Raw genomic sequence first — 71,524 nt, forward strand, 5'->3', positions numbered from 1 at the left:
GGGACCGATCTAAAATTTGTCACCAACCAAGGTAGAAGTCCTTCGAGCCTATATAGAGGAGAATTTGGCAAATGGTTTCATTTGACATTCAAAATCTTCAGCCGACGCACCCATTTTCTTCGTCAAGAAAAAGGATGGAGCACTTCATCTCGTCATAGATTACCGTGGTTTGAATAAGGTCACCATTAGGAATAGGTATGCACTTCCCCTTATCTCAAGTCTTTTAGAACGGATCAATGGTGCAAGGTTCTTCACAAAGATCGACTTACGAGGAGCATATAACCTCGTACGGATCTGACCAGGAGATGAATGGAAAACCGCGTTTTGCACCAAATATGGGCACTTTGAGTATATAGTCATGTCATTCGGTCTCACTAATGTGCCTACGGTCTTCCAACACATGGCAAATGATATATTCCAAGATCTCTTGGATGTTTGTTTGATCCTGTATTGGGATGATCTATTGGTTTATTCGAAGACCCAAGAAGAGCATGATTCTCATGTACTATTAGTACTAAAACAACTTCGAGAACATACTCTTTATGCAAAACTGGAAAATTGTCGTTTCGAGTGCAACCAAGTGAAATTTCTGGGCTATGTCATCTATTCGGAAGGCATCTCGATGGATCCAACTAAGGTCAAAACTGTGGTAGAGTGGCAGAATCCACGTTCATTGTGAGATGTGCAATGCTTTTAGGCTTTGCCAGTTTCTACTGCAAGTTTATACAAGATTACTCAAATCTTATTCTGCCTCTCACACAGCTTACCAAGAAGGGGCAATCGTTTGTTTGGTCTGAAGAAGCGGACATGGCTTTTGAGAGTATTAAGAAGGCATATACATCAGCTCCTATTCTAGCGTATGTTGATCCGGGAAAACCATTCATCATTGAGGCAGACGCGTCGGATTTCGACCTTGTCCCCGACTTTTCCCGGTTCAGGGGACTCCGGTACCGGTTTCTCCCCTGGTTATGGTCATCTTCCACAACCAAGGCCTTCGGGTCGGTTCCGGATTCCCGATCCTTCAGGCGAGCTTCTTCATCTAGCAAGCTCGACTTCACTCTTGCTAGGGATAGTTGCTTTCCTTCCGGTCTGGTGTTGCCCAAAGTGACAACTAGCGTCTCCCAACTATCTGGGAGGGAACCGAGCTGGAGCAATGCAAGTACCTTGTTGGCCAGAGGTACTTCAAGCAAAGTTGTTTGATTTATGAGCCCTTGAAATGCATTCATGTGCTCTTGCATGCTAGATCTGTCATGGTACCGGAGTCACACTAACTTCCGGAATACCGAAACCCGATTTACGACGTTTTTACTCTCCAACATGGTGCCGATTTTTTCCCAGAGCACATGAGCCTTACTTTCTTCATTGAAGTTGTTGTACATGCTCATGTTGATGAAGCACCATATGTATGCCGTCGTCTTCATGTGCATCACGTCCCACGTCGCGGCATCGATCTTATCCGGTTTCTTGTCCCCGAACTATACCGGCAGCCAAAGATCTTTGACCACGAACATGTCCCTCATCTTTGACTTCCACACTGGGTATTTGGAGCCGGTGAGCTTGAACATGCTTCCGAATGACTCTTTCATTTTCTTGTTCGCTTTGATACCAAATTGACGCGGAAATGACGCTCAACCACAATTGAACCTTAAAACAACGAATGGAAGAGAGCAAACTGAAAATAAGATGACACAAAATCTTAACGTGGAAAAAAACCCTAAATGGGAAAAACCACAGGAGCCCACAAACTCCAACTATCACTATGAGGGGAGGAATACAATGTGAGACTCAAAGGCAAGGACCTCGACCTCTATGTCTTTGCCAACCGGCGGTTACAACAGAAACATGTGTTGAAGAAGTTGCCATTGGGAATGTTGTGATTATGCTTTTGCTATATGCAGATGATGTAGTGCTTTTTGCAAATACTTTAGGAGATGCACAAAAGCTTATGAAGGCATCGGAAAAATTTTGCATGCATACTAAATTAAGTGTCAATAGCTCTAAAACAAAGATTATGCTTGTGAAGACCCAAAAAAGAGATAAACCATGCATTATGTACAACAATGAGCCACTTGAATGTGTGGAAAGCTTCAAATATCTTGGCCTTGAAGTTCCTTCAAATCATAGATGGAATGAATGTGCTACACGCCGCTTAGAGGCGGGTAAGCGAGCATACTATGCATTTGAGAACACATGCAATCTTGGAGATATTAAGTGTTGGGTCCTCAAGAAATATCTTTTCAACACTTTGGTGACACTGGTTCTTCTCTATGGGGTGGAAGTATGGGGCGGTAGCATCCCTAAATCTATGTGGAAAGAGTTTGAAAATGTCCAAAAACATTTTCTTACAAAGTTTCTACAAGTTAAGAAACAAACGCCCTACACCCTCCTCCTCCTTGAGACGGGATCGCTTCCCATTGAGATCATGGCCATGGAAAGGGTTGTTGAATACATGCTTAAGGTTCAAAAAAGTCCCTCACATCGACTTCCTAGAATTGCATGGGAAGCAAGCAAAAAGATCCAAAAGACACATAAAAGCAAATTTTTTTGTTCCGGTTGGATGCAAGATATAGAAAAATGGTTTGGTAGATGGGATGTGAGACACTTGCTTCATGATGCATCATTAGATTCCTCTGTAAATGAGGCCTTTTTGCAATGCCAATGTATCATGACATGGGACAAATGTGGACGCTTGCGCTTCACACATTATACTACACACGTTGCACCTAACTACAAAACCATATTCTTTGCAGAACGAGGAAATCGTACACATCGATACATGTTAGAGCCCATACCGTTATCTGCCATTCAAACCATTGCTTCCATGCGACTTAGCTCACATGCATTGCAATGTGAAATAGGGTGTTGGGGCACAAGTGATGAGAGTGGTCGGCTATGCACACTTTTCCCTAAATAAGTTCGTGAGTGTAAGTATCACACTTTGATACAATGCTTTGCCTTTAATCATATTCGACCATGCTTTCCACGTCTCTTCAACCGAGCCCAATCTTTGCATGAATTCCTCTTACAACCACAATGTGCACTCTCGATTGCAACATTCATTGGTAAAGTTCTTGAACATCGAGAGTCACTACTCACTTTCACACGTATCACGTGAAATGTAATATTTTTGGTCTCATAGGTCATATTTGACCTCCGAAGACGATAATATAATCTATCTATCTCTCTCTCTCTCTCACACACACACACACACACATATAGACCATCATAACTATAAAGTGATTCCCCTAAGTCATATTTATACTTATATGACTTTTGGGCTATTTACAAATATAACCTTAATAGGCTAACCAGGAAACATATTTACACATATGTCGTTCGATCCGGTTTCTGGGTCTCATCCGAAACCCTTCCGGATCCGATTCCTTCATCCGTCTCGTCCAATCCGGCTCCTCCGGTTGTCATCCAGATCCCATCTGGAGGGACCGAATTCCCAACAGAAGGGTCAATTGTTTGTTTGGTCTAAAGAAGCAGTCACGACTTTTGTGAGTCTTAAGAAAGCATTTACATCAACTCCTATTCTAGCTCATGTTGATCCGAAAAAATCGTTCATCATTGAGGCAGACACGTCGGATTTCGCCCTAGCTAGCATTCTGTCACAACAAGGCGATGATGAAAAGCTACATCTTGTGGCTTTCCACTCACGCAAGTTTGACATTGCCGAAATCAACTATGAAATTCATGATAAGGAGCTATTAGCAATAGTGGACTCTTTTATGCAATGGAGGCATTTTCTAGAGGGATCTTCTCATCAAGTCACCGTATTCAGTGATCACAAAAACCTTGCCTACTTCCAGAATGCTCATGTATTAAATCGACGTCAAGCTCAATGGGCCCAATTCCTCACTCGTTTCGACTTCAAAATTATATATCATCCGGGGAAGTAGCAAGGGAAGGTAGATGCATTATCACGACGCATGTATCTAGCACCGCGTCCCGGTGAGCTAGCATTCAATAACCAAAAGCAAGTAATCTTCGGACCGGCATGACTACAAACAACGCGGGTTTTTGTTATGCCATGGGATTCCCACATTATCGATACCATACGTGAGGACTTGAAGACATATGCTTTCACTCAAGCCATTCTAGCACAAATTGATCCCTCTCGAGCATCTTTTTCACAGTCGCAACAACCAGGTACGGACTATTGACAATTCGAATATCATGATGGATTACTATTCTTTAAGAAACTCTTGTATGTTCCTAATGGTTCTTGTCGCCTTTGAGTAATCCAAAATTGTCATGACACATATACAGTTGGGCATTTTGTAGTACTAAAACGTTAGATTTAGTACAACGATCATTCTGGTGGCGTCATATGCGACGATTTGTCGAAGATTATGTTCGGACATGTGATACATGTTGTAGAGTAAAAATGCCAAGACATCATCCATATGGTTTATTAGAACCATTACCAATTCCAAGCAAGTCGTGGCAATCCATTGCTCTAGACTTCATGATTCACATATCTTCCACTTTCTAAGGGATTTGATGTGATCTTAAAAGTAGTAGATCGATATATGAAAATGGCTCATTTCCAGCCGTGTACTAAGGAAATAACTAGTGAAGAAACCGCTGAAACCATCATGCGTGAGGTATGTTGGCATCATGGCCTCCCTGATAGTATCATCAACGACCATGGACCCCAATTCGTCTCGAAATTCTAGAACCACCTTTTCAAAATGCTCAACGTCACTTGTAACCTCTCCTCCGGCTACCACCCACAAACATACGGACAAGCAAAACAAACAAATCAAACGTTGGAACAGTATCTTCGGTGCTTTCTAAGCTATCACCAAGATGATTGGGTGGATATTCTCCATTTCGCTGAATTTGCGTATAATAACTCTGTCCACTCATTGACTAAGGTTACACCGTTTTATGCATATATGGGCTATCATCTTGGGTGGTGTGTATTCAAAACTCTCGGAGTTACCCACAAATCCTTGTGCAGAGGATTGTTTGGAACGGCTACGCAAGATACATGCGGATTTATCTACTCATCTACAACAAGCTCAACAAACACACAAGGATTATGCGGATCATCATCGGCTTCCATCCAGTTTTAACATTGGAGATCGGGTATGGCTATTACGATGACACATCAAGACTACTCACCCATGCGAGAAATTGGATTATCGACGATTAGGTCCTTTCCATATTATCGGAAAAATTAATGATGTCGCTTACGGATACATCTGGTGTTTCATTGTTCTCTCCTAGAACCCTATCAGGATAGCACCATCCCAGGTCGTATTAAACAATCTCCTCCCCCAATCGAACTTGAAGATGGACCTAAGTACGATGTTGCTGCCATCCTCGATTCCAAGATTGTTCGCAACAAGCTCTACTATATTTGGTTGATTGGCTAGGATATAGTCCCAATGAGCGTACTTGGGAACCAATAGAGAATGTGACCAATGCTCGTGCTCTTCTTGAATATTATTTTCATTTATTATTTCACTATAGAAAATTGATGTATATTCCAAATTTCTCTGGAACATTCAAGAGTGCTCCTAAAAACACTATAAAAGGAGCCACAATGAATTATTTCGAACCAAATCGGTTCAACGCCAGTCTTAAGCCTCCTAGCTATACTTGTACTCTCTCTCTCTCTCTCTCTCTCTTTATCGTAATTAGCTTACCCTAATCTATCTCTCTCGTAATTAACTTACCCTAATGGTAAGTCGATAACACTACAAGCACTGTGTCTTGGGTTCAAAACCTAATTTCCTCACCTCTCTATTATATACTTCATATATATCTCTATTTCACTAGATGCCACTGTGGAATGTAGGGGTTGAACCCATGACCACCTGGTCTCCATTGGGCAACCTTACCAATTGAGCTACATCCATCTACTCTCTCTCTCTCTCTCTCTCTTCTTCTTCTCTCGAGTGTTCACCACCCTCTTTTCCTCTTAGTACTAATATTCATCTCTTAGTACTAATTTCCTCTCTATTTTAGTACTATTCCTGACACCATCTAGGACAAAGGAATATTTTATAGGTGGAATTTTGACAAGGTTGAGTGGTTTCAGTCTACACCAAAATATTTATTTATTTACTTATTTAATGAAGATTCACCTTGGTATTAATGGAAAGATGCCGAAAGGCTACAACGAATTCATACAATATATTACAACCCTCATATCCATATAAACCAGCATGTCAAGTATCAAAAGCCCTCATGTAGGTTTGTTCGAAACTGTTGTTGTTTACGAATCACAACCTCATGCTCACCAGTTATCGCTTCATATTGACCTCTTAGAGTATGTAAGAGAATTAAATATATCTCCTTGACTAACTCAACTGCATTCTCTTTAACTTTCTGAAATACATATTTGCATCTAGCCTTCCACAATACCCAAACTACTAAAGAAGATATCGTAGACTAGACCTTGTCCTCTTCCAAACAATGGATTGTTGTATTATAAGAGACCTCCAATACATGTCTTCCATCGGAGAGGAGAAGAAAATCAACATACTCCTTTTCATAGTTTGGAATTTCTTTAGCCAATCTTCCCCATCTCACAAAACCCAATGTGTACACCTCCTTACCATAAATAGGATACAACATTCTCAACATTCTTTTCCAAACTACTCTAACAAGACCATATCCATAAAACATGGTAAACCGATTCAATGGGAGAACCACAACTATCACATTTTTAATCATGGTAATGCCCCCGCATCCATGACTTCACAAGAATGCCATAACATGTCAACAACCATCTAAATAACACAACTTTTTTAGGAATTTGCATGGCCCATAACCATTTCCAATAAGCATTCAACCAAGAGTTTGTTACATTAACATATCTCCAAAATTTACAAACCGATGGCGTAACAACACTTCACAAGAATGCCATAACGTGTCAACAACCATCTAAATAACACAACCTTTTTAGGAATTTGCGTGGCCCATAACCATTTCCAATAAACATTCAACCAAGAGTTTGTTACATTAACAGATCTCCAAAATTTACAAGCCGATGGCATAACAACCACACCCCTCCTTAGCATTTCTCTACCCATTTCTATTGAATACTAAAAAAATGGGATTTGCTTACCTAGCATTCCTTGCACTGATATGGTTTGCCATTTCCACTCACCAGGATCCCACAAAAGGCGATCAATGGGCTTATTCTCATAGACCCACAATTCAAAGAGATTGTTTATATCATTTGGATGTGGATTCAACATCCATTTTTTTATCTTTCTTCCACAATATACGAATAGGCAACATATTCCCTTGAGTTACAATTCCGTCTTCCACAAAGAGAGAATGAAGTCGTCCAAAAGGCAAAACATCGAAGTAAAGGCATTCATGAGAGTTTTTATAACCCCTGACCCCCAACATGACATGTAACCCCGAAATATTTATTTACTTAACATTGATAAAAATAAACAAGGGTAATTACCTATGTGTCCATATTTCATGTACAACCCTAGGGCCAAGACTTGTACTTGCATAATGATGATAATAGGGATTAATGCATGTTTGTGGGGTGCGGGTGCTAAGCTTGACTCAAGCATGCATATGGAGCTAAGATAACATGAAAAATGCCACTTGAATGAGTGACCGCATGAGGGATTGCCCATTTAAAGAGTAGTTTGATCCGGTTAGAACACACCAAAATTAATGCTCACACACATCTAAAGAACTAAGATTAATTCTTTAACTTTTTGGAAAAAAGAAGAAGATTAATTCTTTAGAGTGTAAATAATACATAGAGGGGAGATAATAAGATAATGATGTATGTGTATGTGTGTGCGTGTGTGTATGAGGGAGAGATAGAGATTCATGATTGCGGGCCCTGGGGCTCCCATTAGGTTCACCCTAAAGTAGACAAGGATTGGAGACAAATACATGCTTTCATTGAATGATGCATCATTTCATCGGAAGAAAATACACATAGGTTCATTAAATGCCCTATAGCTCATACATTTTTAAGTACTTACAAGAGATTTAACATGTGTTATCCCATTGCTATTTGATGCCTCAACCATAGTACGTAAAATTCGTGTTCGTCAAGCTTATCATTCGTTTTCCTACGTTGGAAAACGAACACGAATGATATTAAAAAGTTCGTGTGTTTAGGGTTTAATAATCGCTATTAGGGTTTAATAATCGCTATTAGGGTTTAAATTTCCTAAACGAAATTTCAGAAATTTCTCTGATGAAATTTCAGACATTTCATCTCAGAAATTTCATGGCTGAAATTTTAGAAATTTCAGACATGAAATTTTAGAAATTTCAGAGATGATCAGACATGAAATTTCAGAAATTTCATGGCTGAGATTTCAGACATGATATCTCGGAAATTAAAAAAATGCATATTATTATTAAAAAGGTAATGTGTTTTTTTTTGCAATTTTAAATTTTTTTTTTACCTTGAAAAAATATTTATCTTATAGTAAATAGTTTAACCAAAAGTATAGTATTTATCATTCTTCGAGGGTGTTTACCCTTCTCGAATGATTGAATCATTCTCGAACACGAATGCACGAATGGTATGCATGGTTCATACCATAGTACGTAAAATTCGTGTTCGTCTAGTATAACATTCGTTTTTTTATGTTGGAAAACGAATGCGAATGTTATCCAAACATTCTTGTGCTTTTTTTTTTGTTTTTTTCCCATTTTTTTAATGTTTTTCTTTTGTTTTTTTTTTCATTTTTAGGCTTATCTACCTCATAATAAATAGTTAATCCAAAAGTATGATATTTATCATTCTTTGAGGGTGTTTTTCTTTCGCGAATGATTGAATCATTCGCGAAATGCGAATGCACGTATGGTACGTATGGTTCATACTATGGCCTCAACCATAAGTTTTTGCTCAATTGTCCTAATGATAAAGATCTTGTTTTTTTATGATATTGGGGGTTGCATCAGTACATTTAGATTATGAATAATTATTTTAAGTTCAATGGTGGGCATGGGTTGAAAGCCTATGTTAAGAAATTGAAAGCCATTCTCATGTGGAATTTTAGGGTGGGGATCATTTCCTCAAATGCATATTTAGGGTTTTCAATGGTTGTAGAGGACGTCCATCTACCTACACATGCAAGTAGAGAAGGACAAGAAGTTGTTACAGAGGGTTCCAAATATAATTAATATAATTGTTTGAGAGAGAGAGAGAGAGAGAGATCTTACAACGTAGTTGGCATTCTAAATTGCCACTTGTAGCAAAGGTCTTCATTTGGAGAGTTTTGATTGGAGGATTGCCTTTGAGATTAGCTCTAAAGTGTCGTGGACTAGCAATGGGTAATTGCTTTTTTTGCATTGTTCAAATGGAAGATAATACTCATCGATTTATACAATGTTCGATTTCTTGTCAGATTTGGAGTTACATTTCTCAAATTTGGCAAGTCCTATCACGGTGTTATTTGACACCTAGACAGTGGGTGTTTGCACAATTTACACAGGTTGACCCAAAATCAGAGATGGAGATTGTTTTTCTATTTTTGAGATATTGGGGATTGCGTCATAATTGGAATATGTGCAACACTTTTGTATTCGATGGTAAACATGGAGTGAAAGCATATATATGAAAGTTGAAGGGTGTACTAATGTGGCAATTTTCTTTATTGGAGCAAGTGGAAATTCTTTCCTCGGTGGAGTGTTCGTCTTGCCTATTGGCAATTCAACATGTTCCACTACCCATGTAGTGTAGTTAGTGGGTGACCATATTTCATTGTCACACCCATTGTCGGTAGTGTTTTTTACACACATTTATATTAATATAATTGTGTGTTTTCACCAAGAGAGAGAGAGATTCTAGTATTGTCTTCGGAGGTAAGATATGACGTATGAGACCAAAAATATTACATTTCACATGCTACGTGTGACAGTGAGTAGTGACTCTCAATGTTCAAGAACTTTACTAATGAATGTTACAATCGAGAGTGCACATTGTGGTTGTGACAAAAATTCGTGCAAGGATTGGGCTTGGTCGAAGATGTGTGGAAAGCATGGTCAAATATGACCGAAGGCAAAGCATTGTATCAAAGTGTGATACTCAAACTCTCGAACTTGTTTAGGGCAAAGTGTGCATAGCCAACTACTATCATCCCTTGTGCCCCAATGCCCCATCTCATATCGCAATGCATGAATCCATGAATCATCATTCCCAGCCTTGGCTCCTCTTCTTCTTAAATAAATGAAAGTAAAAGTTCAAATGACCCAAAGCAATGATTTGGCGAAACATACAAGTAGCTCTTCCATTGGGTTTCGCCTTGCAACAACAATAACTTCTTTACACCTCTCCCCGTTGTCGTTCCAAGTACATAGTCATCGGTACCTCTTGAACTTACCTTCACGAAGTATGAAGAGGGGCTCATATATAAAAATATATATTTATAAACATATCTCAATAATAAATGGTGATATATATATTATATATATATCACCATTTATTATTGAGATATGTTTATAAATATATATTTTTATAAGAAAATATGTTTATAAATATATATATATTCATATTAATATATAAGAAAAGAAAATTTACTAAAGAGTCAAAATAGAGGGTCCAGATGGTTGTTTGGTGGAGTCCATAAGGTAATATGTTCGACCCCTATATTCTATAATGTCATATATATATGTGAGCCATTATACAAGCTAAAAGAGCATTTTAGGCGAGGACGGATGGGCACGAGAATCAAACGACAACATGTGGTTTTTCTTCCCATAATAACTACACGGCTTCTGAATGATATCTATCATGGCATTTAGATTAAACTAGTCGAAAGTTAGGCAACATAACCGTACTTTTTGGGGTTGAATTTTCCATAAGTCAAACTAGAACCCATCGGAGTGGGATACACGAGCAGGAATTTAGTTTCTGAGATTTCAATATATTGACCAAGCCCCAAGCAAAACCACCACGAATGCTCACAAATTGTTTTCGCCGTAACATTGCAGGACAAAAAGCTGGTCCAGCCTCATGTTTCGGGGGTGGGGGGCAAAATAGAGATGGTTTTCGGGATGGCCAATTTGTCTTTCATAATGACCTGGCCTATGGCCCTTTTGGTTACAAACATACATCCACATTTAAAAAAATTGGGATTAGAAGAGCTCTCTCTCTCTCTATGAAGCAAAAAGCAAAAAGGATATATTTCAGAAAAAAGAAAGAGACAAATAGAAAAAACAAAACAGATAAAAAGAATGAGTAGCTCTACCTTATACTCTGCATCAAGATGGCCTCTCTCTGCTGCCATGTCTTCTCAACGTCTGCGCCTACACAGACCTCGCCTGGGCTTCTCCCCCAGAATGGAGGTAAGATTTTTTTTAAAACCCCCCAAAAAAAGAAAAACTTCTCATTCCTCACTTTTCCCTCCCTCCCTCTTACTGCTTTTAGGGTTTTTGATCATCTAAAGTGTTGTTTTTATTTGTGTGTGTGTCTAGTCCTTTTGGACAGGGCATATTCCAAGTAGCCATAAATCTCTGCTAGAGATTCTCAGGCAAGAGAAGGTGATCAGATCTTCAAGAGTATTTGAAACCATGGAAAAGCTTGATAGGAAGCTTTTTGTTCATGGAGATGGGAACTCACCTTATGCAGACAGCCCTATGCCAATTGGCTATAACGCTACCATTTCGGCTCCTCACATGCATGCCCACTGCCTGGAATTGCTGTTGAACCATTTGCAACCTGGCATGAATGCCCTTGATGTTGGATCAGGTATCTTTGTTTCTTTTTTGAATCATAGATTTCTTCTAGTTGGTTGCTTTAATTGGCGAGAAATATCCTGTCCATAGTCATGCTTTCAATAGTTATGCATGATTCTTTTGTTTTGTTTTTGTGCAGTCATTTAAACATGGTTATATTTTATAGATTCCTTAACCTTGGACAGGTTTGTGAAAATCAACATTATTTTTTTAGATCGCAGAAACTTATTGTGAATTTTTTTTGCTTCACAGATTGCATGCTGTAAGAACTTTTACATAGTTTCAACACTTGGGGGGTTGGGGAGAATGAATCTATAAACTTGTGTTTGAGAAGAAAGTGCTAGTTAACTCAGTGCTTTAGACTTGAATCAGCACTATTAAAATTATAATGCATTAGCTTTACAACTATGCACATTGTTGCGCATTGCTAATGAACTTTTAAAGGAAATGCCTTTACACTGTTTTTAGTGCATAATGTCTTGTTTTCTACCCTCTTGACTTGTGCGTTGTGTAATGATATGAGAGAATGATTGTTTTTTGTATAGGCACGGGATACTTAACGGCATGTTTTGCACTCATGGTGGGAGAGAAAGGACGAGCAGTGGGCATCGAGCATATTCCTCAACTAGTTGAGCATGCAATTGAGAATGTAAAGGCAAGCCAAGCAACATCTTTGTTGGCATCTGGAAGGCTCACATTTCATGTTGGTGGTTAGTATTATTTCCCTTTTGGATGACGTGCAAATTGATTGGTATACCTACTTATCAGTTGATCAGCATACAGTATGCTGCAGTCAGGCTAGAGAGAGACTGATTAACTCATCAATGGCTTTTTGATTGGCAACTGTTTGTACAGTATGGACATAGACCTTGGACTAATTAGCATAAATACAGTTTTGACATAGACCGTTGAACTGTTACAAATATGGTCCAGATGTTGACCAGGGTTAACCGACAAGTATGGACATAGTTCTAGGATTAACTGGTATAAATAGTCTTGCAACCTATTGTGCACTCTTTTTTGCTGATGGCTTATTTCTAGATTGTGGCTTAATTGACGCCATTAATGCATGCTTGCACATGCTCAGTATAATGGCCATTGATTTATGATTACCCAAATATTTGTTCTTGCAATATCAATTAATGCATGTGTGTAACAATATATAAGTTGAATTTATTTGGACTCCAAGTGTAGATGGGAGGGAGGGATGGCCAGATGAAAGCCCTTATGATGCTATTCATGTCGGCGCAGCAGCATCTAAGGTTCCAGATGCATTAATTAAGCAATTGAAATTGGGTGGTAGAATGGTGATTCCAGTTGGCGGCTTCTTTCAAGATCTATGTGTCATTGAGAAACAACCAGATGGGTCTATGAAGCAATGGTCAGAGGCATCTGTTCGATATGTTCCTCTAACAAGCAAGAAAGAACAGTTAGGGTTTTGAGGAATGGATGTTTTTTTTGTAGTCTTAGAGGGAAAGAAAAAAGATTTCACTACTTTGCGCTGGAATGTACATATGTAAATGTCTTTGATGAGGTTGTTTGAAGTTTATAGGAATCTCTCAATGGCCTTGTTTATGAATCATACTACATATATTACACATGTAAATATATCATCAATGATGATCGTACAAGTTTCGTGGGATTTGTTTTTGTGGCATTAAGGTAGCCTTAAAATGTAAACTCTGTTGTAAACAAATGTTCAGAAATTTGAGTTGAATGTTGAAATAATCTGAAATGTCTTGGCTGTTTTATCTTTTATCCCTGCAAAATTGCTTACATGATAACATTACATTCTATTTCACTTGGACCAACTATGTCTAGGATATCGTTTAACTATCCTGGTAATAATTAGTGTCAATTATATGAAATCTGAATAGGATATATGATCATTACAGTATTATTAATCTTTGAATGCTTCAAAGATAGAACAGTTGGTTGGATACATGGCTTTGTTGTATGAAGCATGCCAAAAAACTGAACTTCCATTGTGTCAAGATGCCTTTTATTTAGAACGGTTCATATGAGATATATGTACCTAGGATTTGAGGAGTAATTTAATGCTACCACAGATACAATAGTTTATCCAAGAGCGTAGTTATGTTTGATTTTTCTCTTTTTTATTGGATATCGATGGAACATCAAATTTCCTTCTTGTATTTGTGTTTTGAGTTTAGAACATTTTGATTGATTGTTGTGTTCTATCCTTTAAAGTGTTTGTATGTAAAAATGGTTATGAAATAACTAAATATCATTTGGACTAGTGCTACACTTAACAATTTTAAGGTTGAATCGGTTGTCGTATGTAGGGTAAGGTGGAAAGAACATGGATATTTTGAGCCATACAAAGCCAAGCATTGCTATACTAAATTGAGAGGAATTTGCCAACAACTCTCCTCCAAATGTTAAATTTACACAAAATGTGAGATAAGATTCCTTCTTTAACACATGTCACGACCATATGTAAAGTACGCATGAATGATGGGCTAAGTGTCCAATTAAGACAAGGAATAGGATGGATTAGGAATCAATGATCTTCGGCTGGTCACAAGTTTCTCATGTTTCATGCGGTCGGTTGGTCTATTGAGGCGCCCACCTCAAGTCACATAAAAGGCAATTGATTGCTATGACCATTATGTGCACAAATCCAAAACATGCACGTTGAGTTAGAAGGTTGTGGGAACCCTAAACCCTAAACCCTAAACTTGTGAAACCAAGAGTTGCATTGGTTGAGTAGAATATGTATAGGACATGGGTGGAGGGAAGGAAGATTTGAACTTAAAACTACATACTGAAAAGTTAAAACCAGAATTATGAAAAAACAGAGCAGCTAAGGAAAGAAAGAAAACAGAGACAGGAGAGAGAGAGCGAGAGAGATGGGTCTCCCTCGACGAATCATGTCCTTTCTCAGAGCAGGTGCTTCTTCTTCTTCTTCTTCTTCTTCTTCTTCTTCTTCTTCTTCTGCGATCATCAATTATAGATCCTCTCATATCCTCCTTAGTTTCTTCTCCTTCTCTCGGCTTATCTTAAATCCTGCAACATTAGATCGCCGTAGGCAACCCCTCATCAAACTTAACACTAATGGCTCTCACGCTCGCCATATATCAACAGAAAGCACACCTAAAGAATCTTCGAGCTCCGTCTCCGTTGGAGGAGCCACAGTGGAAATAGCAAATCCTAAAGATTGTTTGGAGGTTTTTGTGGATGGGAACTCTGTTCAGATACCTAAAGGTATGACTGTTTTACAAGCTTGTGAAATTTCAGGTGTTGATATACCGAGGTTTTGCTATCATCCTCGACTTTCCATTGCTGGCAACTGTAGAATGTGTCTTGTTGAAGTAGAGAAATCTCCCAAACCCGTGGCTTCTTGTGCCATGCCTATCATACAAGGTAAGGTTAGATTTGTTTATATAATTTGATTATTTAAAAGTTTTGCAATGAGTTTTACTTGATTGTTTGAACTTCTTTCTATAACTCACTCGAGTGGATGAATGTGAATATGCATATAAAAGATAAATTGGAAAGGCATATGAAAGATGATTGTTTACAGGAAATATGACAGATGAACGCAAATACAGTGTGAAATATTAACGTTTAAGCATGCATATCACCATTTCAATCTAAACTATGTACGTACTTATGTATGCGCATATGAATTGGTGAATCGAAACATGCGTATAGACATGTGAATGAGCCAAATGGGCATATCAATAACTGAACCTAGACAGAAATGTAGACATGGGAATGAGCTAAATGGAAATATGAATAGATACATCTAAACATGAATGTGAGCATGTGCTTACCATGAATATTTCGACTTTCCATAAAGCTATTGATCTTAATAGGCATAAACAGCCTGTTTATGTTAGAGTGTACGTATTCCATGGTATTAATCAAGACCAATTTAGAGAATTAAGGGTGAGCACTGAGAAGATCAGACAACAGTGCATGTAATTGGGTTTAATCAGCCCCCTCACCATCACATGAGAGATCCCAGAATAGGGATGTATTTTTATGAAGCCAATGGGGACTCAAAAACAGAGCAAGTTGTCCCTTTAATACATCCTATCTGCATGCACATGCAGAGCTAACAAATATTCTACAAGACCTTGCTTTTACATATCTAATCACAAATGCCTACAAGATTTGCATGGTTTCCTCTTCCAGTGCGCACAGGCTTATCTGCATGGCAAAATATCAACATAAAGAAATTTGGTAACCCAGCAGAACGTTTGAAACTTCTACAAACTCGTGGCGATGGATCAGAACATGCATGTGAATTGGTGAATCTAGACATGCATATGAGCGTTTGAGTCTAATTGGAATTTGTATTATGAACATATGAATGAACTAAAAGAGGGGTATTTAAATTTGCAATTTTGTTTCTATTGCTGTCGTAGGAATCCATTGAAATTGTACATATAAGACTGATTATTTGAGAAGTTGCGATTTGTCACGCAGGCATGAAAATAAAGACAAACACACCTATGGTCTTGAAGGCTAGAGAAGGCGTGATGGAGTTCCTTCTAGCAAACCATCCTCTGGATTGCCCAATTTGTGATCAGGGAGGTGAATGTGACCTCCAAGACCAGTCCATGGAGTTTGGTTCTGACAGAGGGAGATTTATTGAAAGCAAACGTTCTGTTCTAGACAAGAACTTGGGACCTCTTGTAAAAACAGTAATGACACGTTGCATTCAGTGTACTAGGTTTGTAACACTAATTTCTGCTATATAGTGCCAAGTCTTAATTTTATCATATCCAGAGGTGGTAATTATATTATGACATTGTAGGTGTGTGAGATATGCTAATGAAATAGCTGGAATTCAAGATTTGGGTGTACTTGGTCGTGGAGGCAATGAAGAGATTGGCACTTATGTTGAGAGAGCAATGAAAAGCGAGCTTTCTGGTAATGTGATAGACATTTGTCCAGTGGGAGCCCTTACATCAAAGCCATTTGCTTTCACTGCAAGAAGTTGGGAGTTAAAGAGCACAGAAAGCATAGATGTATCTGATGCAGTTGGTGCTAATATTAGAATAAATAGTAGAGGTCCAGAAGTCATGCGGATTCTCCCTCGCTTGAACGAGGTTTAGTTTTTAGTCTCATGAACTTGATTCTGCACATGTGGATGAATGTAGAATTCTTTGACTTTTTCATGTGTGCTTGGGTACATCATTTCTTTTTGTGTCTCATTTCTTAGGAGAAAGAGGCATTTGAAAATGTTTTAGAATATCATTTGATGTTTTGTAAAAGTTCAAGTCATATAGTATTTAGAACTTAGAAGTTGACAATGCATATATGACTTATTATGTGACCAGTCTAAAATACCGTGCTTTATCTTTGTGTAATTAATGGCATGGTTTTTGGGCTCAGCTGCTTTTGCATTATCTGTTCTCATCTCTGTATTCATTGTACAGGATGTGAATGAAGAGTGGATTTCAGATAAGGCACGCTTTTGTTACGATGGATTAAAATGTCAGCGCTTAAATGAGCCTATGATACGTGGTGCAAGTGGGCATTTAGAGGCTGCATCATGGTACAATGCTTTGCGAGCAATAGCTGCTGCTTTAAGCAAGACACCTCCTGAGAGAATGGCTGGAATTGCTGGAAAACTTTCGGATGCAGAATCAATGATGGCATTGAAAGATTTACTCAATAGATTGGGATGCGACAATCTACGGTGTGAAGGAGATGGGTTACAACCTAATGCTGATATTCGAAGTGATTACTTGATGAACACCACTATTTCAGGTCTTGAAAAGGCTGATGTATGCCTTCTAATTGGCACACAGGTATTCACTTGCACTAATTCTAGTGTAAGAATGTGTTATCCTCGAGTCTGGTTGCCTGATAATTTTGATAGACCAACATAACATCCATTTGCTATTTCAGTTGACAGTTGGCCATTCAAAAAGTTAGCTAGTGTTTTCTTGGTCATTATTTGATTCTAGGCTTGATGGAGGGGAGCTATATTTCTATCAATTTATGCCTACATATAAAAACAAGGAACAGGAATAGACATGGCATTTTTTTATTAAGGACCTTGAGGCATGAGATATGAAGCTGTCACAACCGGGTTTGAACTCAACTTAACGAGCGAGTGTACAGAAATCCACCAGGATCTGACAAGGTTGAGTGGGCATACTGATTGTGCCCTTTAAGAAGTCTCTGATACTGCAGTCAGAATCCAGAGCTTGGCCATCGTTACCCCCCTTTCGTTCAGCTGGCTGTAGAGACATGTAGTACGAGGGCCATTTTTTGCATATCCATATAAATCTGCTATCCCTTTTCCCTATAGGTCCAAGGATAGGCTTACATGAACTGTAACTCCTTGATATTTAGAATCATTTATTCACTTTTTTAATCGACAGAGACATGATTTTTTTCAGTTTTATTGAGATAACTTGCCAGTTAATAGATCCCATTGAGTCAGCATGTAGGACGTATTATGTCTTTCAATCTGACTAACATTAAAGTTCTCATTATTCAACAACTTTACGGGATAGAAACATCCGCTTTAACAACTAAAAAGTGGGTAGACTGCCTGAGCTGAACAGAAAACATATATGAAGCATATCCAGAAACTTTTGATGAATTACTGTTGAATATGGTGGGCATTAGTATCTCATGATGGTGTGTATGCAACTCTATTGTGATTTTGCTATTTTTTTGTGTGACAGCTAAGGAATGAGGCACCTTTGGTTAATGCAAGATTGAGAAAAGCTGTTAGAAATGGTGGTGCTATGGTGGCTTCAATTGGTCCAGTTGTTGATTTAACATACAAACATGACCATTTGGGCACTGGGACCAATACCCTTGTAGAGATAGCAGAAGGTTGCCATCCTTTTTCGGCCTTACTTGCAAAAGCAAAGTATCCAGTAATCATTGTAGGTGGGGGGGTATTTGAAAGAAAAGATAGGGAAGCAGTGATGGCAACGGTGCATAAGATATCGGAGAATGCAAATGTTATAAGAGATGAGTGGAATGGATTAAATGTGCTCCTTTTGAATGCTTCTCAGGCGGCTGGATTAGATCTTGGTCTAGTCCCAGGGCCAGAAACTCCTCTGGAGTGGAAGAAATCAGTCAAATTTCTGTATCTTTTAGGAGCTGATGATACTCCTTTAGATGGTATACCTGAGGATGCATTTGTGGTTTATCAAGGACATCATGGAGATCGAAGTGTCTATCGAGCCAATGTAATATTGCCGGGTGCTACTTATACTGAAAAAGAAGGTACTTATGCAAACACAGAGGGACGAGTTCAGCAGACTAGTCCAGCAGTGCCAATAGTAGGTGATGCTAGAGACGATTGGAAGATACTCCGGGCTGTTTCAGAGGTAGCTAAAGTGAGGCTTCCTTATGATTCTATGAGTGCTCTTAGAGCAAGGATGCTCACAGTTTCGCCAAATCTATTCCATATTGATGAGCTAGAGCCAACATCTCATTGGCTGCATAAGGTGAAGCCATCTGTTGATGACAAAATAGACCCATCTGCACTGAAGAGTCCCATTGAAAATTTCTACATGACGAATGCTATTTGTCGGGCTTCAAAAACAATGGCTCAGTGTACTGCTGTCTTTTCTGGAACAAAGGGATGAAAGTGATGTAGCATCTATCATGTAGTGGCTGAAAGTGGTATAATAGATATAGATAGATATCTTTTTATTGTCCATGGGAAACTGATTACGAATCTATTGGATGGGGCCTAGCCATGGTGATCATCATGTAGAGAGGAAAGTATATGTATGACTGAAAGTGATAATCATCATGAAAGGCTAAACCTTATATAATATACTAGCAGCATGTAAGGGCTGAAAGAGTTATGTTCTTACATTACCCATGTCACTGATGTGATGCATCTTTTCAAGCTGGCTGAAGAATCAATGGAGTTATTACCCCAAAAGTTTCTGATATTAGAAGCAATACTGGAAAATTTTACAAACTCAGTTGTGACTTTTGTTCATACATCGTTTTATTCAGTTGGTCCGGTTGAAAACCTTTCTTTGAAGAAGCATTTTGCTCAAATTATTGTGCAGTTCATCTTTTTCTGAATGCAGATGAGGATACGTGATGATGAGACAATATTCTTCCTCTTATATTTGACTGCAGTTTGGATCTGCAATATTTGATGCGTATATATTATAGTTGATATTCAAGTTCAATATGTGACCCATTTAATAATGGTTTTGGTTCCGTGGTTTTCATTGCTTTGTACTGTTCCTTCTTGAGTTTCGGTTGGTTAAGGATTAATTGGTGATCACATAATTCAATGATGATTCCTTGAGTACATTGGATACATGAAGGAATACCAAATTATTTTGTATTTCATTTTTTAGGGGATGTTGGAAACACTAATATGTAGATGTTGTGCTTGTTTGTTCATATGTTGATAACACAATGCATCTTTACCCTATTTGTGTATTCTAAAGGTAAAGAGGAAGTGATATGGTATGCCAGGAACATTCTATATAGCGAAGGGGAATAGAGATTTGAGCATCGAATTGGTGTGTTGCCCAAATGGGTAATCAGCTGAAATACTATTCTTTGTGCTTGAGAAGGAAAATATTTGTTTCAAATATGGAAATGGGTAGAGATGCAACCATTGGGGTAGCTAGGTGTTAAGATGATGGGAAAGGGCTTGAAAGATTTGGGGACCCAAAATGACATGATGTTAGAATGAGGAACCTTGTGAGCACACCTAGTTATGGCAAGAATATGGAGCAAAATGTGTGAATATATCTTGATTGAAGAAAATTCAATAAATATAGTAAGATCAAACTACAATAATGAGAATATGTTGACTTTTATGTCAACGACTTCATTTTGCCTTTTGCATAATTTTCTAATGTCTATAAACTGTGTATATAAGATTAAATTTATTTCTACTCTAGATAACCAGAAGTTAAGTGTAAACAACATGTGGAATGTAGGAACTTGACTCTTTCACTTTAAAATGGCAAGTTTGAGATACATGATATAGGAAGACAAGATAGATGGAAGAGGTTAGGATAGGACCAAGTTAATATAATAGCACTAGTTGCACTAGTGATTGCATTGGACCGATGATATGGTCTTTCCAAGTTCAATTAAAAGCCATAGTTGAGTCTCAAACATATCATTCATTGTATAAAACTAATGACGACCGACTTACATGGTCTCGACCAATTTAATCAAAGAGTAATAGATTATGGAAACCAGAAGAATAATGATCTCCACCAAAGAGTAATAGATTATGGAAACCAGAAGAATAATGATCTCCACGGGACAAATTTAGATGATGTACAATTTGACTCATACATAGAGTTGTATTGAGAGGAAGATTGAGTATCGAACTAATGACCTCCTCAGCCTGATTGGATCTCTTAACAAAAACAAAGACATTTTCCCTAAGAGCTATGGTAATCTGAAGATGTAGAAGGAGAAGAAGAATGATGATGATGAAAAACAGAGTTCTGTGCCGATTGCCTTGCTTCTCTGTGAGAAGACGTTTTGCTTCAAGGTCAAGTGATTCTTCTGCTTCGGATATGGATATTGGAGGTGTTAGGAATGCTTATGAAGTTCTGCGTGTTTCTTCCACTGCTAGCCAAGAGTGCATTCGTGAAGCGTTCAGAAAAATGGCCAAGTTAACTCACCCTGATATGCAGTCAGGCAGTGGAAACCCTAATCCTAGTTCTGTTCAGTTTATTCTCGTTCTCTCTGCATATCAAGTAAGTAATATCTTATCTGATAATGGGTTTTTATTTTTTCTTCAAAAATTTAAATTGAAAGGAAAAGTATGTGTATGGTGAACAAGAAGTTGACTTTCTTCCAAATGTTGATTGTTTGAAAATGAATGGGTAAAGGTGATGAGTTTTAGATTTTCTTTTCTCATAGCTAGTGTTATGTTTTATCCTCTCACAGGAGAGTAAATAGAACAAATAGAGAGGGAAAAATGTGATTTGACTCCTTACGTCTATTTAGCTCGTTATCAGTCTCTCTGCATGTCAGATAAGATCTGTCCTGATTATATATTTTAGTTGTTCATTTTGTTTTCCATTGCTAGCAGTATGTTTTATCCTTGGAATATGAAGATAAAGAGACAAATAGAGGGAAAATATGTGGTATAGTTGATCTAGCTTCAGCTAAATATGGATCTTTCAAACTTTAATGATATGGCCTTGGAAGCAAAGAAGAGAGTATAGTGGAGGACAATATGTATTATGCTTTCTAAGAGGAGATTTTCTTCCTAAATTTGATATTTGAAAATGAATAAAATGATGAATTTTTTAAATTTCTTCATGGCTAGTTGTACATTTGAGAGAGTAAACTGACAAAAAGAAAGGTAACATGTGCTGTGAAACCCAGCTTTCTTCAGTACATTCTCATTCTCTCTGCATACCAGGTTTTAGATCTTTTTCTTAGTTTGTTGTACTTGTTGATAGAATAAATTACATTTGGAAATTTGCAATATTAGAAGAGAAAACTAATTTTTTTGAAATGAGTTGTGGAGGAATGAGATGGATGAGACTTGATTTGAAATGGCCCTCATGATTGCTTAACTTAATAAAATGTAACCTTTTAATTTCAATGTTTTAAATGCGTATTGTAATTGTGAGTATGATTCAAACCGTGTTCAAGCGATTAGAAGTTCATAAATTCCTGCAATAGGTGATTCATAAAGAGATAAAAGCCTATTACATTTGCACCACTTCTTTATGAAATCCTAAATTTATAATTGTGAGTATGATTCAAACCGTGTTCAAGTGATTAGAAATCCATAAATTTCTGCAATAGGCGATTGATAAAGAGATAAACGCCTATTACATTTTCACCATTTATTGTCCCCTTAAACCTTCTTAAGAAATCCTAGATATGCAGTAAATTACAGCAATTCTAAATTATAGATTTGCTTGATTCTAGGCTTCCACTTGGATTGGTAGAAGTAAACACAGTGTATTTCAACCCACTATGACCTTTATATGTAGCGATTTGCTGAAAAAAGGGCATAACGTGGTGTTATTGTAGGGCCTTACATGTGTGTGTGAGAGAGAGCGTTTCAATATATATATATATGTGTGTGTGTGTGTGTGTGCAAGCGTTTCAATATATATATATATATATATATATAGATAGATAGATAGATAGATAGATAGATATAGATATCTGTGTGTGTGCGTGTGAGCATTTCAATATATATGTGTGTGTGTGTGAATAAATAATAGGTAGATAGATAGAATATAATAGAACATATGTTTATTGTCCATGAGGAGCCCGATTTTGATCTATGGGAGTAAATCACGTATCATCTTGTATATGATTCCTTCGTAAGAAGAGGGGTTACTACTTTGTTGTAATAACTCTCCCTGTGAAAATAATTCACAGACATATAACACTTCAATTATCATGTCTGTATAGTGAATCATCATACTTCTTGCTAATTACCTTATATGCTGAGCCTGCAAGAAGTAAGTGATATTCATCCTCCACTAGGTTTTCATTTCATACTTTGCATATCATCATACTTGGGTGATGATGCATGATGCTACCTCAACAAATAACTTGTCTGAATGAGTTTGAAGGAGTGTTAAGGCTCTTTGAGAGCCAAGATTTATGGAGGTAGTAAGCTGCAGTTCGACATGTTCTGGCATTTTTATCTTGTATTGGGCCCAACATTGAGGGTTTATATTTGCAATGTAAAAAAATTTGACATTTTAGCATCTTGCCACTTTATCCTTTGTGCCTCCATTAATCTATCTTTGATGATCACATACTTCATAGCATCACTTGAGAGCGCAATTAGATCCTTTACTCCCTATCTTTAACCATTTCATAATGTCAAACAACCAGGTAGATGAGAGGATTTTTTTGTACCTTTCATCCTATGTTCCAAGCCTGTTCTGGCAATCTGTGATCGGGCATATTTGACCTTTGTAATTTACTTGTATACTCTTTGCATGGGTAGCACCTCTATGTGCTGAGCACCTGTTTCTAATAGCATGACAAGATAGGTTGTTGAGGATTTCACTCCCAATTTTCTACCTACGAACATTTTTTGAATTTTCTCTATTTCATTCCACATACTAAGTGAGATACTACCTCTCTACACTTCTACTCCATTTAGCAACACTTGAACCACCATAGCATTGAATAACATCAATGTCACTTCCCCTATTCGAGTATCAGTTTGGTTGCATTGCTTTTCACCCAATAACTATTCCAACCCGCTTGAAGTCGAGTCTAATTGGATATATTCCACCTATTTGTCAATAGGACATTAATATCAAGATATTTGAAGCTTTGCACCACTTGTTTAGATTCTCCCTTTATGTAAAAGTCAGGTAGTGTCTTGGTTGTATTGCCATCATTTTTTGTTTTGTCTACGTTAACAGTTAGCCCACTGCTTTCACATAATGTTTCCTATATATCAAGTAAGCATTGTGTATCATCCAAAGGTAAATAGATGCATGGATAGATAGATAGATCTGTATATATCCACACATACTTTCTTACAATCAATTTAGATGCAACTTTTAATCATTTACACATCAGCTTTTTGGGGGATAATTGTGCTTCTAGTAATAGAAATTGCACTTGTAGAGATTTACTGATCATGCACAATGCTTGAAAAAGTTCACTTAATACTTATTTGGATAATTCTAACCTGCCTTTTGAATGAGAAGATCATCATAATATGAGGCCATCCGTTTAGAGAAGATGGTAATTTACCTATTGTTCCCATTGCATCTGTAAACTACAGGAGAAAGGTTTTGTTGTGACCTTCAAGCAATTCACACATGCAGATTCTCTCAAATCCAGAAAAGCGAGCAAAGTATGATGCACATCTTGAGGCATGCTCAAAAACAGGAGGAAAACAAACTCAAACCAGAGAAAAAGGCATAGAGATCAGGCGGAATGTAGGAGTGTCATTTAGAAATGAAGATGAAGATATAGTTGAATGGCTACGATGGTACAGGAACACGGCCATGAGAATTCTATGTGAGGATCCAATTGGAACTTGCAATGATTTCCATGATGAATTTAAAGCAACTATGCAAGAAGCATTAAGACGATGCTATTTTGGTCCAGATGTTGGTACCGCTTTAGTTCCGAATTGTTTTGAGGCTGAGGAAAGGGCTGAAGTTACAGACGCAGAAGTTCTACATTTAGTATCTGGTCACAATCTATTCGGTATTGTAGTGCAGAAGAATGAGAGACCACTCATAAAAAGAACATCGAAACCTATTATGCTTGATCAGTCCCACTGTAATCGAAGTTGTCAGCCATCTTTAGCAAGGACCAGTAGCACAATATCTCAAAATACAGAGAAAGTGGGTGGAAACCTTGTAGAAAGAGGAATTTCCGAGTATAATGACCAGAGTGGATTAGTAGAATTGGAGCTATACTTGCATGGGAATTTAGTTGCTAGAGCAACAAGAGAACGCTCTAGGGACATCTTGAGTCATCATGGCAAAAGAAATGATGAAATTTCAGTTTATTTATGTCTTGATCAATTTGCAGAGAATCAGGGATTCAAATCTAGCAAGACCCACGTGGACTTGCTTCTTGGAACTATAGTTGGTCTCAACACTACTGAAAGTGGAGGTAAAGGCAAAGTCTACTCTGCTGAGGGTGAACAAACACATATAATCTGGCAATTCAGGACACCTTGGGTATGGTGACATTGTATGCCATATAAATTTCTCTTTCCATTTTTTATCATATAATTCAATTTAACTTAGAATCTCTTGATTGATTGTGTGCATATGCCAGGTTAAACACTTGCACTGGTTCAAGATCAATGGTAAACAAATGCTTTGTGAATGTAGGTCTAGTCGTGCACGTTTGCCTCCAAGCAAGTATGCTTACACCCTTGATACTGATAAGGCATCTATGGTGCTCATCATCATGTTTTTACTAAACTCTTCATTTAGTAAATTGTATCAGATTTTGGATCTTTCAAGCCCGGTCTCGAAAGCATAATATTGGAGGCTGGTATATAGAAACTATTTGGCGTAATGCATCAGCTGAAGAAGTAAACTCTACTGATTGGGCAGGCAAACACTTGGGTTTGTAAGTTCATTGTTTTCAATTCAAAATTTCGTTGCATATTCATTAGCTGACTGAATGTGTGTATAAAGAAAATTGGCATGGAAGCAAACAAATTCTTTATTTAGGGCAAAAAGAGTGATGTCAAATTTTGTTGTGGTTACAGGCTTCACCCTGCAATGTACATATTTGGCACAGCTTACAAGACTCTAGACACAGAGGTGATGAATAGAGGGAAGAATTCATTGTGGTCTAGAGTTTTTGAAAAACAAACCCTAATTACAGTGGCTTCTAAGGTGTTCAAGTGGTTTAAAGCTTCCATCTAAATTGGTGAATGTACCATAAAAAATTTCTTCCCTACTCAGCAGTATCAAATTTCATATCATAACACTATCTTTGCGTGAAGGGTTTAATATGATTTGGTGCTTACAGCATTGAATTTGCTCAATTTTTTAATTTGAAACAGTCTTGGCAACTATGTCTATGGTAATAGAATGTGTACAGTGGCTTCTAAGGTGTTCCAAGTGGTTTAAAGCTTCCATCTAAATTGGTGAATGTACCATAAAATATCTCTTCCCTACTCTCAGCAGTATCAAATTTCATATCATAACACTATCTTTGCGTGAAGGGGTTAATATGATTTGGTGCTTACAGCATTGAATTTGCTCAATTTTTTAATTTGAAACAGTCTTGGCAACTATGTCTATGGTAATAGAATGTGTACAGTTGTGTAATAACCATTGTAAAAAATGCAGAGATCTTAGACTAACTCTCACACAGCAAGATCACTTAGAAGACTAAAGGATAAATCACTAGATTAGGAAAAACGAGCTATGATTACAAAGATGTAGAATGATTTATATAACCAGTATCTACAAGTAGGTGAAAACCCAATGGTCACTTGATTAGGTTCACACTATTATAACTATGTTCACACCAGATGGCTCCTTGAATTTGCATTGTGGTAGTTGGTCTTCTACTCTCCACTTCTATACTCATATACACAATCCCCTAGAACTTCCGAGGGGCATTGGGTTTGGCAACGGTGAAGTAGTATTGTCTCTACCGTAGACTGAAGTACCGAAGCACATTGCATTACTTCATTCACACACCGCCATTGTGGAGATAAAAGAAAATAGGCCACTCATGACAAACATATGAAAGGTTAGTTCCATTATATGTGAAATCCCCATATGTGATCACATGCCCATATACATGTTATTGGATCGTTGCCCCATAATTTTCTTGGATATGATGAGGAACCAAGTAAAATATGTACTCAACATAGATGAGATCATACACTAAGAAGCAAGCAAAGATATTATAAAAATTATGAATGTTGGTGTATACATTCTCACATGTTTGCAACATATATGCTCTTTATCTCCATATATGTGGATCAACTGAGAGAGACAAAGATATGAATGCAAAAACCAAGACATTATCAAGAAGAGAGGACACGGAGACAATTATGTGAATAGAGAAATGTTTGGGTTCTATAACTAAAACCTAAGGCTAGGTGTTGAAGCCCTTTATTGATTGATGACTTTTGTGTGTGATTCATTTTCGGAACATGTATTAATTTTGTGGATGGTGGATGTGTGGATTCCATGTGGATTTGTTTTATTTTAATACAAATTCGTCTAATCTAGACAAAATCAAGCAAGTATAATTTGGTTTTATGTCCTTTTGTTACATGCATTGAATTTAGAATGGCTTGATGCCAACAACTCACGAATAAGAATGTTATGAAAATTGTAATATTGTATTTTTTACATTTCAGATAATTATGGTATAGTTTAGGGAATACCATGATTTCAAATACTTTGTGGCTCTAGCCTTTATTATCACGCATTCATCGACACACGATCTAAAGCAATTTGCAATATTGATGAGTTGTCTCTGGATCAAGACTTCAAATTTGAAACGCAAGCGAAAGTCACCCATGAAACTTTTGCAATAAAGCATGGATCGTCAAGGTTTGACATGAAGCTTTGTCTTCAATCATGAGGTTTAAATTTTTAATATGATTTCTTTTGTCTTTAGTTTTCGCAACCGCGAGCATTACCTTCAAAAAAGCTTGGGGTGTCATTCCAAACTCAAAGGGAGTTTTACAAACTTTTGTGTAACTTCCTAGAAATACAATTCAAATAGCATAATTTTTTCCCGTGCACTTGTTTCCAACCATGATAGGGATCTAAATAAATCCAAAAGACACATTATTAATTTATGAATTTAACCATTAACGAAAGCCTCTCCCTAGAATAAAAAAATATTATTTTAAGAGTAAAAAACTAGAACGCTCCAATTAAGCAAGGAAACATTAAATCCGCTCCTATATGGCGTGCTTCACTTGCAAATTCAAGATAGATACAATGATGAGATAATAATGAAAAAGTGTGCAAGAAAAGAATATCTATGGGGGTACAAATTCGGAGTCTAAGATAGATGGTAAATTGAGAGTCAGTATCCTTATGGTATCCAGATAAAGAACAAGTATGAGAGAGATAGTCATTTTCGAGAATATACACGTGGTTGATTGAAGAAACATGGTGGAAGAAGAGTGGGCAATGAAAAGTGGAAAACAATTCTACCACATCAATTTAAAAAGTGGCATGTTGGCGTCCCTTTAGAAAAGCAATAATTGGCAAAAGAGTTCCTTTAAATCTTAGATAGAGGCCGAACTTTGAAAGCCACAACATAGATCCAACGTTGAGGAAGAGGAAAAAGGAGATCTTGGGGAATGTAGCAAATAATAAAACTGTGCTCAGCAAAAAGAAAGACGAGAACCTCAAGTTGTTGTAATTTGTGATGGCCATTGGCAATGCTCTAAAAACCTAACCACATTGGAAGGTCGTGATTCTTGAGCGGGTTTCATTCGTTGAATTTAGATTGCTTTTATTCTCAACCATGTAGAGGTATCGATACGAGTTGATATTCGATTTTAGATTGCTTTTATAATAGTGGCCATTGACCGAAACAACAAAAGCTATTAAAATGGATGTCCTCATAATCACTATAAATCTCATTAAACATATTTTAAAGGTTTGCCTATAAAATCGAGGTTTTCTTTTATGCGTGGAAAGGAAAGTTAGGTCGATTCATAAAGAAAACTTTCTTGGAGACCCTGCCGATGTTAGCAACTTAGCAAGTTGAGAATGCAGAGCCATGTGCATGTGGGAATGACACCATAGAGGCTAAAAATAAAGGCTACGCTCGCTCTGTTGCCATCCATCCAGTTTCAACGTTTCATAAAACAAAAAAGATGTTGACATCAACATTGCTATTACTAATAATAATATGTACATGATAATGTTAGGACAAGAATTACATAATTACTGTAACAAAAGGCAACTAGTCACCCAAGTATAATAATAATAATAGTAACAAGAACTGTAGATAATCCCAATTGCTCGAAAAGGGGAGGGTTCAATATTTAATTAAAGCAGTTTAGTAGGGATACTAATTAACTAATCAAGAGGGACAATTTGTCGAGTGACATGCAAGTAGTTAAGTAATCGACAATAATGATTAACGTTTTCTATCAAGATACCAAATGAAAACGAAGGATTGGGATGACATTGTGGGATCAGATCAAAATTGTACCATCATTGTATACGGCAGGCAACACGATTACATGTGCACCTACTGTAACAACATGCACTGCGGCAATATATACAACGCGGACGACAACGGCGAGGTCACAAAAGTGCAATCACTTAGTCAGTTCGTCCATTTGTCGACCACAGAGGAGGAAGGAGCGGGTAAAATAGGCTTTTAAGAGGCACAGAGGACACGCGCATGCGTGCACAGACATAGACACAGACACAGACAGGCAGAGAGATAGAGGTAGAGGGTAATTAGAGGCTAAACAGGAGGGAGAGAGAGTCTCTAAGAAGAACTAAGATTTGATGAGGTAGGAAAGAAGGAAGGAAGGAAGGCCTATTTATATAATTAAAGGAAACTTTAGCCATTTTCCACTCAAATCCCAAACAGAGACATAGACAGAGACAGAGAGAGAGAGAGAGAGAGAGACACACACACACACACACACACACACACACAGAGGCAGTCTTTTTCCATTTCAGAAAGACGCCTCCTTAGCCGGAGCTTCAGGTTCGCTTTCAGTCTCTCTCTCTCTCTCTGTCTCACTCTTTTTGGCTTTCTCTCTGTCATCATCACTTTCTTTGCTATTACTTTCATGTGTCCTTCCCCTGATCTTACTTTTGAAAGATCCCTATTTCTGTTTCTGGGCCTCTTTCCTTTTTTTGCAGAGATCTCTAAAAACTGATGAGATTCTTCTTCTTCTTCTTCTTTTGCTTCTCATTTTTCCCTTTGTTTGTATCTGTGGCAATTCGGAAGAAGAAAGAAAAGTAAGCTCCTGTTCTCATATTAACCCCTTTATATTTAAAATTAGACCATGCCTTCTCTTCATACTCTGTTGCAAAAGGCCCAAGCGGCAGAGATAGCAAACAACAAAGGCAAAAAGAAGAGGAAAGAAGAAACCTTAAATGAAGAAGAGGAAGAAGAAGAAGAAGGAGAAGAAGAAGAAACCTTAAATGAAGAATTAGAGGAAACCCTAAGTGAAGGAGAAACAATCCTCGCTGTTGAAGAAATAACCCTAGATGAAGAAAATGTACGGAAGAAGAAGCCAATAGATGTAGATGTTGTGAAGAACAGCCATCGTGAATATAGGAACAAGTCCTCAGTTTCCACATCAACGAATTCTTCTTGTTATTCAAGTCGAATATTTAAACAAGGCACGATTCACAATGCCCGTCAAGAGTTTCATAGAGCCATGGCTATAACGGAAGGAAAGCTAAAAGTTTACACCAATCATGAAAGCTTACCAAACTATGAGACCTCATTACTTCAATTCCATGAAATGTGCCCGAGATTCTCGGAGACCATATCTATGGATACACTTCGATCCACGGAATATTCCCATCTACAAGAATCTGGCCGAATTTGCCTCGATTATTGTGGTTTCGGACTCTTCTCTTATAAGCAACAAATACAAGAATGGGAATCTTCATCATTCAGCCTCTCAAGAATCACACCGAACCTTTGTGCACATGCCCTCTATGGCAATGCTCAAGCAGGTGCCTTAGAGAGGGGAATCTATCGGAGAATCATGAGCTATCTCAAGATCAATGAAGATGAGTACAGAATGGTGTTCACCGCAAGTAGAGGGGCTTCTTTTAAGCTTCTAGCTGATGCTTATCCTTTTCAAAAATGCAACCGGTTAGTTACTATGTACGATTACGAGAGTGAGTCTGTTGGAATGATGGTTCAGCAAGCCAAGGAGAAAGGTGTGAAAGCGTCCAATGCAACTTTCAAATGGCCATCTCTCCATGTGGATTCAACCAAGCTCAAAAACACTCTCCGTGAGAGAGGAAGCCGATGTAGAGGCTCTGCAAAAGGTCTCTTTGTTTTTCCAGGGCAATCTCGGTTATCGGGAGTAAAGTATTCTTATCAATGGATGTCATTAGCTCAGAAAAACAAATGGCATGTGCTTCTTGATGCCTCAGCTATAGGCCCGAAAGACATGGACTCTCTAGCGCTTTCTTTGTTTAGTCCAGATTTCATCATTGCATCATTCTATAAGGTCTTTGCTACTGATCCATCAGGATTTGGGTGCCTTTTTATAAAAAATACTGCCATTCCAATCATACAAGATGCATCTGGTACACTTGCATTATCGGGAATTGTTAGGCTTGTTCCAGCTCTGAATCAATGGTCTGGTAGCCTATCATCTGATGATGAAAATGATGAAGGAAATGAATTCGAAGAAGCGGAAGATATGATTGTTCTCAGGGAAAATATTGATATTGTTAATGAAGTAGCTTCATTTTCAGGTCCAATGGTAGGTTCTAAAAACCACTCTTCATATAGGTTACCTCGGATTGAAAGGGTTACAGAAGAAAATGACGATGATGATGGTGACGATGAAAGCTTTGGGTTTGGTTCAGGTGGGGAAGAAATAACCGGCCGGGCATCCATATCTGAAGAACCTTTTAGTGGGCCTATTAGTGAGTCCTTTAGTGGGCTGATCAGCAATCATGTTTATGATGGTGGCACTAATCATCATCCTGCTGGCTCATTCACACTTGATTCACATGGTATCAGCAAGTCTGCAAATGTAGGAACTGCACATATTGAACGTGTGAATGATCCTGAAGGCAAAGAGGAGCTTGAATCTAGGAAAAAGTTGAATCTGAGCCAGAGTGCAATTCGTCGGGAAACCGAAGGGGATTTCCGGCTTTTAGGCCGTCGGAATGGAGAGGGTCTTATTGGTCCCAGTTTATCTCCGATCCTACAAGGGTCTGAGGATATGGAATATGGAGGGAGAACGTCCTTTATGAGTGCTGAGAATTCGATAGGGTTAGATTATGACGATGAGGATGGAGAAAGGGACGAAGATGAGGAGCCAAATGTGATTTGTCGAAGCCTTGACCATGCCGATATGCTAGGATTAAACAAGGCTACTCTGCGACTTCGCTATCTGATTAATTGGTCTGTGAGGTCTTTGCTCCAGCTCCATCACCCTGGACCCCGCGACAATCTTGCACTTGTCCATCTTTATGGACCCCATGTGAGGTTTGAAAGGGGTGCATCTATTGCTTTCAATCTATATGATTGTCATGGTAAATTGCTTCATCCTGAGCTAGTGCAAAAGCTCGCCGACAAGAATAATATATCTTTGAGCATAGGTTTCCTTCGGAATATGAAGTTTGGGGATCTGAAGGCTGCAGAGATCCAAGATTTGTTGGTTAGTGAAAAGAATGTAAATTCAGCGAGTAAGAGGGGAAAACAAGGTAAAAAGGTGTTGAGAATTGAAGTGCTAACTGCTGCTTTGAGTATCTTATCACATTTCGAAGATGTATATCGGCTATGGATGTTTGTGGCTAGGTTCCTAGATGCAGATTTTGTGTCCAAGGAACTTGGTAGTCATCGGCTTCTCTGTGAAGAGGATGTTCTTACGGAAGTGTAGGGGATGGTAAGTTATTTTTGCACATCCGAACAAAACAAAGCCAAAACGTCCTCATGTAAAGCTCATCAGATGCATGGTAAACATGCGTGCAAGTTTTTGTTGTAAACCTCATTACATACATGTTAAAATGCACACCAATCCTTGATTTTTGGAGGCAAAAAACTGCATGCGAACAAGAATATAGCGTGGCCTTTAAAATATGTATTACGAGAGATAGGAAGAGGTTCAAAAGGAGTATATTTTGTTTTTACCCAAAATCATGATTGTTGGCATATATAAACTTACAAGCTCTTCTCCTCCCACTTGATAGACAAGGCAGATTATACAGATTGAAGTTGTGGAATCTCCAATTTTTCCAGTCTTATGTTCAGCTTTCTCCCTCGAAGCAACTTCGTAGAACTGCATGGGAAACAAGTGAAAAGATTCAAAACCCAAAAGGCAAATTTTGGGTTTTTATAAAAATAAACTATAAAGAGGTGGTTTTAAAATGGGATGCTTCAGATTTGCTTTATGATGTGTCAACAGAAAATCCTACATGAATAAGGCTTTTAAGAATTGGCAATGTATCATAGCTTAGGAAAGATTTGTAGGCTCACATCATTACAGATATATTACATCAGCACACAAGACCATCTTTTCCTTTGAATTGTGAAACTGCATTCATCAATCCATGCTAGAAGGCAATCCTCTGTTTGTGATTCTTACCACTGTTGCCATATGACTTAGTTCAAATTATCTTCAATTTTAGGATGAGGCATTGGGGTAGATGTGAGGAGACTCATTGACTATAAGTATTGTGACATGAACAAGTTTAGAAGTCAAAAGTATCACAAATTGTTACATGAACAAGTTTTGGGAGTCAAAAGTATCTCAATTTGTTACAATGGCATCACAATGGACCACGTTTGAGTAAATTTTCCATACATTGTTAATCCAATCCACACCCTATGTCTATTGTAACACAATTGCAATGTGCACCAATTGCATTGTTCATTGATAAACTTTTTGAATATTAACAGTCACAACGCAATCTCACAAGTATGATGTAAAAGTGTAACTTTGGTCTAATAGGTCGCATTTGACCGTTATTGATGATAATAAAATTGATCTCTTCTATCTCTCTTTGCAATAGGAATCACATGTATATTAACAGACCAAGGTGTGGATGCCACAAACTTTGGCCATCATATGCTCAAACTTGGGTGTAGGCACGCACCGGATGATCATTTATAATGGTTTAACAAAGTGGCAGGCTAGGAAGGTAGAGTCGGGTCTATGCCACAAAATAGTAGAGTCAGGTCTATGATGAAGATTGCAATGAATTATATAGACAACTTAAAGTATCCCGACTTAGTGGTACTATTACCTCAGTACAAGGTCGCAAAGAAATGTGAAAGATGACACGTCGTAAGAGATGATGAGCGTGGGAGGCATCTTTATATTGGGAACTCTCCTATATGTTCATGAATAACGATTGCACCATTACATGGAGGAGATTATGAGAACCAAGGCCACAAATACCCATCGAGGATCCTAACTCCTGGCACACATATACAAAGAAACTCTACCATGTCCAGAACCAACCACCATTCCTATGCCCTCTACACCTCAACCCTAAATGGCGTACCAACCCATGGTTGCCCTTTGGTTTGTATAGGTAAGGATCTTAATGTGTTCAACATATTTTAACTTTAGACTATGTATTTTAAGTACTTTTTCAGATTAAAATAGAATACTTTTAAAATACTTAGCATACATATTCTACATGTATTGTATGCTAAGTATTTTACAACTGTGTGAGGTTTGTAGAAAATTAAAAGAATTGTTTGCCAAAGCTTGCATTGCTAGTTATATCACACGCCTCTTCTCTCTTGCTATACACTTATTGCAAAAACTTCACCAAAAGTTGTGTCATGAAAGAATTAAAGTGAGTTTGAAGCAACAAAGAAGAGTTAATGCAAAATTAATGATTTCGACAACCAAAAAGAGATCATTGTGTTGGCTTAAGGAGTTCTCACCAAATGCCCATCTTTGCATTTGGTAGAGTTATGCATCCATGCCAATATCCTTTACTAAGGGTTTAGACAACCGTATGTACCCTATTCATGGCGAGCTAGATGGAAGTTGTTAGTCACTCTTGAGCTGCTAACTTCACTTACATTAACTTAGTAGCCTTGTTGAGCAGACAAACTCAACCGGATCTGGATCGGTATCCGGAACCAAGAGTCAGATTAGAGAGCCAGATCGGATTGTAACCGGTACGCCGTTAGAGGCCTATGAATCTAGCCTAGTACGTAGGCATATTTTTGGGAGTCAGTGTCAGTCGCGCGTATGAGCCTTGAAGTACTTGTCAATACTTCTGTCAATCCGTATAAGCACTTGTATAAAAGTGTTCACTAAGCACATCCTATGTACAGAGTGTTATTATTTTGTTATGCTTTCTACTCTCTCTGTCTCTCTTGTGTATTCTCTGTTCCTAAGCTTCCATTAAACCTTTATTCTCTGTTTCCTATTGCTATCCGGATAAAGCGGTTTGTCAAAGCTTCCGCAGATTAACTTTGACATGGTATCAGAGCGTGAGAGTTGAGAACCTTTGCTACCGACAACTGCTTGAAACGGACAAACCCTAATCACTGGTAAAAGAACTGACCGAAAAAAGAAGGTATGGACAGAAGTATGACGAGCTCGCTTACTACTGAAAAGCTTGACCGAAGCAACTATGCGTCCTAGTCGTATAAAATGCGCCAGTACTTGCTGGATCACGAATACTTGAGCTACGTGGAAGGAGCGAATGAAGCAGCAACGGATCCGACACACAAGGACTTCCTAGTTTGGGAGCATGGAGCGAGAGGGGTTTTGTACCACCTTGTGTCCTGTGTGCACAACCAGATGCTTGGCTACATTAGAGATGCAAAATCACTGAAGGAGGCCTGGGAAATTCTCCGGAAGATTTTCGTCGTAAGTACCACGGCCCGAAAGTTGCAGCTCCGGCAAGAGGAGCTCAACAACATTCGGCAAAGGGACATCAGTCACCAACTACACCACCAAGATCAAGGAGATCTGCGACACACTTGGTTCCATCAACGTGATGGTGGACGAGGACGAGATGGTCCAGATCTGCCTCGGTGGTCTACCACAATGGTACGGACCAATCTAGACGACAATTTGCACCCGAGAGAAACCACTATCCTTCTTCGACCTGCAATCAATGTTGATGGTCAAAGAAAACCATGCTAGTGGGTCGAGGACCACTCAATCGGACAACCAGATGTTGTACATAGAGGTCGATCAACCCCGTGGGCGTGGGGGACGAAGTGGCTCGGCACGCAATTCAGGTAGCCAACAAGAGCAAAACCAGAGGCACAGAGATAGTGCCGACAATAGTTTCGAACCCTCCACTAGCAGGGGGAGTGAAAGCGGTGTCGGAAACCGACAAGGGAAAAACGACACAGAATGTTGGTATTGTGGCAAGAAAGGCCATTGGGAGAGCGAGTGCTAGAAGAAGCGCGCTGATTCGGATAAATCTGGATCCAACAAGACCGGACAAAGGGAGCTGACAAAGCTCGATAAAGTGTGGGACGTTGACTCTAGAGCATCAAACCACATGACGAGCCATGAAGAGTGGTTCTTGTTTTTGGAAAAGTCGAAGCAACAAGGAGTTGTCGAAACCAGAGACGACACTCCTCACCCGATTATGCATGTCGGAGAAGTCCCTTTAAGCTATGTCGAACATTTAAAGGGAATGCTGATGAACGTACTACATGTTCTGACAATCACAAAGAACTTGGTGTCGGTTGGGCAGATCATCGACTAGGGGATGCAAGTGCGGTTTATGCACCTCGAGTGCTTCATCAAGGAAGAAGGCTGAATAATTGCGCAAAGGCGTCGAGACGAGAGGGTGTTCATCCTCGATACCAACGACATTGGCACCGCTTTGTTTGCAAAAGGATAGAAGGTTGAATCGGATATCGACATGTGGCACAAGCGGATCGGCCACGTCAACTATCAACGACTTCAAGACCTGTATTCGAAATAGGTAGTTTTCGGTTTGCCAAAATTAAGTGGTAGGAAGGCCCAAATATGCGAAGCATGCCAACTCGGGAAGCAACACTGGCTTCCGTTCCCCAACGAAAAAAACCAGAGCCATAACAAGCTCGATTTAATATATTCAGATGTATGGGGACCGACACAGAACGTTAGTCTTGGCGAGAGCCAATATTTTGACTCCTTCATCGACAACTATAGTCGGCACACGTGGATCTACCTCATCGAGACAAAAAGCGAAGTCTTCGATTGTTTCCGGAACCTGCAAACTGTTCTCGAACGGGAAACGAAGAGGAAAATCAAGTGCATGTGGTCGAATAGCGGAAAAGAATACTTTTCCGGACAATTCAATAGTTATCTGTAGCAAAAAGGAATTCAGAGGGAATTCAGCTCCCGATACACACCGGAACAAAACGGTGTGGCCGAAAGGAAGAACTGATCGATTGTGGAGGTGGCATGGGCAATGCCGGAGGAGAAGAGCATGCCCAAGTTTTACTGGGCTGAAGCAGTCTGGACAACCGTCTACATCCAAAACCGAATCAGGGATAAGGTGTCAACACATGAGCTATATTTCGGGTGGAAGTCGAATTTAAGGCACCTTAAGATATTCGGTATCATTGCCTATGTGCATGTGCTGGATGAGAAGTAGAGAAAGTTGGACCCGAAGTCGGAGAAGTGCACCCTTGTCGGCTACTCACATGAGCTATAGGGATATAGGTGCTATAACCCCCGAACAAAACAAGTTTGAGTGAGCCGAGATGTCGAATTTGATGAGTCGGCATCATAGTACTCTCTCTTGACTCCGATGTCTGACTCCAACCTGATTCCAACGGATGAGGCCAGTGAGCCCGAAACGATCCGGGGCAGAAGATGAAGAAGGATTTGGTACTCTAGATGAGAGTCCGATCTCATTTCGGCTAAGTGGGCCGCATCAACGACTGAGCCGGAATAAGCAGTCACATGAAGAGCCGGCGAGTACTGGAGACTCTGTCGTGCTCTCCATGCGTAAGGAACCGAGCAGACGGTTCACACGCAAGGAAAAGGGGAAGATGAAGATGCTAGAATATACCACCGGTAGAGACGAGTCAGATTGGAGCGAGACTGACTCTAGGAAGAACGAAGATGGACCTTCGAAAGAGAAGCTCGCGTTGACCAAGAGGGCAGTGAAATCGGCGAATCCGGAATTGCGCCGATTGACCCGCCAAAAAAACCTCGTGAAGAGGTACGGGTACAACGAGTACATGATGCATCATATTATGCGTACATGGTGAAGGTGGCGGCCGTGCGTCAATAGAAGGCTATGGGTGAAGAGATGCATGCACTCACGGAGAATAAGACGTGGGATTTAGTGGACGTACTGAATGGAGTGAAGCCAATCGGTTGCCGGTGGGTATACAAGGTTAAATACAACATCGACGCCGTCGTCAACCGGTAGAAGGCCCGATTAGTGGCAAAGGGCTATGCGCAACAACACGACATCGACTACGATGAGACATTCACGCCAGTCGCAAAGATGACGATTGTTCGTATCTTGCTTGCGGTGGCAACGACGAAGGCATGGCATCTACATCAGATGGATGTGAAAAACACGTTCCTGCAAGGTGATCTTGAGGAACATGTGTTTATGGTTTAGTCCCCCGAATTCCAGTCCGTAGTGAACAAATCCGTTGTATGCCGATTGAAGAAGTCCCTCTACGGACTCAAGCAAGCCCCGCGCGCCTGGAACGCGAAGATCACGCAGAGACTGGGTCGGATGGGGTTTGCTCCGTCGAAATCAGACTCTTCACTTTTCATCCGGCAAGGTCGAAATGAGTCAATTAGTATTTTACATTATGTTGATGATTTAGTCATCGTTGGCGCCGACCTCAACGAAATCGGTCGCGTAAAGTCCCAGCTTGTGGCATCATTTGACATTAAGGATCATGAGAAATTTCATTACTTCCTCAGGATCGAAGTGATCCGCACCCTAGAGGGCATACTGATCCGTTAGCGGCATTATGTGTTGAGTATGCTCTTCAAATTTGGTATGACGGAATGCAAATCCGTCTCGATTTGCGTGGTTGCTTGGAATACTCAACACTTGGTTGTCTCTTGGCACGAAGAGATCCAAAATAAAGCATTGTAATTCCTTGCAAAAGAAGTTATTTGTTCTCAATTATTTTGTTGGCATGAAAATGAGAGATTATGCTCTCTATTTAATCACTTGTTTCCTTTGGGTGTTAAAGAGGTGGGAAATATAGTGGTCCATGCATGTTTGATCTCCAAGATTTTTGGATTTCATTATGGGTAGTGTTTATTATGCATGTTTATTAATTGGTAAGAACTACAAAGGATGACATTAAGTGGGGTGCATTACCTACAGAAACCAATGAGCGGCCATTGGTTGATTGTCATTTACAATGTCATAATTAGTTTTTGAAAGTGACCACAATATCTTGTGACATTTCTCTATTGAGTCTCTTCGATGGCAGTCATCTAATGTTAAACAGTGATGAAAGGTACTAATCATGATTCATGATTATGAATGATGGTAGATCTTGAAACATAGTTGGCATTCTAAATTGCCACAAAGCTCATCATTTGGAGTGTAGTGATTGGGGCTTTTCCAATCAAACCAATGTTGCTCTTTCATCTACATAGGTAAGGAACCTAAAACAATGACAGGTGGAATGCATAATTTGCATTTGACATCAACAAAGTTCAAGAACCCTTGCATTGGGCCTCAACCACATCTTGCACCCCTATGATCTAAAGCAAAAGTAAATGATTAAATTGAGATCACAATGTATCTATATTCCCAACATAATGAGCAAAAGGACCCTATTTATTAACTTGCTTTGAAAGGAATTACACCACTCTCAACTAGTGGTCGCATCCACTAAAATAAAGACAGGGTTAATGCAAAATCAATTGCAAATTACAATATGCATCAATTATAATATCAATGCTAATATGATGTGACGCAAGATAATCAATTTCAATCCCATGTATTTTCCCATGCTCTAAATCGTGCCTTTGCTCAACATAATATAGTGCATGTTAAGGAAGAAGAAGAGCTTATTGTTTATACAACAACATTCACCATGATGTGTTAATAAATTTAAGGAGTTTTTGTGTCTACGATTGATGATGGGGTCGTAAGGGCATACTATGAGTTTTATGATGCTATTGGATGTATGGTGAATGAGCCAATTAATAAAGAGTTGGATGCAATTTATCAAAAGGAGGTAGATTCAATTTAAGACATCTTCTTAAAGTAAGAATCTTGTCTAAATGAATTATTTAAGTAGTATGCTTACACCCTAAAGGGATATTAACTTGCATGTTACGACAATGTTGGCATTATTATGCATCTCGCTTGGAAGGCTTACCTCACAAAATGGGTGCCAAATATGTCATCGCCTTAGTCATTTCAACAAGAGTGGTCTATTTCTTTCAAGGGAAGATTGTATAAGGTGTTCAGAGGAAGGTCTCCACTAATCGACTAAAGAATTACCTACCTTAGTTAATATATTCAACTCAATTTGGTTTGGGGGTAAAAATATATGGTATCATGTTCTTAATGTTCAAATGGCTATGGATTCTACTCAAGTTACACATCAAGAATTGATCATGATGAAATTACATTTGGACAAAGTGGATGTATGACCTTGTCAATTGGTCCTTTCTTTCAAGGTTTATGTGTTCTACGGGTTTTGAGACACATATGCCACATCTTATCTTTTACAAATACAAGAAGTTTAAACTTTCAATTAATGTTTGATGGTGAAGTCACTTAGGAAATGGCGCTAATGCAATCAATTCATCAAGAATGCCCACTTAGTTCAGTATTGTTTTTTTTTTCCAAAATATTAGTTCAGTATTGTTTGATTTTGCTACCCATCCTCTTGAAGTGATGTTAGCAAAGCTTGCAAAAAACATAGATATTGTGGGGTTTTTTTTTTCAAAAGGGAAAATATTGAAAGAAAGATGCACATTTGGCATCAATTTACCTTGGCTTCAAGGTTACATGTGAATTAGAGGACGTCTCAACCCATATCTTATACTTGTGATTTGGAAAATTAAGCATGGCAAAAGAATGATAAGATGGGAATCACATGGTTTGTTTGGGATCACAACTCCTAAGAAATTAGAATGTGTTGCATTATAAGATTTGAATATGCATTTGATCGAAAAAGCCTAACAGATTGGAAGGTGTTCTATTATTGGATTTGAATATGCATTTGATTATTCATCGCTGAAAGACATGTGGCAACAATCACAACAATGAGTACCTATTCTACTATATTTCATTGAGAATGGCTTAAAATATGGGAGAACTAAGATTAAGGCATCATGTTGGTAGTTAGGAAATGAGCTATTTCCATTAAAATGTATTCTTTTCACGTGCTAAAGAAGTAATAGTGTCTTAGCAAGAATCTCTCTCTCTCTCTCTCTCTCTCTCTCTCTCTCTAGGAACTTGTCTAGAACAAATGATAATGAACTATGCATCCACTTTGTTCATATGCTCAACAACAAAATTGAACTCATGAAAGACCGTGGTTCGTAACAGTGAAATTTGGCAACTACCTTAATTTCAACATTTCCCTCTCTCTATTTCCTACCATTTTAAAATTCCCAACATAGATGGCTAGGGAGAGTGCTTCTTAACCATTGTGTTGGTTGACCCCGTGGATATTAACATGTCATCAGCTCTCTTCATTTTTTTCCTAAGCGAAGTGATGTTATTGCTCAAAACAAAGTGACATCGCAATGATAAGATTTGTAATGTGTCACATAACGCTCTCTTGAACATAATCTTCTCCTTACAATGTTTCATAATCTATTATTTTGATCAATTATAGAATTTTATTTGTAGTTTTATGTCCATTTTATAATGATATATATGAATTATTGCTCAAAACAAAGTGTCATCGAAGCGATAAGATTTGTAATGTGTCACATAACCCTCTCTTGAACATAATCTTCTCCTTACAATGTTTCGTAGTCTATTATTTTGATCAATTATAGAATTTTATTTGTAGTTTTATGTCCATTTTATAATGATATTATATATATGAATGATTGGATCATGTTCAACACCATTCGTGTGCACGATTGCTCATCTTGGTTACATCATGCTAATTTTCAAGTATACCATATGACATGCCTTGTAGTTAGGCTTTGCACATCATGTATCAATGACAATGCCTAACAAATAATCATGAATCACAAACCAATTCAACTAAGACATTCAACCCATCCCATCACTCTTTACCTAATTTTGATTTTTTAGTGTATGATGTATATACAATCTCAATCACAATCACAATTATAATGTCAATCTCAATCTTTCTATCGCACTCACTCTCATTCATCAAATGAGTCCATGATCTTCCCAATCTTCATCCTTCAAAATAATCAATGTCACATTCTTTACCCTCTTAGAGTCTCCACCAAGAAAGGGAAACAAGTCTTCCTCAATCCTCTCAAATTATGGTGGTATACATCGTCTCGATTACTTATAGGCTTGAGTGAGTAAATATGTTTTTACCTTAGTTCATTCACTCTCTCTCTCTCTCTCTCTCTCTCTTCCCTAGGTAAGATATAAAAGAGGAATTCATTCCATCTTCCAAGGCTCAATCATTGTAAATGAACCACTTATTAACACAACATACATATACGCAAATAACCAAATACATATCAATGTGCACATAGATGACAACTTCTTTATTGTTAAATATGCTTTAATATGCACGTACATGTTGATATCTTCATGACGACATATATATCACGGATGAAAGACTCATGTTACATGCTATATTATCCTATGTGTGGCGTAACTAGTCGTGTTTATCATTTATTTAGTCAATGTTCATAAATGTTATTTGTCAAACATTCTCAAGTGGCCGTGGGGACCAAGTAGATTCATAGAACACAATATTATGAATTCACAAAGCCAATGTATATATTTACATGTGTGAAATGTTAACCATTGGATAGTTATGAGTGCCTTATGGAGGGATTCAAATTTGAGAATGACATTTTCCACCGTATTATCCCATAATGAGTTTATCATAAACAACATCAAGGGTTTTAAGACTTTTCTTACTGTGGACAATTGCCAACTAGAAAGATTGTTGACCCATTGAGCAAGCCATGGATGAGAAATCTATTATGTGTTTACAATCATTTTGAGTGTCAACCTACACTTGTTGCGAGTTTACATCAAGCAATAATTCAAGAAATTGTTTTGCAGACAATAATTAAAATATTTTACTATCACATTGTTTGTGAAACATGTAAGAGATATGTCATCTGTAGGACCCTTGTGCTAGATGATGAGATTCGGTTGAAGCCACCCCATGCATATGCTTAAAACAATATAGCATATTAAAGAAAATGTTATCAAAATATTATGAGAAGATAATGTTGAGGAAAACACCAAATTTTGAATTAAAAACAAAGATACGACTTTTCAAAAACAAGTGATGTTGAGGAGTAGTAAAAAAAATGCTTATATTCTTTGTTAATTGGACGCAGATTTCAAAGGAAACGGATTTCTTTAAAATGTACTGAAACTAATGAAGAAAATCTGTTACAAGCCCCAAAAGTTTTAATTCAATTCAATGCTTCGACATTGATTTGTCTCCTCTCGTGCTTTTGAGAAGCAAAAGGAATGCATGCACCATATGTAGTCGTATATGAATGAGAAAAATGTACAAAGAACCAAGATATCACGTAATGCATATCATGATATATGTTTTCGGCTCTTTAATTCCAATTAGTATAGGGTATCTAGATGGTTGCAGCATGGTCATAAACCTCTATGCCTTGTAATGAAGATTGAGCTTTGGGTCAAACATGTATTTAATAGAAGGTTGTGTTGGTAAATTTAGGTTTTTATATAAACTATATTTTATTTATGATAAGACCAAGACATTATGTGTTAAAAACACAATTGAAAATATGGCATCTATGGATCATGTAAGAGACTTTTAGATGTGCCAAAATGATTTGCTTATAGGTTCCATGACACAAATTTTCCATGTTGAGATATTGGATCAAATAACATGTTTTAAGTTGTGCTCATTATAAAAGTTTTCAAAATTAGATATTGACATCTAACAATTCAATATTAAAATCTTCACAATTTCAGTTTGACATCACAGACACTAATAATTTGCTCTTGGAAACAACGGAATTACCTCGACATTTCTTTACATCAAAACAAGTGAAAATGATAACAAATGCTTGCCAAACATGGACATCCCAAACTTGTTTTAAGAATGTGATCATAAAGCGTAATTTGTTAATATATTGGGTATGAGCAAATGCGCATATGGATGTATGCATTCCCAAACTTCAAAACGAATTTTTCCTTCTCCACATGGGTGACAACTTAAAGGACTATAAGGAATTCTAATGGTGTACACCGTGGTAGATATTCAAGAAGGATTTATATATAGGATTAAAGAAAGGAACCAACAAGTCACTTGAGAAGAATTTGAAATGTGGACGAATTTCTTGTGAAAATGAAAAAAAGGGTATACGTATGAGTGTCGCGGATTATATGTACGTATGTTGTTTATGTGTCATAACTAACCTTAAGACTCTATTTTGGATGTTCATTCTTTTGTATAAAAATATGAGAGATGTACATGCATCATTCTTGAGTGAACTTGATTTTGCTTCTTTCCATGCAAGTGGGTTGCTTTCCATGTTGATTTTATAAGCTTTGTGCTTTTTGTACTTTACAACCATGCTTTAAGCTTTTCAAACCGACACAAATAAAATATTCACTTACACAAAGACGAAAGCTACACAACATGTTGAACAACGCCAAATAATTTTAGTATTGAAATCATGCATCAACATCATTCTTTTCTATGCAAATGAACCATGGCGCCCAAAACCATCAACTCCACCATACATATGTACATGCGCATTCCAATTTCCAAGCATAATCATCCCATGAATCCATTGCAAAAGCATTGCCACGTTTGTAATTTAAGCAAATGTAATTTTAAGTGGTAGCAATGTATCACATCCATTTTACTAGAGATTAACAAATTAATCCATATCCCTCCATGCCTATCAATACATTATTGCGGGACCACAATGTTCATTCCCATAATTGGTTGTGTTGATATTTCTATCTTAGCTCAACATACCTACATTAGCTCTATCCTTTCAGCTTTGTAGTATTTAAAATTTCAAATATACAATACTCATGGCTATATCGACAATCCTTCCAAATTTGTAAATTGTTAACAATGTCCCTATTATTTACATGTGTGCATGTGCTCATGCAACCATGTGACAAATCTTTAAAAGTGTCTCAAACAATTTTTCTTGATTACATAAAAAATGCACCATATCTTCTTGTTTTATCTTGTTGGCAATTGATGATCTGAGTCATGGACATTGACATCCATGATAGTTCAATTCTTTCTCTCTGGTAGCTTTGGTATAGTTTTCATGTCTATCAATCAATTGGTAACTTACTATCCTCTCTTTATTCTATCACAAACTTTATTTGACCTCTAGTTTTTCATTCTCTTCTTACCTAGAGAGGGCAATATTTCATAACTGACTCTCCAACCACTTCATTCCAAGAAATGCACAAGAAATGATAGTCCTTGAGTGCCAAGGGTTTTCCTATACACATGCTTATTCAATCTACACGAATTTTCTCTATGGTTATGAACAACAAGAATGAGAGGCCAACCTTAATGAATAGCAAGCTTGTACGTGGATGTCCTTTTGAGTTGTATAACCATGGGGATATCGTTGATGCAAGGTTGTTGATAGTACACAATTAATTTTTACCGTTGAAACGTAGCTTGTAGAGTTTTTGTCCTTATTTACATTCAATTCCATTTGTCATATGTAGCTTCATTATGTAGTTGTAAAGTTCCCTTAGTTCTATTTAGTTTGATAGTGCTTGTGTAAATAGGACAATGTGACCTTTGCAAACATGTAGCATGAGTGGCAAATGGTTTGGTATCTTATTTTTCAAACAACATGAGAATAAGAAAAACCAATATATCAAAGAGCTTCAAATTGAAAATTGATGTTGCTCTTTAAATTTGAGGGTTGTCCCACATCAAGAAACCCCATGATGATGATCGTCCAACATATCATGTCATATATATTGTTGGGATAAGGATTGTTATGAGATATCAAAATGTGTTTTGAATCATTTAGGATTCGTTGTTATGAGTAAAATGAGCATCTTAAGCATTACAAGTGTGATTGCAAAACAAGGGGTAGATTTCAATGCAACAATCCATTCATGCATTTATAGGTGACTAAATTCAAGAATTTGACATGTTTTTTCTAATACGAAAATAGGTGTGCATTGTTGGTGGAGTGGTCAAGCCATCATTGTTGTTAACCATCAATTGTGAGTAAAATTCCCCAAAAATGCATATCGTGCATACAAATAATTAACTTTCAAGGAGTCTATGCTTAAAAATGATGAGAGGAGGAACTTTAAGCATCAAGGAGACCAAGAAGGTGAAAAAAGTTGGAATAATGAGATCCTTTACCTAAAGCTTAATGTGGCACATCCACATCTAAATCTACACCTTACTGACATCTTACTTTAACCTTACAGACTTTACTTTGAGTGCTTTTAAGAACTTTGATGTCTATTCAACATTTTGTTCATTTCTCGTTGTTATTTGGAGGCTCACATCTCACATTGAGGTTTCGCATTAGTAATGCAAGTTTAAAAAAAAACAAAAACTATATCTATTGATGAATGTTAAATAAAGACCTAATGCTAATACCAAAAGTTTACAGACACATCCACGTGAAACAATTTTTAGATCTATGAACAAAACCTAGTGCTTTGTGTAGAGAGAATATTCTATTTATTAGATGAGAAACTAGTGTAGGATATTAGTGTGATGCATATTGGAGTCCCCCACAAGCTAGCTAGAAAGTAATTTGAGCACCCAATATCTAGCCATAGAAATCACCATAATCACTACATGGAGCATCAATTGGCACTCATCCACTTATATTGAGGCTCCTCAAATCACATCCACCCATGTAGAATTTCCTCAGATAAACCCACTCATCTCATTTTTGTTTAGCATACACATAGGAATGCCAATAATCTTCTATAGAGCCTTTTAGTACTTAATGTCCACGTTGTCCCACTATTTATGCTTGCTTAAATTTTCTTGTGGATGCATATATATGCACATGTCTCGTGTCCACATCAATCATCATGTACTACATTGGAGGACCCATATGGTAAAATACAGAAGCAAGAAGAGAGAAAGGTTTGAGGCAAGGATTGAAAGGAACTTTGAATGGCTAGTTGTATTAGAATGGGAAGCCAAACATAAAACAAATTAAAAAACAATAAATAAGCAATTGGAAAACGATAGGCTCATGCCAAAAGCACCCGTGCTAACAAGTTAGAATTATTTTGACTTATAGCTAAGCATACTGTACTCGTCGGTGGGTATATTTTCAAATCATTGGATGAGATTAACATAAGAGATTATTGCTCAAATTTTGAGGCTCTCCCATCAAACATTACATAATATATATTCCTCCAAACGGCAAATGATTTTTTTATTTGAAAGTGTAAACCTCACTTACCTAACATGTTAAATCCCATCCCCTTGCCAACAATCCACATAATTTCATTCATGGCATCTAACCACAATTTGACAATGCATATTTTGTGCCACTACACTAATACACCACTACAATGATCATGTTTTAAGCATTCATGCTTGCCACCCCCATATTTAACCGTGACTTGTCATTGCATAATTTCCTCTCTTAGCAACAATGCACAAGCTAAATTATATCATTGAGTAGTGCATTTCTTGTACATTGAGATGCATTTGAACATTATGCCTCATAGGTTATATTTGACCTTTTGAGGAAGGTAATAAAATTGCTTTCTTCTCTCTAACTCTATCTATATGGGTACATATAATATTATAAAGTTTTAAAGAAGAGGCAAACTACTCTTCAATGGAATTGTGGTTATGACGGGGAACGGCTTGAATGAGAAAACAAAGAATATAGGAATAAATGAGACACATGTGTGTTTGGAGAGAGAGATAGATAGAGAGGTACCAAGCTAGGATTGTCCGAGCTCAATCATCACCATTGATATTCCATGATTATATTGCTGAAAATTAAACATGCTCACAAAAAAATGACCGATGAGCGTTCATATAAATTTATTCTCAAGTGAAAGTTTAGAGAAAACTGACCATGTTACTGCCCTAACTCTGAATGTAATTGAGCGAAGGTCCAAACATATATTGCAACAAAAAATCTACCTACCTCAAATATCATATTATGTTGTACATGTTTAGATGCAATGTTCCTATGACTTTATTTCCCTCTCACATATGTGTCATAACTTGCCTTCATGTATCATTTTCTCTTATCTACCAATATTTATTATGAGTTGATGTGAAGAGGTGCCTATTTGTTCAATGGTCATTTGGAGTCCGTGTGTAAGATGTGCATTGGAGTGTATATGGGGGAATGCTGAAATTACTATGACAATGCACGAGAATGTAGGTATGGTAATATGTCATTTGCACCTCATGGGGAGTTAATCACATCCCCATGGGTGTTTAGTCTTTGAATTAACTTTGATCACCTAATTTATTTCTTGTTGGTAAGCCTTAGATTAAGAAAATCCAAATTTTAGTCAAAGGGAAGAAATTTGTCTATATACACGTAGCACTAGGCTAACCAAGTATTCATTTGAGCACATACCAACATTGTTTATGTCCATGTGATGCAATTTGTATAGAGGATATGAGAGCAAGTTGTGCATACTGTTTATGGGGAAGGCTCTATGATCTTCGAATGGAAGCCATTACTCATAATAGAGCTTCAATTACCATGGGTGTTGCCCCTACTTTTGCTCTAATGATTTGGCTTAGTATTGATAACCCTAAACCCTCTCAGGCACAAAGTACTCCCTCTTTTGTATGGGCACCATATTCTAGTAGAGAGCAAATATGGGTTACTTATGTCTTCTCAATTATTGTTAGCATAGAAAGGATAGACTCGGCTCTCAATTTAATCACTTGTTTTGTTTGGGGGTCAAAGAGGTGGGAGACATATTTGAGGCTTAACCTTAGAAACAATTATTGTGTATCTTGCCAAATTATGGGTTTAGTTAGCATAACATTGATGCAAGATCCTATACATATACAAACCAAAGAGCAACCATGGGGTATTGAGTCTCCCCCGCGGCTATCATCAAAACCTCAAGAAGAATGGAGGCTATGGAACTTTGATTATGGTTGATGATAGATCTTGAAATGTAGTTCACAATAGACATTGCCACTTCTAGTAAATGCCTTCTTTTAGAGATTATTGATTGGGGGTTAGCCTTCCGGTTTATTAGCTCTTAAAAGCAGTTGTGTCGTGTTATTTGATGCCAAGACAATGGTTGCACAATTTACATTAGTTGATGGAGATAAGAGACCAATCTTGTCTTCCTCTCTAATAGATATTGGAGATTGCGTCATAATTGTGATATCCATGGAGTCATATTGTATCTACAGAAGTTGAAGGGACTATTGATGCGGCAAATTTGTTCATTGGAACAAGTCGAAAATTCTGTCCTTGATGGAATGTTCATCTTGTCTATTGGTGATTTAAGATGTTCTACTACTCATGTTGGGGACCGGGGTGACACCTCTAAATTGTGGTACCATTGTAGTGTTTTTCACACACATATAATTGTGTGTTTTCAGCAAGACAAAGAGGATAAAATAAAATAGGATTTTTTTCGCCCATTAGGAGGCCAAGTTTGACCAAGGAGCAAATAAACGTATCATGTTTGACATGACTCTTTCCTAAGATGGGGGATGGCTACTACCATATAGTAAAAATTCTCTATATGAAAATACGGATATACTTGCTTAACCTTCGTGGTGGAGATTTGATTGTGACACTTAAGCCGTTGTACTTATTGCAAATTATCTTGTATGCTAAGCATGAGAGAAGTAAAAGAGAGAGAGAGATAGCACATTTAGTGGGACTCAAGAGTTCTGAGAGGACAAGACTAAAGATGGAGAGGATACGTCGAGATAAAGAAAGTGGTACAACGATTTGGTCATTTCAATTCTTAACAAGCGAATAATGGGCAAATAGAAATATTTTAGCAGATTTTTTATCTTGTAGAATTGGCTAGATTTTCGAAATACCGATCAACGTTTTATCCAATGGTTAGAAAACAAGAATTTCAAGGACCGTGCTCAATAATTTATTAGATTGAGGAAAGGAAGTGGGGGGGGGGTTTGAGGGAAGAGGGAGTTCAATGCATACTAGAAGAAGGTCATGGGTTTGGACCCCCTACATAGTTGGAAGGCATATTGTGGCCCGTAGGTAATGTTTGGTCAAAGTATGCACGTTTTTTTGGTAAATCGTTGTTCGGCACATACTAGAAGCTCATGGTTTTGGACTCCTATGTAGTTGTGAGGCAAATTGTAAGTGATGCTTGGTCGGATTCGAACATCAATATATGGGTTTGTTAACTTCACGTCTCGGGGCATTTGCCATTACTTCTAGTCTCTTTAGGCAGTAGCCTTGGTAAATGAGAGAGAGAGAGAGAGAGAGAGAGAGAGAGAGAGAGAGAGAGAGAGAGAGAGAGAGAGGATGCATTTATGAACAAAAAGACATGGTTGGCACTGACTTAGATCAGTGGATTCTATAATGTAAGCCCTAGGATGAGATCTAAAATGAGATTTCCCTTTTTTCTTTTTCTTTTGATATGTTTGTTGTGTGTGTGTAAAAAAGAAGGATCTCTTGAACTTTCTCAAGTCATCATATTGTTTCTCCTCAAATGAACCCCATTTGGTGGTGGTACTAGTCATTAGTAGTATAAAGAGAGAGAGAGAGAGAGTCTCTTTATGGCTACTACTCACCAATTGTGGCTTGGTGACCCATCTTCAATTCTAATGAAAATGCTTGGGTAGCTTTTGTTTGCCTATGGCTTCCATTATGCTCACCATACCTCTCTTTCTCCCTTCAGCTACTAAACTTGCTTCCATTATGCTCACCATAGCTCTCTCTCTCTCTCTCTCTCTCTCAAGCTTAAGCTAATCATATGTTGAAAAACCCACATTATTTGCAGCATTTTGACATAAATACTCTTGTCTAGAGCCAGCAGATATGGGCTGTTTCTCCATTCCGATCGCCTGCGACATTAAGCTCAAGCAGAGATCCTCATCCTCGTCCTCTCATTCGTCGCCTTCTTCTTGTAAGAAAGAAGATGATGATGGCATTGTGTGTGGTAGATCTATTACTACATTCCTACAATCTCCAGCGAGATCGGTTTCTTCTCGGGATGCAAACACTGCCCATCACCAGAATCTGAATGTTGGCAATAGTATAGACATAGGATGCACTGCCCCAACTTTCAGATCAATCTCCTTACATAGCCCCAGATCAATGCTGCTACCTTCTTCCCTCTTTAAAACCTCTAATCATAAACAAAACCACCATTATCAACAAAAGAATGCATGTCTAGACCAACATAGCTTTGGCCATGGTGGCTTCCATCACAACGAAGATGAAGGAAGATTCGTCTTTCATTCTGCTCCCTTGTCCTCAAATCCGGCGATCGAAATGTCGACCCATAAAACCGGACAATTTTTTCCTTTACCATTACCACCGGCATCGAATGAAACCTCGGTCTCCTCCACAATCTCAACAAAATCATCATCATCATCTTCATCATCTTCATCATCTTCATCATCATCATCATCTTCATCATCTTCATCATCATCATCATCATCCATTCCCCCATCCTCTTCTTCATCTTCTTCTTCCCCTCACTCCAAAGCTTCTAACAATCGAGTAGAAGACCACTCTTCTAAAGATCGTAGCACCAAGGCCACCAATGCCCACATTGCTTCAAGCCTTATGCCTTTGCCTCTTCCTCCCTCACTTCCCACATTGACAGAATTCTCATTCGACGAATTGGCAGGGGCATGCCTCAACTTCGCGCCCGAGTTTTATGTGCGAAATGGGGGCATCGGCCCCGTCTACAGAGCCACCATTCGGCATTCTTCCCACAATTCCAAACAACAAAAAGATGAAGAAGAAGAAGAAGAAGAAGATGATGATGATGATGAAGAAGAAGGAAGAGCAAAAGAAGCGGGCCCTCCTCCTATGGAGGTCTCAGTCACAGTTTTGAGCAAATCCCATTCACTTCAAGTAAGACTACATACATATTGATGATGAGATTTTTGGCTATGTTGTTGTTGTTGTTGTTGTTGTTGTTGTTGTTGTTGTTGTTGTTGTTGTTGTTGTTGTTGTTGTTGGATAAGACCAATCTCTCTCCTATGTGGAGAAAATTAGCACACTTTTTTTCCCCTTCAATTATGTTCTCCCTAAGGCCTATAGTGTTAGATGATGTTTCGAACCTCACACATGTTTGGCACTACATCTCGGACAATATGGGAAACAAATCATAGTGGAAATAAGTGTCTCGGACTGCTTGTGACATTTGAGTTTTCTCAATCTTAATCCACATGGATCTTGTGCTGAATGCCAGAAAACTCGTAGCACATGATATGCTATGTCACGAGAAGTTTGAATGCAATATGTTATGTCATGGTACCAATGCTATTTTGGTGTGATGTTTGTGTAATGCTACAACATCATTTTGGTGTGATGTGTTGTCTCATGATTGGTCGAATGGGATATGCTCATGTCTCTTGATTGATTTTGAATGTAGAGGTTTAAGAAGTGGCGTGCCGAGGTGGAGTCTTTAGCTCGACTCAATCATCCAAACCTATGCAAACTCATCGGTTTTACTAGGGAGGACCCCTCTAGGTCCACTCTTCATGATGGCATCGGACTACAAACCCAAAGAGAGAGGCTCCTAGTTTTCGATTATGCGGCCAATGGTAGTTTGGACACCTTGCTATATTGTAGGGAAGGGAAGGCTCCTCTTGATTGGGTGACACGCCTAAAAATTGCAATCGGAGCTGCCGAAGGCCTTGCATTCTTACATGACAGAATGCCGAGACAGGTACCCATGATCCCCACCCCACTTATGTCCAATGTCTTTTTTGCCCATTTCTTTAGTTTTTTAATTGCTCTTGAAAACTTTGTAAATATTGCATAGATGCCTGATAATTTCAAAAATATGCTTGCTTGTGTGCAAAACTTAACAAAAGATGCTCTAGTGAGAGTTCATGCTCCAAGAGACATGAAAAATTAGGAATTAATCTAAAACCTCAACTATGACCGGAAGTACGCTTTTCAATTTCTCGCACATTAAAGCATATTTAGGTAAAGTTTCCCCTACACCCGTTTTTTAGTATCTTGTCCCATGGATGACTTGATGTTTATCACTATTCCTTGGAGATCTGTAGTTTATTTACTTTATACTTAAATACGACTAACCGACACCTTTGACTAAGGGCATTTGGTGACATTTTAGAAAACCACTAAAAGTGTAAGGGTGTAGCTTTACAACCATAAGTGCTAATAATTGATCCTTTTGCTTTTATCCACAATATCATTCAGATTGTTTACAAGCTTTTCAAGACTTTGAATATACAAGTTGATCACAAGTTTAATGCCAAGTTATCCGATTACTATGGGTTTACAACAAAAAGTCAAGAAGAGATTCCATCTTCACTCAACTCGGCTAGCTCTCTAGTGGACCCGGTAAGAAGCAACCTATATCTATTAGGAACAACGGAAAATCTAAAGATGCTAATTACATCATGAATGGAGCTATTAGGTTTATGTTGGCATCAACCCACTCCATTTATGCACACTTACACGAATATGACCCTAACATAAAGTGAGCTAACCTCTAAAACTAATTGGGCATGGTAGGACGATGCATATGTGGCACCGGAGACACGAGCTTGTGGTGATGTGACAGCGAAGAGTAACGTGTGGAGCTTTGGGGTGGTATTGCTTGAGCTCTTGACGGGGCGACAAAACATGGATGAGATGTTCCCCGAAGAAGAAAGGAACTTGGTTCAATGGTGTCGGCCCTATCTGCTAGATCCGAAGAGGCTATATTTAGTGATGGACCCAGAGCTAAAGGGTCGGTACCCGACCAGAGCAGCGAAGACAATCGCGGATTTGGCCTTGTTATGTTTGGCAGAAGATCCGAGGGCAAGGCCAAGTATGAGGAATGTTGTGGGGGTCCTTTCTGCGTATCATGCTAAGTCCATGCAATACAATATGTCCTCGTTACTCCAACATCATAATTCGGCTAACATAAGTAGAAGCCTAAGTTGTAAGACAAAGGCCAGGCTCTCAAAGAGTTATAGCTTGGCTAGTGTTCTAACAAGTCCTGGGAGGATTTTTCCTGATGCCAAAGCATTGGACTTCATACAAGGTCACCATGTTAGCTCGACAATACAATGTCTACCTAATAGGAAATATCCCATCTATCAAGGGAAGGCTAAGTTTTTGTCTGGAGAGATGGTGAGAAGGAGGACCTCCCTCCCTCCAAGCCTTTACTCCCTCTCGGGGGAGATCTTCATGAATCCATAGATAACTCTTTTTCGACTTTTACAACATGTATCATCATTATTGTTATCATTACATAACCTAAGCACCCCAACAATAATGGGCCATCCTCCATGATCCAATGGCTACTTTTGCATGTTGTAACTTGGCATCATACACGTACTCACGCACACACAAACAAACATAAACACAAACACACTTGGGTGTGTTGTATCCATGGTTCCATATTATTCCCTTGACACAAGTTACTCCAATTGGTTTAGAATTGTTGAGGGATCCCAATAGGCAACTGTACACTCTTGGCAACAATCAACATTCTTTTGGTATTATATGCACAACACAAGTTCTGCAATTAGTGTAGAAAGAATTTTGGCCAATAAGACAATGACTCCAAATGGGCAACCACACCACACATTCCTTATGTACACAATTTCCTTTGACTATGTCTAAATGGATGTTGTTACATAGATGATGTGGGTTTATGTAACAATATGTTTGCACATTATTAACTCATCAATGGCAGGCATGCTTCTTTTGGGAGTAGACATGTATCAATTGTACATTACAATATCCTTTCCAAGTACCAAATATAGATTTGCACTTTTTCGTTATTCTTGGTTACATTTTATAAAATAACATGTGTATTTTAATATCACTATTTGAAAGTGATGGTAAAGGAGATGCCCCAAAACTTCTTTCAAAAGTTGTCCTATAACTATATAGATTGTTATCAAGCCATTAAAAGTTGTTTGTATGATAGTTTTATCACATAGTTTAATTTACTCTATCAATAAGTATGTAGGTGCTCATATACGAGGAATCCATTTCATATTTAATCATATGACATAATATATAATCTTAGTCGTTCCCCTTATTGATGGGTGATTTGGCTTATTGTTGATATTTAGTTGTTAACTTGTTAAGAACACAAAACACGTTGTGACTATCTATCCTTCGATATGTGGATTCAAATAACAAAATCTACTAGTTTGGATAACATGGCCTTGAAACTTCTTAGGCTTGTCATATCATTGTCGAGTTTGTGGATGGTGTTGCATAAGGGATCATTATCATCCTCACCAATTAATCTCATCGGCATTGCCTTGTTATAAGAATACTTCTAGACCATCAAAATCACTTTCTTCGATTTTTTGCAAATTGTAGTCTTGTTTTTTTTTCTCTTTTGTCGTACGTTGTCGTGAAGATCCGTCACTACGTGCGGATCGTGAGGCGGAACCATCGGGGTCCTGGACTGGAAGGATTCGAAGTTTGCACTACCTTTAGCGAGAAAGTATTTAAGATAGATTGAAAGAGAGGGAGATTGAGATAAGATAGAACGCTTGACTTTAGATTGAGAGACAAGATTAATACATCACAAAAATGGGATAATGAATTTTCTTCCTCTTAATTTCTTGATTAATACATAGCCCGTTTTTCCTCTCCATCCACTCTTTTATAGATGGCCCCATGCACATGATACCTATGAGGGTGCAAGACATGCATGAGATGCATGTTTGTCATTCGAATTTACATATAAAATGATCAAAGTAAAGCTTTTGAAGATGTGACTTGGCTTAGTGGTAAGGCTTTTGACTTTCAACTTGGAGGTGCAGGGTTCAAGCCTTTCTCACATCCCTTTTAAAACACAAAATACTAGTAGGCTTTTGGTTTTGTATTTACACTGAAAATCTTCAAAACACCATGCACTGCGATCAACCGACCGATCTGTCTATCCCAACCGGTTAAATCTGATCCTGTCGGTCGCCGTCGTCGTCTCACCAACTCTGATTCTATCCGTCGCCGTCTCACCGGTTCCGTCCGGTTCCGTCCGGTTCCGGTCGGCCAAAACCTTTACAAATGGTTAGGCCACAACCATTTATCCGGTTAGTTTAGCTCAAGTCACCTTGAACATTCTATGATCCACTAATAGACTCAAAGTAATAGATTTTGGCCTTGCTTATATACTCTAGGATATCTTGTAGTTTTGTTTTTTTTTCTTCTTCGTCGCAAACTTCATACTCACATAACTTGCCACTTAGTTGTCTGTTTCTTAAAGTGTATTCAAAAGCTCTTGAAGACCTCCATCTTTTGTACCAAAATATTAAACTAGTATAAAATAGTATCTTCACTATTATTGTTTTATGTTGTGTGTGAAGAACCACACTCGATTTTGTACATTCCATTCAATTTTCACACCGTTCGCAAAAATCTTTACGACAACATTAAAACATAGGTAAACTTTGAAGTTTTCTTGGAATAGAGTTTGTTACCCACATTGTGTATCTCTTATTGTCCTCCAACTGTAACTTCTATATGATGGCCTCATGAGCGGAACCGATGGAGCCGAAAGACAATGGTTAGCCTTCATCCAACAATGGTCGTCCTCTCCCTTTCTTGAGTCATTGAGCCTCCACATAAGATGGAACTATCACACCCTACTAGGGTTTGTATATAACATTCTCATTTGTAAAAAATTTACAACTAATGGAAAGAATTTTTTTTCCAAAAAGAAATATGTATATGTACATATTGTGAAATGCACATAAGAGAACACATGCACACCACAATATCAATAAATGAGTTCTGTTGTTTCTGAAGGTGCATAAAAGAAATGGAAACATGGTAGGCTTATATGGAGTTATTCACATAAAATGAGGATAGTATAAAAGTTTTGGTTTTTTCACATCTTCAATTGAACCATTTATTAAAAGTTGAATCATTTCATATATTTGGTACAGCTAACATGGCATATGATAGCAACATGCATATAAAAGGTAGCTAGACTCATATAACTAGATGCATGTGACATGTGTTTGCAATGTGCACATATAAAACCAAAAAATAGTTAAACAAGAAAGGACCAATATACTCCTTGTGTGTGTGTAATTAACTACAAAAATTTGTGATGGAAAAATCAAATCATATATTATGAATACCATAGCATGCCGAGAATGTGTGCATATGTTTTGAGATGAAAGCACATGGACCACTAATTATATATAATTAACAATCAGCCGTTTATGTACACATCCAAGATGCAATATTTTATTTTAGTATTACAAAATACAAAGGTAAAGACGAATTTACTATTTGTTATTTTAACTAAGAGACTCTTTGCATTTTCCGACACCACCTTATCATTCATTCCTTTACAAGATGGCAAGAACAAGTTGTGCCCATTTCTTCCTTCATTGAATGGCTTTGCTTTTTATTTATTATTGGCTTCAGTAAATTAGTATGAGGGAATTGATCCGAGTTCTCTTTAAGGAGTTCCTACTTTCCAATCAAGTAGACAAACCATGTTGGAACAATAAATTTTTCTTTGAAGTTGGTTTGTCAACATATTCATCCACTCCTTATCAATTTTCCATACTTATGCATCATCACCAAGAAACTTTTGGACTTTTTTATGGTCTTGTAAGAATCTCTAAGGAGACATATTCCATAATAGTTCGGGAGCCATAAATTTCAATTCAAAAATTGGTGGACCTTGCATGTTTAGATGGTAATCTTCAAGAGGTTTCCATTGATATATGATATGACAAAGATGAATTACAACATGAAGGTCCACTAGAAAAATAAGGAAGATTCTTACTTTCTTGTGTCCAAAAATGAGCCCAAAAGTTTTGCAATGAAAGAAAAGCTTCAATGTCTTCATCTAATTCAATTAGCATTAGAAAACACTGGACTTCTTTTTGGATCTTGTACAATATGAATAATACTTGAGGGAAACCTAAAGGATACCCTAATTAAGATGGATCATGGCTATTTAAATTTAGATATTCAAGAAAAGATCAAGGATTCAATATATGGCTCTAGGAGCACCTTATGAAATACATATACATCATGGCAAGTAGGGCAAGTTTAAAATCCACCAAATTAATCTATTCAACAATGCAAAAGGATCCTAATCAATTATCGTCTAAATTGATGAGTTCAAGTTGTGGTGATGTGCTCATACATATTCTACACCTTCTCACCTGCCTAAAAGTTAGGTTGTACAATATGACATTGATCACCTTCCTCTTTATATCATGCCTAGGCATTGGCAAGTTTGTGCACTAGGTGATAATGAGCCTCTACTAGTACCTTGGCTCTCTTGACCGAGATGGATTGACCAAAGTGCTATGTATATCGATGCTAAAGACCATATGTTAACAATAGCGAGAGAAGAAGGATGGTTTGTGAATTGAAGAATGTGATGTGTTTTTGTAAGCTACTAGCAATAATTGTAACTAGTGATCTTGATGATAGATCACCATGCACTAGATATATTGTTTTAAAACCTTAATGACTTGCTTATCATGGTTCTATAGAGTTGAAAGAAACACTATAAAAAATGTGAGATGAACTATGACCTGTGATTTGACATGATATCGTTTGGAAGGTTGTTGAATTGAACAAAATTTGTGATGGCCTAGATTCGTTATATACACACCAAATATCATTTTCAAATAAGGAAATTACCATTAGATAATAAAATATTTGTGATGAAGCCCATCGAAAGTGAAGACCATGGTCGAGTCAAACCAAAAAGTGACTAGAGGAGGTTGTAGGGATATAACATAATTTGACAAACTTCGTCACTAGGTACCACTATTAGGGTGACCAATAGTTCCACATTGTTATTTCAAGAGTTTTCGCCATCCTAAAATGTCTTGCCATCACATTTTCATGGCACGTTGCCAAGGTTTTGACTAGGAATCGACAACGGTTCTGTTTTTCAGCTTAACTGATTTGGCCTTGTCCAAGCCAAACCAATTAAGCATTAACCAATTTGGGAGTTTCCAAACTTGAATCGAATCGGTTTAGCCAAGACGATTAAGCTTTAACCGATTTTGGAACCAGTTTAGCCCAAAACGGTTCAGTTCAACTTGAGCCATTCCAAACCGAACTCAAACCAGTTAAGGAAACTCATGCCTGAACCAAACCTGCACATAGCTAAACCATTTAAAAATGGATTAACAGTTTCGGTTCATGCTTGAGCTGAGTTGTTGTTGACTCCTATGGACAACATCCATCAGGACATAGATACGGTTGTTTCGAAACAAGAAACCATCATTGATCATGAACTGGTCTTTATCTTTGCATGTAAAGGTCGACATGGAATTTTCAAAGCTTGCTCCAATTTCATTATTGAATTGATCCAAGAGTATGGCCACACAATTCTCTTTGACTATCGAATAGGTCGCAATGTCAACTAAATACGTTACTGACACCAATTTAAAAGTTTCATGCGGGGGTGTTGTATATAGGTATCGAGTGTGTGTGTGTGTGTGTGTGTGTGTGTTTACTAAGTGTTAGTTTACAAGCGTATTTATGTATTAAGTTTTAATATGCATATGTCCATACGTGTGAATGAGTATGCGTATATAATATATTAATGAGTAAGTGAAGAAAGTTGTGCATATATACAAGCATGGGTTTGTGTATTCGAATATGTTGGAATATATGTATATCTATGTATATTTGTGAGTTTATGTAGGACTATATATATATATATATGTATGTATGTATGTATATGTATATGTATATATATGTATGTGTGTATATATGTATGTGTGTATGTGCATATTGAAGTATGTTTAATCATATATGTGTGCATATGTAAGTCCTTAAGTATGTGGATGTCTACAGATATATATTTGTAATTATCTATATGTTTAACTATTTGTACACACTTTGCATGCTATGTGTTTATGTATGTCTATATGTGCTTATGTACATTTGTATGTATTAATATATGTATCAGTATATGTTTGAAGTACTATATGAGGGCTTTACCCTTTGAGTATGTATGAATCAAAGGGTATAGATAAAGATTTTTGCAAGTGTGTTAAAGTGCGGGAGGGTAAGTGTGTGAAAAGGTCAAATTTTTGTTTCGTTCATGTGGCTTTAGTAGTGTAAATATGTTTTCTTCCTTTTATTTATGTTTGTGCAGGTCAACCTTGGAGCCCAATCCTTAACTTGAGGGTTGGAAGCTTGAGGGCTTTAAGCCCTCAAGAGTTGGGAGCATAGATTCCAAACCTTCAAGGATTGGGTTTACCCAAGCCTCGAGTCACAGGATAGGAGCCCTCAAATCTTTGCTTGAGTCGAAAGGGTTAGGAGCCTTCAATGCTTAAGACTAGAGAGATTTTATGTTGGTTCAACACTCGAGGCTTGAGAGCTTTGCACATTGTGGATGAGAGCTCGTTGTGTCCACTATCAAGTAGTGGTCAACTTTGAAGACTTCCAATATTCGATCCTAGATCTTCTTGACAATCCTTGCTCAATGGCAAATCTCATAACAAATAATCAAGATGTTTCCAAAATACACATAATTTAAGATAAGAAAATTACAAACAATGAATAATTCTAAGAAGATTATAACATGATAAAATTAAGGACAAAATCCTAAACCTTGTAAAATGGGGTGGCTAAATTTGGTTTCCTTCAATTGAGTTTCAGTATAACAAGCCTTTCTATAGCCCTTGACCTCCTCTTTTGATATGTTTCAAGAAGGCCACAACCAAAATAGTACTTGTTCTTTATAGCACATGACCTCGATACTTGACCAATGCATATACCTTACATATTATATACCACCTTTCTCCCTTTGTTACCCACCCATAAGGAATTTTGAACTTAGCACTTAACATTAACTTATATTAATTTAGGTTTTAGGCAATATCCTCCATTGTGCATGCCGCGCCATGACAATTGGGACACATACGTTTCTAAAGGCATTGAACCTTGTGAGTCCTTCAAAATGGTTGGGCCTTACAAGTGAGAGCTATCAAGGATTCGCACAATGTGGTGAAATTACAAATTAATTGTCAGTCAGGATCACACTTCTTTCACATCGATTGGGGTCATTCATACACAGAGAGTTCCATTCACCCACCATGGCTCCATAAGAAGAGATTACATAGCTACAAAACTTTACTTGGAGACAATCAAATTCATGTTTCTCTAATTTCGTATAAAAATCCGATAGTGGCAAAGTTGGGTGAGGATGAGGCAAGTGTGATTAGTCTATCTAGAAGTTTGCAAGAAGAAAGTCACAAAGTTTTAGCAGTGCTTGGGAAGGTTGCTAGTCAAGCACTCAATTTAACTAGGTACTAGTATACCGGCAAACCTTCAATTGTGAAGACTAGCACTCATCATTCTAATGTGCATTTAAACTCAAATGTTCTTACAGACAAAGATGTTTGGATGCCAAAAGTTTTGATGCCCGCGAAAGATTTAAGAGAATCTTTGACTGACTTAAGTGAATTGCCAAAGTTAACAGAGATTGAACCAAAGAGCACTAACCAAATTGAGTATGTACAAAAGGAGGGTCAAAATGATGGCAAGGATAGAAAGGAACCAAGATATTAGAGTGGGGGTTTGAGAACAAATTGCATTGACTACTTGGATTGGAAAAATGTTGCTCAATATGCTTATGTCTTGGTTGCCTTAGGTCAACAATTATTCTCCTTGGGCCTGTCAGATATTCCCAAGGTTGATCCACACATCAGTATAGCAGATGCTTTGATAGATATGTATCAAAATATGGGAGATGCATTGGCATTACAATATGGTGGATATGTTGTTCATAATATTGTTTTTCTTGACAGGCATGGAAGGGAAACCCTCACTTTGGGAGTTGGAAATCTGATTATTCCTTACACGTTGGGAGTAAAGGTGTTGAGAAACAATTACAACATTTGTGCAAAAAGTATATTGACTTGATTCGATGAAATCGAACTACTACTAAGAACTTTGTCTATACATCCTAAATTTTCCAACCAAACGACTTCTAGTTTTTTTGAACTTACTCATTTAACATGTCTTTTATCTATTCTTGGGGTTGGGTTGTTCGAACTACTTGGATTACAAAAAGAATTTGAAACAAGATCTTGGTTCTCTTGAAATATTGATCTATCTCAACAATTCATTGTTATGCGTGCAATACCATCATAATACAAGCATAACTAGTTCTTTTTATATCATTGTTTTCTTGATGGTGTATTGCCTCGATCTTCATTGAAGTGGTAATTTCTATCAAAATGGGATTTGATGCAATGATAGCCTCAAAGTTGTTGTGACCTCCAAAGCATACATTTGCTCTCATATAGGATGTAGAATTTGTTGGCAATCTAGAATGTCTCTCAAATTTGTAGGTATAACACTACAAAATGGTCTAAGAGCTCTATAAGAGAGTTGGGATATTCACGAAAAAAGTAAAAAGCAAACTTAATCCTTACCCTTCATTCCTCATAAACTATCGCAAAAGCTACTAGCCTTAATGTTAGATCGTTGCAATTCATTATATCATCTTGTTACCCTTGCAACAATGTGGATGACTAGTGAAGAGATCTACATATATCAATGAGAGTAGTTTTTCCATTAATCAAGGAATGGATTTGTAGTTTGATGCAACCTGTGTAATATAATGTGTCAAATTTGAACGTTAACATCTATCCGAACCCATGATATCTTGTGTAACAAAAAACTCTCATTCACCAAGGAATACATGAGCCTCATGAACAAAGGATAACGTCTCTATTCATATCTTGCATGCATCCAATTTGCTTTTATGCATCATCTGATTTTTGGTGCTTGGTTACCAAGCAATTCATGGGAATTGATGTGAGGATTTGCTGCCCATGATCTTCATGGCACATGATGTAGTCTCAAAAACGAGCATGTACTCTCTATTCATATAAAGTCATCATTCATTTATTTCCATTAATCAATGCATAAACTAGAGACAAATTTTCATTGAAACTAAATACAATCCATCGCAAAACAAGAAGGCCAAGTTAGGTCACCTAGCTAAAGAGATAGGTTCCAAGCGTGGGGTTATGTCAATAAAAAATGTGACCCAATACATGGTTTAACAGAGCAAATCTCTTCATCAAAAGTGAGTTGGAAACCTTCAAACGATTTTGCAAAATTTCGATGATTTTCCTAATCATCCATGAAAAAGTCAGTTGTGTTGTTGCATGTTAGCAAGAGAAGATGGTACATCCCTCAAAACAAAGTTCGATGATCCTCCTAATCATCCACGAAAAAGAATAAAGATGGCATAAGTTGGTAAGACAAGTTAGAGAGGTCCGGAAGTCGAATGGTACAGAGTTGCCTCCTGCCTATCCTAGAAGAACCATTTGCTGGCATTAGCCAACATAAATCAGGGAGGCAGAATTCCACGGCTTTCAGATCAATTGGTGAGAGTGTTCAGTAATAATGTTGAATGTGCTGGATGCATTTTACAGAGCATAGCTATATATTGGCCGACCCTGCCAGTCATTTAAGACTAGTGATTAAATATCTGCATAATGCTTATTGAAAATCTTAGAGCATTCAAGGATATTTCCAGAATTCTGGTGCAAAAGATATACACTCCTCTCCAAGGAGTTCCCTCATCCTCAGATAATTCCATGGATAGTAAATATGTATTCAAATCATAGACCACCACCTCATCACCGTGTCCATGGAAGTAAATATGATTATGAATCATCATTGCCCACCCACCACCTAAGCTTAATGTTTCTCTAGCATTATACTATATTTCAAGCGGAATATGGATCATACCAAGGGAAATCAAAACAGATGAGACCTTGGGAAATGCAGGACACATGAAGAACACAAAGAAGCAATCCAATGAAAGCACGAAGCACTCACCCTTAGATAAATTTGAGTGGAATTCCACTTTGTCTGGAATCAGTATTGCCAAAACAATACAGCCTGCTCGTTAAAACACCATAGCTAAGCAAAAAACCACAACTAATAGTATATGTACACATTTATATATAGTATATATAAATAGGAAGTAAAGCTCAATTGATCCTATGCACAACAAATGCAATGACTCCATACAGATCTTGTCTTAGGCTTCGCACCGTTTGCATCAGAATCCCATCCATTTGTTAATTTCTTGCGATCACGGGAACCTCCACCAATGACTTTATATTTGTCCTCTTGGCCTTGGGCTTCAGCTAGAAGCCTTCTTAAAGGTGTATGTGGTTTGTTTACATGAGATATATCAACCTCTTCATGTTTGGTGTGGATCAGTATTTCTTCCGCTTCAGTGCTTACACTCTGCACCTCCCATGTTCTTGAAGATGGTGCTCTCCATTCTTGTTCTGTTGTCGGTGTCACATGGAGATCATTGTCTTTTACCTTGTAATTTAATCCGCCACAAGGTGGATTACAGTCTTCTCGTTCCATTCTAGCATCTTGCAATCTATTCTTTACAGAGCTGAAATTGGATTCTGCAATAACATGACAATTTCAGGAATAAGGTCAAAGGGAAAGCAATTACTTGAGATTAAATTTGTACAGCTTCAGGTCAGCTTACCACCTGAACACTGATTCCACATATCAGCATCATAATAAAAGCTTATACCACTTATAGAGCATGTTCCCAGACTCTCTCGAGCATCCTCATACATGTCAATATCAAAAGATTCAGAGGAAAGAACTGAAGCCATGGGTGCTGCTTTCACATGTCTAACATCTATCGCATTTTCCTCTTGGAATCTGGTTTCATATTGTACTATAACCTCTGCAACAATGTTTTTAGTGACAAAAGATGCAAGAGTTTCTTCAGCATTATGTTCTTGAAAACAAGCCACACCTAGTGAGTCGTTTCCTCGTGAAAACCTTCCACAATTCTCCGCATCTTCTCTGAATATATTCTCTGTAACGCTTTCTTGTACCAATATTCTATCATCATGTACGACTTCTTGACTATCTTTCAACAATATTTTACCACTCTGAACATATTCAAGTAACGTATTCTCCTCACTTTCATGTAACAATACTCTACAATTATGCAAATCTTCAGTGAGTACATTCTCTGTACTCTGGGTATCTACTGGAATTGTTGCTCCAACTTGAGGTTTCAAAGTAGCTCTTTTCACATCAACCTCATTGACAGCTGTTTCAACTGTCTCATTAAATTCTTGAAGAGACGCTATCTCACTTATTTCGTTTGCCACATCTAGTGTGTCATTTTCTTGCAACATTATATAGTTCTCCATATCTTTTCTAAATATATCATCTGTACTTGCCGGTGACAATACTCTACCGCTCTCAATGTCTTCTTTGAATACATTTCCATTAAACTCTTGCGACAACATTTTATCAATCTGAGAATCTTCTCTTTGAATACTTTTCAATGACAATATTCTGCCATACTGCATATCTTCAACTAACATATTCTCTGTACTTTGGATATCATATTCCAATAATATACTTGGAGCATCAAACTCATGAACGCTTTTCTCTAGTGCTTGATTATCCTGGATAGCTGCATCAAAGCACCAATTATGTACAGTTTCAAAAACTCGTTCAGGCATATTTGTTTCTTGAAAGTCTCCACAGATTTGTATCTGTTGAACAGAATTCTCATTTGCCATCTCAAGGATAGCCATGCCATGTAGATTATTGCAACTTGGCCATTCAATTCGTCTTTTGTCAGCAGCAAATGAAACAATATCTGATTTCTTACTAAACATTAATACTGTGTCTTCCATCTTCTCGTCAGTTTCAAATTCTTGTTTGCCTTCTTGATCAAATACACGAGGGGGATACTGTACAACACCAGATACTAGTTCATGAGAAACTTCTGACGATGCAAAATCTTTAACAAGTTCTCTATATTCTGAATCATCATCTACAGCTTGTTTACAGGAAACTTCTGAATCGTTCCTTTTCCATTTCTCTTCAACTGCGTTTACGCCACAACTATCATCTGAAGTGGATTTCATAACAGATAGCAGAAAAAACTCTTCTGTTTCTACTGCTGCAATAGCTGATGGTTCGACAATTCTACCATCGTCCAAGTTCAGTTCTTTCGGATTTTCATATTTGGATGAAATAGATCCAGGATACATGTATTTCGCTTCCAATACAGTAATACAAATGATCTATAAATGATACTTTTTATGGCTTGATTAGTTCTAATCCTCAATACATTGATAACAAATATTAGCTACCTTCGTTGGCCTGCAACCCTTCACAAAAAACTTGCACAGCAGAAATACCTGCAACAGAAATGATATATATGAGTTAACGCATTAATATAATAGGGGCGACATATTGCAACATTATTGTAACCTGAATTATTTCCAGCTTCAGTAATCTCATTGAATACAATTGTTGATGAAGACAGTACTGCACGGGCTTCGTTCATGTAGTTGGAAGCTTATATCTGCATATACAAGAGAATTCTCTTCAGATTGTCGAAAATGTTTTCATTACATGCCGTCCCTGTAGCGTCAAGATGGCAGGCATTGATTATGTAATGTTTAAAATAAAGAAAACAACTATATTTGGTGACTTTTCGTTAATGCAATGAATAGAAACATGAAGTGCAATAGAATTCCTCTAGATTAATATGGCTATGTCTCTGCGTTTTGCTTGTGTCACTCGAGGGTGACTGTAGGATGGCGAGCAGCACTAACGAGAATTCTCTTCAGATTGTCGAAAATGTTTTCATTATGTATAATGTACAGAACATCACAAAATGTTACATAAAATACTCCTTTTTGAAATTAACATAGCGAAGAAAAACTATTCAACAAGGCAGAATGGATATGGCATGAAGCAAGAAATCCGATGAAAGAAGAAAGAAGAAAGGGATAGAATTTTACTGAAAGAAAGAATATAGACAATACGAGACATGTAATGTTAGCTTGCTATGCATGTAGCGCAGATTATATGCTGTAGACAGAATATTAAGGATTTAGAACTGCTTATGAAGGACAGACTCAGGATGCCAAAACCAGATTAGGAACATCAATACAATAGGAAAAACATGTTGTATTATATCTAGGAGAATTTATGTAAAATAGCACTAGAACTTTTCCAGGTGACAGTTTCTGCGTTAATCCAGGATAACGAGAATGGGAAATCAATATCAAATTGATGAAGAAATAAGAAGAGAAAAGGAACATAAATTAGTATGAAGTTTCAACGTTAATCCTAGATTACGAGAATGGGAAAACAATATCAAAATTGATGTAGAAATAAGAAGAGAAAAGGAACATAAATTAGTAACATGAAGTTTCTGCGTTAATCCTGAGTTACGAGAATGAGAAAACAATATCAAATTGATGTAGAAATAAGAAGAGAAAAGAAGCATAAATTAGTATGAAGTTTCTGCGTTAATCCTGGATTACGAGAATGGGAAAACAATATCAAATTGATGTAGAAACAAGAAGAGAAAAGGAACATAAATTAGTATGAAGATGAATTGGAAGACATAATTACTTACTTTGAGATTAAATTGTTTTAATTGGAAGAAATGTCCGCGCTGCGAGGTAAGTCAATGTTTTTGAATTAACAGGATGCATTAAAGCAATAACAGCAGGACAAAAAGAAGAAAGACAGAAAGAATTTGAAGACATAATTACTTACCCTCAGCTAAACTTGTAACTGCGATAGGGAGAAAATGTCTACATTCCAAGATAAGTTAACAGCTTGGCATTAAGAGCATCAGATACAGTAATCACAACAGCAGAAGAAGAAGAAGAAGAAGAATGAAAGGAAGGAAGGAAGGAACAAGGACATCCTAGTGAGAAGCTATGGAGGATTCACGAGTTTTCTAAAAAAAGAAGCTATGCGGAGCTATGCCGTCGTTGTCGATATCATCATCATCATCATAATCAATTAGTTCATGCCTGAAATTTAAATTAAGAAAACATACAATTGATAATAAATAAATAGATAAATTATGATAATAATAAAAACCTTCCCGCGTATTGAATATTGAAGGCGTTAAATGTTTTGTTATTGTTTTCCGATATATATATATATATATATATTAATATATGTATCTATACATAATGAAAAATATAAATATTAAATAGTTTTTTCCCCCCAATAAATATACGAGTAATCAGTTCAATGAATAAGAAACGTTGAATGGAAAATATAAGAAAAAATTAAATAAAATAAATACATATACATATGTATGTGAAGGTTTTCAAAAGATTTGATGAAATATATAAATAATAAGATAAGTATCTACGAAGCATGGAAACGTGCCATCATAATGCCACACATGTGTGTGTATGTGTGTGTGTGTGTGTGTGTGTGTGTATTAATGGATTTCATTGATTCATGGGTATGTTATGTATGCCTACATGTATCTGCCTGCCTACCTACGACTTGTCTTTGAATGAGAAAAGAGATCAGCCATATCATCATAATGCGTGAGTACTATCGAATCGAATCGATCGATCAGATCAATCGCAAGTATCCATGGTGTCCATGGTATCATAAGAGAACTAACTCGATCGGCATTTCCTCTCTCATTGGCTCCTGTCATTTGCTGCCATCATCAACTCTCCATCGATCCCAAATTCGACCATTTCACAGGCCACACATCCAAACAGAACCTTTCGGGACCAAGGCATTCTGCAATATGTAGCCTTCTTCGAGGCCTCGCTCACGTTATTTGAAAATCTCGCGTTTCCATGCCAAAATCGTAAGGTAGACCGTAGAAGCACATTACCTCTGGATTGTGAAATGCTTGGAATCCTAGATGTGAAGTGAAATTCACATGCGAGATTAAAACGTAGGACATCAGATTGGACAACAAAATCATGAATGATACAGTGTTTTGTGATTCATGCTAGCATCTAATAGCACCCAAGCCTGAATATAAACACATTTGTTTTGGGAATGTCTTGGGAATGGACTGTTAATTAATATGTTTGTTCAGGAGCCTGTGAAAACAGGTTCACTTGTAAGGAGGTTCTAAATGGAAACTTGTGAGTGCTCTGATCAGCTTGTGGTTTCTGTAACTGATTCTGTACTTCTGCATATGATTAGATGTAGAATTTTCTACCGATGTGGATCAATGTACACACATGCAGTATCAAAGTTTGGTGAATAGATTAAACGTACATATACTTCTTGAATGTATATAGATTTCATTGCCATAAGTAGGACATTGAAGCATTTGAATCATTCTAGTTGTGATGGAAAGTGTAAGAAAGTTTGATTGGCAAGAAAAAGAAGGTAAATGCCTACCCCTATGAATTCAAATGATTGAATTGGTAAACCAGCATCAACATGAAAAGTCTCAACACTGAGTGCTAGTCCAAGAATCAGCTTATATCTATGATCATTCTTCTCCATGCGATTCTCTCTCATGCCACCACCTCAAGCGTATACAGGACTCTACATTAGGAGGATCACTAAATTCTATCTAAGTTTGCCCCATAAGAATACCATGATGATCATTGCAAATAGTGTGTCTTTTTCTTTTATATTTGGACATCGTGTACCAACTTACCCCAATGAATTGTTGTTTCTGCGTGTCTTACAACTCCCATGGCCTATCTATTAATTAAGTTTCTGTCATGCCTAACTGATGCATTCTATGGATGAACTTCAAGGCACTACATAAAATTCTTCAGACTTGATTGTAGAAGTAATGATCCACCCACGTCAGACTTGTCAAAGTGATTCTACCCCAAAAATTAAAAATCATTCCCTTAGAAACAAAGCATTATCCTTTCCAACAAATCATTGGATTGAACCAATTGAAGACGAATCAAAATAAATGCGATGTGCATTTACATCGAAATCATGCAAGAACTGCAATATACATGAAATTTGGTCATCATCCATAGGGCAACAAAATTCTATGCGTCACAATGTCAATGTTACATAGATCTATTGTCAAAGCCTACTCGATAAGTTGCCTCATGTTGTATGATAAATATTATCAGAAAAATATTTGTAGCCGTTGAAGATAGGTTTTGACAACTAATGCATCCTCTTCTACATTTACATAATTTGATGCTTTCATTCAATCTTCATTAATCTCCAACCTGTGAGATTAGCAGAACTGCACCCATCTTTCACTAATCCCTTGGTCTTCTCTTAGCATGACCCAAAGATTCAAGACTTTCCACAACTTCTTTCATTGTGGGTCTGGATTTTGATTCTTCACTCAAACACGAAAGAGACAAGCTCGCAATCTTATGAGCCTCTCTAAGTGAATATTGTCCATCTAACTTCTGGTCAACAATCCGCAACACCCGACCCTTGTCGACTAGGTATGGTGTAGCCCACTCGACGAGCTTTTGTTCCATAGGTGGTCTTTCCAGATCAATGGCTCGGCGGCCTGTCAGGAGCTCTAGTAGCACAACACCAAAGCTATAGACATCACTCCTAGGTGTAAGATGCCCTGAACAATCAACAAATAGTATCAAGTTATGGTGGAGCTTCAGAAATGTGCAAAAACTCACAGGTAAGACATTAAAGCCTACATACAAACTACCCCAAGATTATTGGGTATTTATCAGCATACCCCTAATTAAAATTACCAGCATATTCCTCTGTAGTAGTAAAGCTTGTACTAGATAAGGATATTGAGGTCAATTTTGAGAACTTAGGGTATATCCTGGAAAATGCCCAGTAACTCGGGGATACTTTGGTCTTTTTTCCTTAATGAAAGAGTATCTTCAAGAAACATACGTCTACACATAAAAAAAATGTAAATGTGTATTACCTGTTGCCAGGTATTCCGGGGCAGCATAGCCTTGTGTTCCCATGAGACGGGTGGACACGTGTGTATTGTCGCCTGTTGGCCCATCTTTTGCATATCCAAAATCTGAAAGCTTTGCATTATAGTTCTACATCACAACAAAACGTAGCAGGTTTAATATCTTGCAATCCGTATATATTCAGCAACAATATATATATTCAGTTTTGGCTGAAAACAAAATCTATGTATGCCTGTATATATAGGCAAAAACTAGGGGTCAGATGTAAGATATTCGTGAATTCTGAGCTCAATTCAAGAAGAATTTATGATGATAGAAAAAGGAACACCACCAACTCAAGGGAAACTTACATCATCTAGTAAAATGTTTGCAGTCTTAAGGTCTCTGAATATAACTTGTGTTTGATCATCGTGTAAAAATGCAAGGCCTCTGGCAGCACCAAGAGCAACTTTCATTCGAATTTCCCATGGTATACTTCGGCTGCTTTTCCACACTGAAAAGATTCAGAAATTTTTTAGTTAAATTAAAGACTGTTTTGAATAAAATCCATGGAAACTGATTTATATTTAAGGTTTCATTCCTTCCAAAACTTACTGCTGAAAAGATGGTTTTCTAAGCTCCCACGAGATATATATTCATATACAAGTAACCGGTGGCTGTCCTCGGCACAAAAGCCAATAAGTTTCACTAGATTGGGGTGATAAAGTGCTCCCAAAAAGTACACCTCTGTCTGCAGTAACAATGAACATTATATATTAGAAGAAACGAAAAGCATCACAAGCTAAAT

At 37.6% G+C, this 71,524-nt stretch overlaps 7 protein-coding genes across 12 annotated transcripts in view; 5 read left to right on the top strand and 2 right to left on the bottom strand.

The window, feature by feature from the left end:
- The first annotated feature begins 11,152 nt into the window (after nt 1-11,152).
- LOC147858249 (protein-L-isoaspartate O-methyltransferase-like) lies at nt 11,153-13,402 on the top strand. Its single transcript, XM_087327833.1, has 4 exons — nt 11,153-11,301; nt 11,431-11,704; nt 12,237-12,401; nt 12,886-13,402. Exons 1-4 carry the CDS (start codon nt 11,191-11,193, stop codon nt 13,131-13,133), a joined length of 798 nt encoding a protein of 265 aa, XP_087183959.1. The 5' UTR covers nt 11,153-11,190; the 3' UTR covers nt 13,134-13,402.
- A 1,148-nt stretch (nt 13,403-14,550) lies between these two features.
- Nucleotides 14,551-19,890, top strand: EMB1467 (NADH-ubiquinone dehydrogenase). Its single transcript, XM_087327236.1, has 5 exons — nt 14,551-15,078; nt 16,150-16,396; nt 16,481-16,775; nt 17,106-17,480; nt 18,369-19,890. Exons 1-5 carry the CDS (start codon nt 14,565-14,567, stop codon nt 19,284-19,286), a joined length of 2,349 nt encoding a protein of 782 aa, XP_087183362.1. The 5' UTR covers nt 14,551-14,564; the 3' UTR covers nt 19,287-19,890.
- Nucleotides 19,891-20,961: 1,071 nt separating this feature from the next.
- LOC147858251 (Chaperone DnaJ-domain superfamily protein) lies at nt 20,962-26,161 on the top strand. Of its 5 annotated transcripts, none has more exons than XR_015530502.1 (5): nt 20,962-21,395; nt 24,468-25,342; nt 25,438-25,523; nt 25,612-25,733; nt 25,880-26,020. XR_015530502.1 is itself a non-coding variant. In XM_087327517.1 (5 exons), exons 1-5 carry the CDS (start codon nt 21,117-21,119, stop codon nt 25,924-25,926), a joined length of 1,404 nt encoding a protein of 467 aa, XP_087183643.1. In that variant the 5' UTR covers nt 20,965-21,116; the 3' UTR covers nt 25,927-26,161. The 5 variants fall into 5 exon arrangements, 3 of the variants coding, with proteins under 3 accessions (XP_087183643.1, XP_087183642.1, XP_087183644.1); XR_015530501.1 differs by having other exon boundaries at nt 20,964-21,395; nt 25,612-25,737; nt 25,880-26,021; XM_087327517.1 differs by having other exon boundaries at nt 20,965-21,395; nt 24,468-25,337; nt 25,880-26,161.
- A 3,572-nt stretch (nt 26,162-29,733) lies between these two features.
- LOC147858252 (uncharacterized) lies at nt 29,734-33,827 on the top strand. Its single transcript, XM_087327154.1, has 2 exons — nt 29,734-33,565; nt 33,618-33,827. Exon 1 carries the CDS (start codon nt 30,134-30,136, stop codon nt 32,705-32,707), a length of 2,574 nt encoding a protein of 857 aa, XP_087183280.1. The 5' UTR covers nt 29,734-30,133; the 3' UTR covers nt 32,708-33,565; nt 33,618-33,827.
- A 17,069-nt stretch (nt 33,828-50,896) lies between these two features.
- LOC147858253 (uncharacterized) lies at nt 50,897-54,855 on the top strand. The gene is made up of 4 exons (XM_087327440.1): nt 50,897-51,958; nt 52,482-52,778; nt 53,279-53,422; nt 53,597-54,855. Exons 1-4 carry the CDS (start codon nt 50,912-50,914, stop codon nt 54,266-54,268), a joined length of 2,160 nt encoding a protein of 719 aa, XP_087183566.1. The 5' UTR covers nt 50,897-50,911; the 3' UTR covers nt 54,269-54,855.
- Nucleotides 54,856-63,950: 9,095 nt separating this feature from the next.
- On the bottom strand, nt 63,951-67,756 carry LOC147858254 (uncharacterized). Of its 2 annotated transcripts, XM_087327381.1 has the most exons (6): nt 67,634-67,750; nt 67,491-67,529; nt 66,332-66,425; nt 66,211-66,258; nt 64,569-66,119; nt 63,951-64,482 (listed from the first exon to the last, which is right to left on the bottom strand). In XM_087327381.1, exons 3-6 carry the CDS (start codon nt 66,405-66,407, stop codon nt 64,058-64,060), a joined length of 2,100 nt encoding a protein of 699 aa, XP_087183507.1. In that variant the 5' UTR covers nt 66,408-66,425; nt 67,491-67,529; nt 67,634-67,750; the 3' UTR covers nt 63,951-64,057. The 2 variants fall into 2 exon arrangements, with proteins under 2 accessions (XP_087183507.1, XP_087183508.1); XM_087327382.1 differs by lacking the exon at nt 67,491-67,529 and having other exon boundaries at nt 67,634-67,756.
- Nucleotides 67,757-69,701: 1,945 nt separating this feature from the next.
- Nucleotides 69,702-71,524, bottom strand: part of LOC147858255 (receptor-like cytoplasmic kinase 176) — a 3,132-nt gene continuing 1,309 nt past the window's right edge. Inside the window, exons 3-6 of the mRNA XM_087327383.1 lie at nt 71,332-71,467; nt 71,088-71,230; nt 70,743-70,866; nt 69,702-70,418 (exon numbers count right to left, since the gene is read on the bottom strand). Of these exons, the coding sequence (XP_087183509.1) occupies nt 70,093-70,418; nt 70,743-70,866; nt 71,088-71,230; nt 71,332-71,467 (729 nt within the window). The 3' untranslated portion in view covers nt 69,702-70,092. The remainder of the gene's footprint in view (nt 70,419-70,742; nt 70,867-71,087; nt 71,231-71,331; nt 71,468-71,524) is intronic.

Source organism: Azolla caroliniana, unplaced genomic scaffold (genome assembly GCF_043228905.1).
Source record: "Azolla caroliniana isolate FFs.n. ecotype wild unplaced genomic scaffold, voAzoCaro1.0.p SCAF_11, whole genome shotgun sequence".
Taxonomy (NCBI): domain Eukaryota; kingdom Viridiplantae; phylum Streptophyta; class Polypodiopsida; order Salviniales; family Salviniaceae; genus Azolla; species Azolla caroliniana.

Bases quoted from the DNA above. Each gene is read 5' to 3' on its own strand.
- LOC147858249 (XM_087327833.1), top strand. From the start codon at position 11,191: ATGAGTAGCTCTACCTTATACTCTGCATCAAGATGGCCTCTCTCTGCT. The intron at 11,302-11,430 runs GTAAGATTTTTT...GTGTGTGTCTAG, and splicing joins GCTTCTCCCCCAGAATGGAG to TCCTTTTGGACAGGGCATAT. The intron at 11,705-12,236 runs GTATCTTTGTTT...TTTTTTGTATAG, and splicing joins TGCCCTTGATGTTGGATCAG to GCACGGGATACTTAACGGCA.
- EMB1467 (XM_087327236.1), top strand. From the start codon at position 14,565: ATGGGTCTCCCTCGACGAATCATGTCCTTTCTCAGAGCAGGTGCTTCT. The intron at 15,079-16,149 runs GTAAGGTTAGAT...TTTGTCACGCAG, and splicing joins TGCCATGCCTATCATACAAG to GCATGAAAATAAAGACAAAC. The intron at 16,397-16,480 runs GTTTGTAACACT...ATGACATTGTAG, and splicing joins CGTTGCATTCAGTGTACTAG to GTGTGTGAGATATGCTAATG.
- LOC147858251 (XM_087327516.1), top strand. From the start codon at position 21,117: ATGATGATGATGAAAAACAGAGTTCTGTGCCGATTGCCTTGCTTCTCT. The intron at 21,396-24,467 runs GTAAGTAATATC...TCACACATGCAG, and splicing joins TCGTTCTCTCTGCATATCAA to ATTCTCTCAAATCCAGAAAA. The intron at 25,338-25,437 runs GTATGGTGACAT...TGCATATGCCAG, and splicing joins GGCAATTCAGGACACCTTGG to GTTAAACACTTGCACTGGTT.
- LOC147858252 (XM_087327154.1), top strand. From the start codon at position 30,134: ATGCCTTCTCTTCATACTCTGTTGCAAAAGGCCCAAGCGGCAGAGATA.
- LOC147858253 (XM_087327440.1), top strand. From the start codon at position 50,912: ATGGGCTGTTTCTCCATTCCGATCGCCTGCGACATTAAGCTCAAGCAG. The intron at 52,779-53,278 runs GTACCCATGATC...AATATCATTCAG, and splicing joins ATGACAGAATGCCGAGACAG to ATTGTTTACAAGCTTTTCAA. The intron at 53,423-53,596 runs GTAAGAAGCAAC...TGGGCATGGTAG, and splicing joins CTAGCTCTCTAGTGGACCCG to GACGATGCATATGTGGCACC.
- LOC147858254 (XM_087327382.1), bottom strand. From the start codon at position 66,407: ATGAACGAAGCCCGTGCAGTACTGTCTTCATCAACAATTGTATTCAAT. The intron at 66,259-66,331 runs GTTACAATAATG...TTTCTGTTGCAG, and splicing joins TGAAGCTGGAAATAATTCAG to GTATTTCTGCTGTGCAAGTT. The intron at 64,483-64,568 runs GTAAGCTGACCT...ATGTTATTGCAG, and splicing joins GTGGAATCAGTGTTCAGGTG to AATCCAATTTCAGCTCTGTA.